The sequence below is a fragment of the Saccostrea echinata genome, unplaced genomic scaffold (genome assembly GCF_033153115.1).
Source record: "Saccostrea echinata isolate AGI-Se365-2 ecotype Australia unplaced genomic scaffold, CSIRO_AGI_Sech_v1 ptg000033l, whole genome shotgun sequence".
NCBI classification, from domain to species: domain Eukaryota; kingdom Metazoa; phylum Mollusca; class Bivalvia; order Ostreida; family Ostreidae; genus Saccostrea; species Saccostrea echinata.
The window spans coordinates 33,403,194-33,475,282 of NW_026889782.1; the positions used below are offsets into that span (position 1 = coordinate 33,403,194).

Here is a 72,089-nt window from a genome sequence, read left to right on the forward strand (position 1 = left end):
TTGCAGCTGTTTACATTGAGAAGTTTCCCCAGCAAGCTCCCCACCTCCTCAAATATGGCCATATGATCAGGGAAATACAGCGTCTGCATGAGGATAATGCTTTCAGATCGTATGGTGAACAATTTAGAAAGCATAAAGAAACTGCAAATGTCCCTTGGCAGAATCCTACTCAAGAACTGAGGTTAAAAGCTGCCACTCTCCCCAAAACCTACAATAAACAGTCTCAGAACCAGCCCTTTCGAGGGAGATTTACTTTCACTACAACAAAGGAGAACGCTGTCTCCGAAACCCCTGTCCCTTCAAACACATTTGCATACAATGCAAGGGAAACCACCCCAAAGCAAAATGCACTGAACCCTCAAAACCTCAAGGTACATACTCCAAATTTACCAACACCAATCAAAATAGAAAAACTGATTAAATTCTTAGGGGGTTATGATTCTAGGAAACTTCAAATCATTAAAGAAGGGTTCTCTTACGGCTTTCATTTAGGTTGCCAGGGTGTTCCGAATTCAATCATTTCAAGAAATCACAAAAGTGCATTTGAACATCAATCGGTAATTGACGAGTTCATTACCAAAGGAATAGAAAATAACAGAATTGCAGGTCCCTTCATTTCCCCTCCTTTGAACCTTTCATATCGTCTCCCCTAGGGGTCGTACCAAAATCTGATCCAGGCAGATTCAGAATCATACATGATCTCTCTTTTCCTAAAAATAATTCAGTAAATTCACTAATACCCCCAGAAAACTCCACTGTTCAATATGACTCCATAGCTGTCGTCACAGACCTGGTAAAACGATTTGTTGAGGGTTCCCTAATGGCAAAAGCTGATATACAACATGCCTTCCGTATCATACCAATACACCCAGAAGATTACAAACTATTGGGTTTCTCCTGACAGGGCCGTTACTACTATGAAAAATGTCTTCCTATGGGAGCAAGCAGCTCTTGCCAAATTTTTGAGTTCCTCAGCTGTAGTTTACAGTTGTCTATGTGTGAAAAGTCTGGGACTTTAGGTATGTCGCACATGCTAGATGATTTCTTTTTCATTGATCCAAAAACTCCAATAGGTGCCATAGTGATTTAAAAAATTTTTCTTGAACTTTGTGAAAAAACAGGAATTCCAATCAAAACGAAAAAAACCCACCCCCTACCACTTGTTTGATAATTTATGAGATAGAGGTTGATTCAGTATCAGTGGAATGTAGATTACCTGAGCCCAAACTTGTCCAGATTCGAGATCAGTTGCAAAAAACAAAGAAAAAAGTTACTCTGAAGGAGCTGCAATTCCTAATAGGTCTTTTCAATTTCGCTTGCTTAGTTGTGGTCCCAGGTCGTGCCTTTTTACGTAGGCTTATTGATTTAACATGCGGAGTAAGAGACCCTTCCTTTTTCGTTCGCTTAAATTGTGAGGCTAGGGCTGATCTTCACATGTGGTCCTACTTTGTGGACAATAACAATGGTAAATCGGTAATCTTGCCAGACCTGTGGTCTTCTTCAGATAAAGAGCTGCTGTTCACAGATGCTTCTGGCTCAATAGGCTTTGCAGCGGTCTTGGGCACTGAATGGTTTGCTTTGGGTTGGGGGGGTAGCAAACGAGTTAGCTCAACATCAGATAGCAATAAAAGAGCTGTTTCCAATTGTATTGGCACTTGAAATTCGGGGCTCTATTTTGTCAACCAAAAAGATCTTATTTATGACTGACAATTTGGCAGTGGTTCATGCAATAAACAAACAGTTTTGTAAGGAGAAAACACTAATGAAACTCATCTGCAGACTTGTCTTAACATCTCTTACTCATAACATTTTCTTTAAGACAAAAACACATTGCTGGTAAGAAAAACACATTAGCAGATCATCTTTCACGTTTCAAATTGCAGGAAGCCTTCAAAATAGCTCCACATTTGAACCCTCAACAGACACCAGTTCCAAAAGACCTGTTGAGCATCTAAGTCCAACCTGTAGGAATTTATTTGCTGCTGTCCTTTCCACGTCATCAGTTGCCGCATATCGTCGTAGCTGGGACCTGTTGCTATCCTGGAAAATTCACATAACTTTTCCTGTTTCAGTTATTGATACATGTAATTTCATTGGCTATTTGCTCACCAGCAATTACTCCTCCAGTAGTATAGCATCTCACATGTCAGCAATAAGTTACGTTCATAAAGTAATGAATGTGGTTGACTCTACTCAGGCATTTGTAACCAGGAAAATTCTCATGGGTTGCCAATCATTGGGTCCAACCAAGGATACTCGTCTTCCCATTACTGCCAATATTTTACAGCAATTGTTAAATGCTCTCGAACACACTGTAAACCAGTATTCCATTAGAATTTTGCTGCGTGCCCTTTTCCTACTAGCATTTCATGCATTCTTGAGACTAGCGGAAATAACATCAAAGTCTGTGAAATCAGGTCGTCATCTTTTACAGGGCCCTGACATCAGTTTTGAATACAAAGGCACTTCTTTATCAGGGGTTCAAATTATTACGAGTGATTGACTAACAAACACCATAACCCCTTAGTTATTTCCCTTCAGTCCATTCCTGATTCTGCCTATTGTCCTGTACAGGCCTTATTTACTTACCTGCAGTTTTTCAACCACAAAACAGGGCCCTTATTTCAACCTATAGATGGCTCACCAGTCTCATATTCAAAAGTTACGTCATACTTAAAAACTGCTATCCAGTTTATTGGCCTGGACCCAACCAATTTTAAGAGTCACAGCTTTATAATTGGTGCCGCCACACATGCAGCCTCTTTCGGTTATTCTGAAAACATGATTCAAAAACTAGGCAAGTGGAATTCTGATGCATTTCGTCGGTATATTCGCATAGACTCCTCCCAGATTTAATTCATTTGGCGTGATAACAAATCAATACATGTCAGAAGTTGTCTGCTGTATCAAAAATTCTCCCCCTTTACAACTTAGCTCCTATACATGTGCATGACAATTCAATACAGGTCAGAAGTTGTCTGCTGTATGAAGTGCCACCCCCCCCCCCTTTTCACAACAACATTTAGACACAGGTCAGAAGTTGTCTGTTGTATTAATAGAGGATTTTACTTGTAATACATTTTTTCTGCTCAGTTTTACATTTCAATACAGGTCAGAAGTTGTCTGCTGTATGAAATATCCACCGCAACAGTATCCATTTAATCAAAGTACTCTTGTTTTACAAAATAAGCAATGCTGATCACAAGACAGTTCAGAAGTTGTATGCTGCCTTTGTGTTTTTTTAAACAAAAATTTACCATGTAGATATTCATTGTAGTGGTCTGAAGATTTTCTTATCAAGTTCTGATAACAAGGGGTTTGCCTTGCTGGTGGTCACACGGTGTAGACTGAGAGGTACTAAGACATTTAGAAGCATGATTTTTGTCTCATATTTATGATGTATATAATACATAATAATGTGTAATAAGTACATAATGTATATATTAATTTCAGTATTGTGAAAAGTATTGAATACTAGTTAATAGAGCCAATTATATGTACTTCTGGATTGTTCTCAAACACTTCGGTTTCTTTTCATTTTTGATAGTTTCATATTTTATCTCGTAAGAAAATAGATAATTATTGCTCTTGCCGAGTCACCTTTGAGTGGGTGGATCCAATATCGTATTGGATTTCTAGCCTTTATTTTTTATATATTATTATATTATTTTAGATAACCCACCTTTTTCGTGGACAGGATGAGACCATATAAACCGAGGTACCGTGTCGCAGTACGTGCTGGCACGAAAAAGATCCCTCACTGCTCAATGGCCATGAGTGCCGAGTATAGGTCAAAATTTGCAGCTCTCCACCGGCAAGTGGTGGCGTCTTCATATGAGTGAAAAATTCTCGAGAGGGACGTTAAGCAATAAACAATAAGTATGTGGAGGCTGAGAATTGATAGTGCAAAGGTTCTCTTTAAATCTTGCCCACAAGCTGTAACGGACATACACGCATACACAAATACGCACAGTAGCGATGCTATATCCCTTACGCAACTAGTTGCCCGAAGGAATAATAAAGAATCTTTGCTTTTATCAATCCAGTAATTCTTCTCAGGGTCCCCAAATCCTTCCCTGTACTCCGCCCATGTTTGTCAAAATTTACAGATCCGTCCACCCGTTTTTGTATTGCCTAAGAAAGATATAAAACTCAGACATTGATACCCGTATGCTTATTGTCTGCTATCCATTTCTAGACTCTATTTTTGAATATTAATATAAGTAAAATATATTCAGAGATGATATATCTCCATATATAGCGATTCCACAGTGTCATCATGATTCATGATCCCCATTAAAAAAAATCACCACTATCATTATTTTTATGTGAAAACTTTTACAGCTATTGAAATCAGAATTATTTACAAAAAGGATTTTTTTTTAACTTGGCTATAATAAATTGTACATTGAAAAATGAAATAACTACACAGTAATATTTGTTAGTTAAAGTTCATTGAACTTTTCCTGTAAGTGACCTTGAACTTGCCCAAATGACTTTCGGTTAAGGTCATGATGCACCCGCAGATCATTAGCAATCTTTTTTTTTCTGTAAAATGGGAACTCATATTTTTTTCCCTGTAAAATGGGAACTCACCAAGTTTATCAGTAAGAAAGATATGGACCGGACACTGTTATGATTTTTTTCTTCAGTGACCTTGAAATTGCCCAAATGACCTTGGGTCAAGGTCATGACACACCCTTGGATGATATAAATCTTTGTGTAAAATGGCAACTCACTAGGTTTATCCATAAGGAAATATGGACCGAACACGAATTATGAACTTTTTCAGTCAGTGACCTTGAACTTGCACAAATGACTTTGAGTGAAGATTATGACACACCCTCAGGTCATGAGCAATCTTTGTATAAAATTGGAACACAACAACTTTATCAATAAGAAAGATATGGACCAGACACGAATTATGAACTTTTTCTTTCAGTGACCTTGAACTTTCCCAAATGTCCTTGACACCCTCAGGTCATGAACAATCTTTATGTGAAGTAGTAGATTCTAATGCTCCTCCGTTAGAAAGATATGGACGGAACACGTTTGCACAGCTAGATGGACGGACGGACAAGGCGATTCCTATATACCCCCCCCCCCCCAAGTGCATTTGCGTGGGGAATAATAATTCTCATGTAATTTTATGTTATGTTTGTTGAGGGTCAGATTGCATAATACTTATTGAAGATACTCTTTATTTGTCAATGTTTTCTAGTCTTTTCTGACCCCCAGTATTTGTACAAGTTTTATATTCCGTCATGTTTGATTAAATGACATTTTTTAAATTCAACACTGTGTTACAGTACTGGTTCTGCCTGTCTGGTCAAAAAACAAGCTTAGTTAACTCGGCATGGTATTTAGGCAATCAATGGAACATAAATAAGTTATTATTTATAAAAGACAAAATAATAACCTTTATGCGACATGTATTATTCATATCCAATGTTTGTCAATTTTATTTAGGAGTTTATGCTCCTAGTTTTACACATACCTAGTTTTATGTATCTAGCTTTACCCAAACCACAGTTTGGCCTTTTTAGCCAATCAGCGTGGCTGCTCACCATCATGTGATCATTGTTTATTATTTTACCGAAAGGAGAAGCCACGCAAAATTTTCAACGCAAATTATCATTACCCTCCATCCAACCCCATAACTACCTCCTTAATTTTCAATTGTTTTCACCTGCCTGGCCTTTATTTTTTTAGATAACCCACCTTTTTGTGGACAGGCAGGTTGTGTTTTGTAGGTAATTGAGAAGTTGATTCTCATGTAATTTTATGTTGTATTTGTTGGGGGTCAGATTGCATAATACTTATTGAAGATACTCTTTGTTCGTCAATGTTTTCTAGTCTTTTCTGACCCCCATTATTTGTACAAGTTTTAAATTCGTCATTTTTGATTAAATGACATTTTTTCAATTCAACAATGTGGTTACTGGTTCTGTCTGTCTGGTCAAAAAACAAGCTTCGTCAACTCGGCAAGGTATTTAGGCAATCAATGGAACATAAACTCATTTATGTCTTAAAAAGTAAATGTTAATTTTTTTTTTTTAGAAAAAATGTATTTGTTGAAAGATTTTTATTAGTCATAAAATTATATTAAAAAGACAAACAATCCACAAAAAGTACCGAGAAAATCGTGTACTTCACATGGGAAGCATTTTCATAAACAATCGAGTTTTAATAGCCCCAGAATAATATTCTAAATTATTTTTAAGAATATAATTTCTGTTATCAAAAACATTGCAGACGGTACATATAATTATTATACATTAATGCTGAACGTATTACCTGTATATCGGGTTCGCAATTCAATTTCACCGACAAACGATAGATTTACAGTAAGTCAAAAGTTAATTAAAGAAATATTTTTGTTTATAATTAGTCAAATAAATAAATAAATATACACTTAAGATCAAAATAAAATCATTAAAACATGTAAATACTTGTACTTTATATATAATCTTAGAATACATAAATAATATAATACGTCCAGACATCTCTCAACGATAATCGTCGAAGTTATGTTAAAAATACTACATTTCGTCGTCTAGAAAAATACCAAGCTTTTGAAAACTCGCCTATAAGTTGGACATAGAGTTTTGGACCAAAAGTTAACTCCCAAAAAACCGACTTATAGGCGAGTATATACGGTAACCTATTTACCCTGTAATGAATAGCTATAAACACTATGCCAGTTTAAGAAAAATCAAAAACACTTTTTTCTGAAATAACTTGCATGTTGCCTTATATTATGGCATGGTTGAGAGAGAAAGCATTACTCTAATAATGTGTCCAGTTTCTAACAGACTCTAAATCTTATTATTAGGCCACATAGAACAAGAGTCAACAATTTACAGTGAAGGATGGTCTGCCTATTGCAACCTGAACGTAGGATATGACCATCACTGTCATAAACAAAGTGTTCGTTTGAAGAAAAAGTACACCAGCAAGAAATAGCTGAGGTTCACATAATTTTAATTGAGTGTGCCTGGAAACACGTAAAGAACAATTTCAGGAAACTGGATAAAGAGCTTGAAAATATAGAGGAAGACCCATTTGTTGACCCTTAATGATGGAAAAGAACGCGGCGTGAAACCCATATACTACTGACATTTCATGCCTGTAAAAATCGGCATGTTGTTGATACTTTTGTACTTGGTCACACACGGTGTCTCTGGAAGTCAATTAGGCGATCTTTTGAGACTTGCATGTACGGGAGTCCATTACCTTGAACTTAATCCAGGAGTGAAAAGCCTTTTTATTTCAAAAAAAAAAATTTCCAAATATAAAATCTCCTTTGGTAAAACACTATTACTGCACACACTGCTTGACATTCTTAGATACAACCATGGAAACATATGCCCAAATCAACATTGCAAGAAGAGTTTAAAGCACTGCGTGAAAAAACACCTTTACAAAACTTTACGTCAAAAGTAAATTTAATTAAAGATATAGAGAATATCAAGGTTACCTTTGTATCAACTTTAATTCAAGTAAAGATGCAAAGATGATCTTTACAATACTAAAATGTAATTAAATTATATCTTTCATATTTACGGATCAGTAAATTTAACATTTTCAATCTTTTAAATTTGATAAAAGATGTTCATCTTTGACTAAGGATGCAAAGACTATTTTTACAATAATTAAATGTATTCAAATATCATCTTTCGTATTTACGGAAAAGTAAATTTAATATTTTCAATCTTTTAAACTTGAGAAAAAGATGATCATCTTTGACTAAAGTTGCAAAGATGATCTTTACAATACTTAAATGTAATTAAATTACATCTTTCATATTTACGGAACAGTATAAATTTAACATTTTCAATCTTTTAAATTTGAGAAAAAGATATATCGGTAGACTTTGTTTATGATCAGAATGCTTAAGTATTCTGTGTGTGTAACGCATTAAATACTTGTCAAATTTTGCAACCTCTTTTTGAAAACAGTAGAAATAAGACAGAAACGCACATTTTTAAATAATTCTATTTATTTCAGGATCATTGTCAAAATAAAAAAATAATAATAATAATAAATGGACCAGGAATACCATTATATAAAAATATTGTTTAAAATTACAATATACATTGAGATAAAAATACTGACAATTATGATTTATGATTTGAGCTACATACAGTTGTTACATTTTTGAAGCCAAACTTGCTTTAAAACCAGTATATTATAAACATATCAATTTAAAAAAAAAAAACAACCAAAATTACTCTTACCTTATATATATCAATAGATAACTTTTCCTTATATAAAATATTAGACTTGCATTTTTTTTAGTATAATAGTGGGCATATACAGTACCAAATGTTCTATGTGCCCAGCAAATGTGCACAAGTAGTACCATGTGCAAATATGTAAAAAGAAATAAATGTGTAAAAATAAATGTGCACAAGTAGTACCATGTGCTTCATGTGTCCAGCTTCACACATCGAAACGTGTGTGCTTGACTTCACAAAGCAGTACCACTCGTGTGAATACCCTATAAATATGTAAAAAGAAATGTGAATGTGTAAAAATAAATGTGCACAAGTAGTACCATGTGCTTCATGTGTCCAGCTTCACACATCGAAACGTGTGTGCTTGACTTCACAAAGCAGTACCACTCGTGTGAATACCCTATAAATATGTAAAAAGAAATGTGAATGTGTAAAAATAAATGTGCACAAGTAGTACCATGTGCTTCATGTGTCCAGCTTCACACATCGAAACGTGTGTGCTTGACTTCACAAAGCAGTACCACTCGTGTGAATACCCTACTAAAATGTAAAAAGAAAAGTGAATGTGTAAAAATAAATGTGCGCAAGTAGTACCGTGTGCTTCATGTGTCCAGCTTCACACATCGAAACGTGTGTGCTTGACTTCACAAAGCAGTACCACTCGTGTGAATACCCTATAAATATGTAAAAAGAAAAGTGAATGTGTAAAAATAAATGTGCATAAGTAGTACCATGTGCTTCATGTGTCCAGCTTCACACATCGAAACGTGTGTGCTTGACTTCACAAAGCAGTACCACTCGTGTGAATACCCTACTAAAATGTAAAAAGAAAAGTGAATGTGTAAAAATAAATGTGCGCAAGTAGTACCGTGTGCTTCATGTGTCCAGCTTCACACATCGAAACGTGTGTGCTTGACTTCACAAAGCAGTACTACTCATGTGAATACCCTACTTAAATGTAAAAAGAAAAGTGAATGTGTAAAAATAAATGTGCGCAAGTAGTACCGTGTGCTTCATGTGTCCAGCTTCACACATCGAAATGTGTGTGCTTGACTTCACAAAGCAGTACCACTCGTGTGAATACCCTATAAATATGTAAAAAGAAAAGTGAATGTGTAAAAATAAATGTGCATAAGTAGTACCATGTGCTTCATGTGTCCAGCTTCACACATCGAAACGTGTGTGCTTGACTTCACAAAGCAGTACCACTCGTGTGAATACCCTACTAAAATGTAAAAAGAAAAGTGAATGTGTAAAAATAAATGTGCGCAAGTAGTACCGTGTGCTTCATGTGTCCAGCTTCACACATCGAAACGTGTGTGCTTGACTTCACAAAGCAGTACCACTCATGTGAATACCCTACTAAAATGTAAAAAGAAAAGTGAATGTGTAAAAATAAATGTGCGCAAGTAGTACCGTGTGCTTCATGTGTCCAGCTTCACACATCGAAACGTGTGTGCTTGACTTCACAAAGCAGTACCACTCGTGTGAATACCCTATAAATATGTAAAAAGAAAAGTGAATGTGTAAAAATAAATGTGCGCAAGTAGTACCGTGTGCTTCATGTGTCCAGCTTCACACATCGAAACGTGTGTGCTTGACTTCACAAAGTAGTACCACTCGTGTGAATACCCTACTAAAATGTAAAAAGAAAAGTGAATGTGTAAAAATAAATGTGCGCAAGTAGTACCGTGTGCTCCATTCGTCTGGCTTCACACAAATGAAATATCCATGTATTCGGTCACTGTCAAAATTACAAAACAAAACTCAAAAAATATGTGCTTGATTTCATATACAAATCCACCTAAATTACAAATACAAGATTTCAAGTAGTGGAAAATTAAAAAAAAACATTCAACAAAGAAACCTTTCTCGTGGCATTACAACAATAACATTTTTGCCTCTTATTTTATCAAATGCATACACAAATTTTGCTTTGATTCGTTGAACTGGTATATATGTAGATGGTCCTTCTGCATCATATACATTGCTGTGCCATGCTTCCACAGGCTTTCCATACTGCTTGAATGTTTGTTCATCAGGTTTTGAAAACCACTGGACTCTGGCTAACAAATGAACATAAGACTTTTCACCAATAATAACATTATGTACAATCAGTTTTTGTATTTGTCCAGGCCTTGGAGTAAGTTCCATATCATCATATGAACATATCCCTCCATCTTCCTTGTGCCAGTATGCGATGATCATAGACGATCTGCTGCTCCTTCCCATTTTGACACCAAGGACAGAACCAAAAATATCAACATACTTAGCAGATCTACAAGTGTTACAAACATTCATGTTTCTCATTTCTTCAGATGAATACAAAATATTGTACATGTTTTTCAAAAATTCAACATCTCTCTCACTTAATGTGCAGTTTTTCAAAGTTGAAATCTTAATGCCATCAAATGATTCTATGGCCCAAAAAACTGAATCAATACGTACATCTTTAGAACACATTTTCACAAAGTCATAATTTACACCTTTATTCATTTCATTTAATGTACCTCTGTTTCTATCATCATACATGACATGTAGTTTTTGAAAATCAGGTCCAAAATTTTCCTCGGTATATTCAAATTCATTGCATAGCATATCTTCACAATAATTATATTTTAAAAATTTTCTCATTAGCTGTATTTCTATATCTCTCTTGTTTGTTGGAATAGAGCCCAAAACACCATTTTCACGCTCGAAACTAAACAGCCAAAATGAGTAAACAGGCCCAAAATCATATATCCACTTGTTTAAATGTGCATGCATGTGCATATTTGGTGTAACACTCTGACAACCGAATACTTGTTCTACTTTTCTACAAAATGAAACCAATAACAAGTGTGCCACTTTGACATTGTTTCTGGACAAATATCTTGTACAAAGCAATTTGCAAGCAATAACAAACTTTCTCCAATATTCTAAATGATCAACAGGTAAAATTCCATTCAGTGCAAAAATAGAAAAAAGAATTGTCCAATTTTTGTATTGGTCAGCATTAAAAGAACCAAAACTGCTGGCAAATTTTTGTGGCAATTTCCCTACATCAGATGGACATTGGACTTCTTCCATTTGTTTTTGAATTTCATTGAAATGTTCAGGCATTAAAACTTTACTATCTTTCCAAAGTATTAACATGCGTTTTGCAGTTCCCAAAAACAAGTTGTGCATTGGATCTATGATTGTCATCCTTACAGGATCAAAGTAATCCAACTCGAGTAAAACTGAATAACGTACTCCGTACTCCTTCTCTAATCTTTCCCTATTTGTTTTTGTTTTACACTTTACTATCCTTTTAACAGCTTCTTTATGAGATTCTAAATTTCTTAATTCCCATGAAGAAACATCAAAGCCCCCATAATTCTTCTCTCCAACTCCTCCCTCAAAAGTTTTGGTACACTTGTTACACCCTTTTGTGGCGGAATGGCCTAAAAACCCACATAATTTTCTGCTGGCAGGAATATCACAACCTACACATATCAAAGCTAGTTTAAATGTAACTGGATTTTGTGGACACTTAAAGCTGTTCAGAACAAAACCATTCCATGCAGTTCTTAATTCTTCTACAAGTGGTTCAATAAAGGAATTGGTTGGTGGTTCAGACTTCATATCAGGGATAAGTCCAACAAGAATAATGTTTTTTTTCTTAAATCTTTCATGCCGTGGCAAGTTTAAAATAGTAAGGTAAATTGCACCAACAGAGTAATTTGTATATTTAAATGGTTGAAACCAGTCAACATTTAACATGACTCCATAATTCCGTTCCTCAGTAAAAAAATTATAAACTCTACCATTAAAATCTCTCCAAACATCACCATCATATATATCAATCATTATATCCTCTGGTACAATTCTGTTTCGCCATGCTTCACATTGATCTTCAAAACCCTTCCTATTAACTAGAACTTTAAAACTTTCTTCCAAACTTTTGTAGCAAAAAGTTTTTTTTTGCAACTAATTTTTTGTTACCATTTATATTTACAAATTTCAAAAGTAGTTCACCACATGGTCTACGAAAATGAGCAAGAGAGTGATTTGGAAAAACATTTCTACATTGTTTTGATGTTTGTACACCTTCAACTACTTCTATACAATCTTCAAATTCATAAGTAGCATAACATTTTGGACAAACAACTAACTTTCTGAAATTGTCATTCTCAAAACAGATAAACTTGTTAAGTTGGTACAGAGTTGATGGGAATTTCTTGAACAACTCTGAAGCAAATTCAGAGGTAGAGGAGACAAAATACAATAATGATCTAAAAAACAATAACAAATATTCAAAAGCTCGATCAGACACAAAAAATAGAGCTTGCCATCTGAGCAACATTTTAAAAAAATACACTAAATACTGATCATGAGCAACATATGTCATTTGATCATCTGATGAATAATCATCTTCTAACAATCTATCCACAAATAACAATTCTTCCTCATTGTCGGAGGAGTCTGAAAAATTTTCATAAAAGCACACATTATTATCCTCAGAATCTGAATATTGTGGCAAATTTACATCTCCACAAGTGCCTTGATCTTTTGCGTCAGGGCTTGCTAAAGATGATGTTTGTTGCACGGGCTCTGTAACTGTTTCTTGATTTGGGATACACGTATGTCTACTCAGATGTCTGGCAGTGTACTCCTCATTGCATTGGGAGCAAGTTTTTCGTTTCCTTTTTTTGATTGTTGGCTCCATTAAAACTTGTATTCTTCATCAAGAAAGACTATCCTCACTGAAATGTAATAAATATGTTATTTTAGCTTTCTAAGATACAGGGAAGTGTTTCATGGAAAACACTTTACTCAGAAATCTTAAAAAATACCATTCTGCCCAACGTATTTATGCATACTGTTGGGTTATCAATAGTTCAGTAAATTTTTAAATTCTCAATGTTGGATTTTAAAACGCAATTGTCGAAAAACAAAACTGTTAAAAAATCAAATGGGTGTCATTTGAAATGTCGAGACACTTGAGGTGGCAGTTATATAATTCTTTTAAAAGCCCTATTCATTAATGTGCAAATAAACTACATCATCCCATGAAATTTTCATAATCTCTTATTTTAGGAAACAACAACATTGTTGTTTTCTTTTGACATATATCTGACTGTAAAGCATTTTAATTGAATCATCCATATAATCAAGGCCTTTTCAACAGCGCTCACGAACATTTCTGTTGGAGGTACATGTATAAGAAATTTTGGCGAGTGCTCTCGAACGCTCGCTCTGTTGAACAGGCCTCAGATGTAATGCTCGAATGATGGATTTGTTTTGATACTAATTATATGCACAATTAGTCTAGGTATCACAGTTTGCACAGACTTATGCCCCCACATAAATATTCCATGTAGTGTTGGGAAATCGGAAAAAGATCAGAATTGATTATCGGTAATAATCGGCTGAGCATAATAGATTAATAAATCAATTATTATAGAAATTTTTAACTTAAATGAAAAAAATAGAAAAGTTAAACTTATTCAGATTTAAGTTCAGACTTTAACAAAAAAATCATTTCTATGTGCAGCAGTCTTTGAAATTATTTTTCTTTAAAATTATACAATTTCCAATTTCAAGATGTTATGTATGGCTTTTTAATAAATTTTAATTCCCTTTACCAATTAAGGAACACTTTGTACTGAGTTAACAGACAAGTTTTGATTAGAAAAACTCTTCATAGTTTGTGAGCATACAACAAAAATTACCATGTCCGTCCACTGTTTTGACCACACTAGGCCCACAACAATCTTTCACCTTTTCTTTGGCTTTGTCCAGGAGAATCTTTGATGCCACATATTTCTTAAAATCTTTAAAGAATGGATCTTTAGTCATATCGCTATGGTCTCTTTCTGGAAAAAAAAAGAAACATCCTTCAAGATTTTTTTTTTAATTTATAGCATTTCCCTAGTTTTAGCCTGGATTAATATCCTTTGATATTAAATCCAGTTGAAAAATTTTATTAAAAAAAGGGGGTAGTTGAAAACATTGGAATTATTCAGTCTTTCTACATGTAATTCTGCAAACCTTTTCCTTTGCTTTGTTTTTTGTCTAATATCATTAAAATGTCTTTGAAATTTTCTTAATTTTAAAAAGATCTTAAATTTGAAGAAAAAAAGCTGATAAATATCTGGATGAACTAGAACTGTCCAAAAGGGACAAATACCCCCCGCTGGATTTTTCAGAGAAGTTACCAAATCACTAATGTTTTCGAGATGTGAGAGGTGCAATTTGCCTAAACATTTAGAGTGAAAATTTAATTACATTTTTTTAATGAATGAAACTAAGGTGCAGCCTAATAAAACATCAATACTAATAATTACAGTGTTTTTTATTACATTGAAAAAATAGTTTGCAACTATCTGTCATCTTTGTGAGACACATGACACTCTGCAAATTGATTGTTGAAAAAAAAAATATCATAATTAATTATACAAAATCAAATTGATCTTAATACCTTTATATTAAACTCATTTTAAAAATGAAAGGCTGGTTCCAGTAACTTGACAGACATAAATTACAATTAAGAGACTTAGACAACAGAGATCTTTATTTCTTTCTGCCCAATTTCCAGGAGATATAGATAAGACCTGCTTGATCAGAGATGCCCTAACAGCTACCCACACTGAACTCATTAATTAATCTTTAACTGGATGCATGTCCACTCATTACTCCCAAGGGACAAATGGATTTACACTATCTGCTGTGTAATGTAAAAACTGTTTTTAATACTTTGTGATCATTTTTTAATTCTAATGAGTAGTTTTAAGCTGTAGTTCACATTTTTGTACAGATGTTCTAGATTCTATGTCTCAAACCTTAGACATCAACCCAAAATGACTAAGTCAATTAAAAAAAAAAAAAAAAAAAAAAACACCTATAAAATGCAGAAAAATTATCAAATAATGTTGAAAATACCAGGTGCACATCTTCATATATGGTAAATAATATGTGTACAAATTTTCATATAAATCTATGCAATAGTCTCTGGGAACAGATCTGGACAAAACTACATAATAAAAATGAAAAAAAAAAACACCTGTAAAATGCAAAAAAATTATCTAATCATGATGAAAATACAAGGTGCACACCTTCATATGGTGAATAATAAGTGTACAAATTTTCAGACGAATCCTTGCAACAGTTTTCAAGAAATGGTCTGGACAAAATCTCCTCTACAGACAGACGGACAGACAGGTGGGCATGCTGATTCCAATATACCCCCCCTAAACTTCATTTGCGGGGGGTATAAAAATTTCTTTATAGCTGTCGATGCATAGTGATACAGAAACATGACATCTAAGTAGTAATTGTTTAAGGTGTGTGATATCCAAAGGAGTCTGAACATATTTACATTTTATTAATTAATAATTTTCACTACAGTGTTCTTTAAAAAAAAAACCTTGAAGTCAGATTAAATAACATTTTATGATGAAATAAAACCTAGCTAAAGAAAAATATCCAATTGCAGCATGACATAAATAATTTTGTTCTTGTTATTTGTGGTTTAAGTTTAAAGAATTTAAAATTTTACTAAGAACTTTCACATTCATGGCCAATTTTAAAATCCTAGATTTGATAGACATATTATTATTTATTTTTTTTTTACCTAAAATGAGAATGCAAAGTATCACTTATTTGATATCAAATGGGATTTTAATTACTGCATCCCTGCAACCAGTACAAAACATTGGTGGCATTAACTATCACGTGTTGCATTACTTTATCTGTCTTGAAGATACAAACTTGTGTCAAATAATCCTTGCCTAGATTTTCAGAACTAAAGCTATGAAAATGGCTCAATACAGAAAAAAAAATATTACAAATTTATTTATTGAATAAAATGGACTGCACTATTTATGAAATTAAACAAGAAACTTCAATATATCAAAGTTTAGAATTTTAGAATTTTTCACCAATAAACTAAGAAAAACTGAGCCATTAAATGTTACAATAGGCACTGCTGAATACTGGCCACCTGAGAAGTTACTGATAAAACCCTGACACTACATAGTAATTTATTTAGCATTTTGTAATAGAAAGGTTTTTAAGAATTATTTTACATGCATATATATTATTAAGGCATTTTTTTTCCCATCTTACTCAAGTTCTCTCCAATAAACATGAAAGAAATATTTCTACAAATTGAATATATATTTTTTCTTGATACTAAACGATTAAAAAAAATTAAATCCTCAGCCTTTGTAATCTGTAATTATTGACATTGCACCTGATTAAAGACTATGATTGTTCAAAGTCATACCGTCAACATCATCTGCTGATAATGAACTGGAATCAATTGTTTCAATTTCATTTGATGTAATTCTTTGACTCTCATTGTTGTGTCGATTCTTTTTTAAAGTTCGCCTCTTTCTACTTCTTGCTTTGATATTTTCTTTGCTTTTACATTTTTTGCCCATTGATGGATTTTCAAATCTTAAAAATAAAAGGAATGCATGATTAATTTTACGTTATTTATATGTTAATATGTAAATTAAGAAATTATTTTTAACAGAAAAAAAAAATTGATCTTGTGTCTAAATATCCAGGTACTGCCAAGTGCAGATGTCAGTGAGGTATCATATTTGACCACATTGGTCTTTGCATTTGGTAGCAGCAGGGTATTTTTACACACAAGATAATAGCTTTACAACAAAGACCTAAAGACCAGCAGGGAGCAACTTTGTTGTCCTTGTAATCTGTCTAATGCATACATAATGAGTCTCTCAGCATGTCAGTATACTATCACTTCAGTGTTTTTAATTAACAATTAACTCTGAAAACTTTTGCAACTGTTCTCTTTTCACTCTACCCCCTAATGCCTTTATCCAACAGAGCTCTCAATTATTGCAGAGACAGGGAAACAAAGTACATCAAAGCATTTATCGCATCCTGCTGCCAAGACGGCACTGCAGGGGTTGAGGTGGGTAGAATTTATGATGTTCTGTGTCATTAGATTTGTAAGTAAAATTTATATACAATGAAAAAACAATAAAAAGTTGGGGTTTTTTTTCATAAACTGAAGTTCATAATAATTATTATCCAAAATTCCACTAAAATAAGACACATTGATATGATAATACATTTCAAATTCACACTTTAAAAACCTGATTATCAACAGTTTATAAATGCAAAAGATGAACCCCCTGCTAATGAATTCATACCATGCATACAGGGTTGAATAAAGTATGAATATATTATAAATAAAGTAAGTGATACACATTATATATGTTATAGATATTCAATTTTTTTAGGTGAGAGGGTTATTGGAGAGAAAAAATCCTGAGATAACAGATTTGGACCCCTGTCTGTGCCCCCCCCCCCCCAAAAAAAAACACCTGAATCCATTACCGAAACACAATTTTAACAAGTTATCAGATTCATTTAAGTTTCGTAACTATACATATGAGTTGACATTTAAAATACACTATATATGTAGACTAGGCTGTGTCAATATATCGATTAATCAATAGGTATCAATATTCAGGAATGTATTGTAACCAAAAAAATAACTTTCAATACGTATCGGGCAGGCATGCAGTTTTTCTTTTAATTGTGTGAAAAAGGTAGGAATTTCAGTCAACAAAGATTATTTTTAACTGTTTTTAATTAAAACTGGTCAATAATGAAACATTAAGGAGATAGCACACCTTAAATAACTATTACAAAATACATAGACAACTATATTTTAACATGTTAGTTTTACAGTCATTAAAAGTTTGAATTCGAAGTGTACTTTGTAAAGACAGTGAGACATGAACTTCCAATCTGATGATAAAACACAAGAGTTTTTATCAAATTTATGTGTTAGTTAAATGTTTGATAGACTTCTTAAAAAATCCAATATATCGCATTTCGCTTTATCGAATATTGTATCGTATTGTATCGAAATATTGCTCAATACACAGCCCTAATGTAGATCTAGACCTAATACCTCCCCTCCCCACTCCCCCAAAATAAGGTCAGAATATTCCATTTGAAAATATGTACACTGTATACATATCTATATGATATATGTGTAAATAATTATACAAAACATTTTTGAATTACTTACGGTTGACGTAGATAAGATGTATTTATATATGGCTGAACTTCTTTCAGGAACTTTGTTATGTTCTTTGTTCTTGAATCTAATCAGTGTTGAGCGCGCAAAATTTTGTGAACCTAAGTGGAATTAGTAAATTAATCGTTGTTGAATTCGCTGATTTCTCGATGACTGTTTTTATTATTTTAATTTATGGACAAAAAACCATCTGACTTTCAAAAGAGAAACATATAAAACTCCATTTTATTTCAAATATTTAACGAAAGTTTGTTTAAAAAAAAAATGGACAAGAACAAGAATAAAATCGAAACGCGAACCAATAAACGAACACCTGTTTGGTACTGCCAAATATGGAAAGAGATGCTGACAGCCAATCATAAGTCGGGGAAGAAAAGGCGCTCCGGCATAAATGCGGCCTATCACAATTTCAAAATTGAGATGCGAAAATGTCGAGCGTGGACATGGACTTTAGTGGCCCTGAACAAGAAAACGAGAGTCAGGAGAGTTTACATTTAGAGTTAGAAGAAACGGAGATCGACTCCCTAGAATGTAGTGATATTGATAGCACGACAATTACCCCACTGAAAAAGAAAAAGAGCCGGGGCGCAGTCAGACGTGTACGTGTCCTAAGGCCACTGTCTCCAAGTGATGTTGGGTCGGAATCTGACTCAATTCTGGTAAGAAATTTCTTTTAATAAAAACTCTAGATACACACTATGCGATGCAAATGTACATTTCTTTTAAACAACTGAAAAATTGGTAGATCTATTTTTGTTCAACCCACACTGTGACGCACCCTTTTCTTTGTTATACTTTACCCCCCCCCCCTTCCTTTTTTTTTTTGGTTATCTTTGCCAACTCGATACGTACAGCTTTGTTGCATTAGCTTTGCTTCAAATTTTTCTTTTAATTTAATGTCCATTTCATTTTGCATGGATCTCAAATTTACTTGCCATTTATGTTTAATTTGTGTTGAGACAACAAAAATTATACAGCCTCTGCTTTAAAATACAGTATTTGTTTTTAAAATATGTCAACGAAAGTCACTGAACACACCCAGATGTTTGCAATTGCAACAGTTTAAATAAACCATGATAAAGAACCTGAAAATTTTATAAATTTTTGATTGACCCTTCACAGGGGTCCATGTAAATCAATATTCATTCTTACCCAGGCCAAAGTAAAGATTGGGATGGTCTTGAGGGCCCTCAAACTCTATGTATATTGTTGGTTTGTATTTTTGGTAGCAGTTAAAATTGAATTGTTGAAAATAAAGTGGAGACAGCATTCAACATCCTAAATATTGCTTTTGAAGAGTAGAAACCATTGCAATTGCCAAAAACTAAAGGGGAGGTTGGGTTTTAAATATAGCTAAAAGGGATCTCAACTTTCTTGTAGTGGTGGGAAGGGGAAACACATTACCGGTACTTACAAAGGGAGGGAGGGCAGACCCATTTAGCCTCCATGCACTTTGCATTTCCTTTTTACAAATATATGGAGGGTTATATTTAGGTTTCTGTATTTGTCCATCTATGAGACAGCTTTTATGCAAGTTTATAGCATATCATACACCTATTTTTTTTCTTTTATTACAAGAATACCAAAGAAAAGCTTGTACAGAGTTCAAGGAATAAAGAATATGAGCCTGAACAGACTCCATCAACTTTTGGCAAGGTAATGAACTAAAGATGAATGTGTTAAAAAAAAAAAATATATATATATATATATATATATATATATATATATATATATATATATATATATATATATATATATATATATATATATATATATATATATATATATATATATTGAGTGAATATTTTGTTTATGGAAAAGTTAAAATCCTCTTTTCAAAAATTGAATATAAAATAGCATATCAATTAAGGACCCTCTCTACATTAGTGCAAAATGTTTTTGGACATTGATAAAATTTATATACAATGAAAAAACAATAAAAAGTTGGGGTTTTTTTTCATAAACTGAAGTTCATAATAATTATTATCCAAAATTCCACTAAAATAAGACACATTGATATGATAATACATTTCAAATTCACACTTTAAAAACCTGATTATCAACAGTTTATAAATGCAAAAGATGAACCCCCTGCTAATGAATTCATACCATGCATACAGGGTTGAATAAAGTATGAATATATTATAAATAAAGTAAGTGATACACATTATATATGTTATAGATATTCAATTTTTTTAGGTGAGAGGGTTATTGGAGAGAAAAAATCCTGAGATAACAGATTTGGACCCCTGTCTGTGCCCCCCCCCCAAAAAAAAACACCTGAATCCATTACCGAAACACAATTTTAACAAGTTATCAGATTCATTTAAGTTTCGTAACTATACATATGAGTTGACATTTAAAATACACTATATATGTAGACTAGGCTGTGTCAATATATCGATTAATCAATAGGTATCAATATTCAGGAATGTATTGTAACCAAAAAAATAACTTTCAATACGTATCGGGCAGGCATGCAGTTTTTCTTTTAATTGTGTGAAAAAGGTAGGAATTTCAGTCAACAAAGATTATTTTTAACTGTTTTTAATTAAAACTGGTCAATAATGAAACATTAAGGAGATAGCACACCTTAAATAACTATTACAAAATACATAGACAACTATATTTTAACATGTTAGTTTTACAGTCATTAAAAGTTTGAATTCGAAGTGTACTTTGTAAAGACAGTGAGACATGAACTTCCAATCTGATGATAAAACACAAGAGTTTTTATCAAATTTATGTGTTAGTTAAATGTTTGATAGACTTCTTAAAAAATCCAATATATCGCATTTCGCTTTATCGAATATTGTATCGTATTGTATCGAAATATTGCTCAATACACAGCCCTAATGTAGATCTAGACCTAATACCTCCCCTCCCCACTCCCCCAAAATAAGGTCAGAATATTCCATTTGAAAATATGTACACTGTATACATATCTATATGATATATGTGTAAATAATTATACAAAACATTTTTGAATTACTTACGGTTGACGTAGATAAGATGTATTTATATATGGCTGAACTTCTTTCAGGAACTTTGTTATGTTCTTTGTTCTTGAATCTAATCAGTGTTGAGCGCGCAAAATTTTGTGAACCTAAGTGGAATTAGTAAATTAATCGTTGTTGAATTCGCTGATTTCTCGATGACTGTTTTTATTATTTTAATTTATGGACAAAAAACCATCTGACTTTCAAAAGAGAAACATATAAAACTCCATTTTATTTCAAATATTTAACGAAAGTTTGTTTAAAAAAAAAAATGGACAAGAACAAGAATAAAATCGAAACGCGAACCAATAAACGAACACCTGTTTGGTACTGCCAAATATGGAAAGAGATGCTGACAGCCAATCATAAGTCGGGGAAGAAAAGGCGCTCCGGCATAAATGCGGCCTATCACAATTTCAAAATTGAGATGCGAAAATGTCGAGCGTGGACATGGACTTTAGTGGCCCTGAACAAGAAAACGAGAGTCAGGAGAGTTTACATTTAGAGTTAGAAGAAACGGAGATCGACTCCCTAGAATGTAGTGATATTGATAGCACGACAATTACCCCACTGAAAAAGAAAAAGAGCCGGGGCGCAGTCAGACGTGTACGTGTCCTAAGGCCACTGTCTCCAAGTGATGTTGGGTCGGAATCTGACTCAATTCTGGTAAGAAATTTCTTTTAATAAAAACTCTAGATACACACTATGCGATGCAAATGTACATTTCTTTTAAACAACTGAAAAATTGGTAGATCTATTTTTGTTCAACCCACACTGTGACGCACCCTTTTCTTTGTTATACTTTACCCCCCCCCCCCCTTCCTTTTTTTTTTTGGTTATCTTTGCCAACTCGATACGTACAGCTTTGTTGCATTAGCTTTGCTTCAAATTTTTCTTTTAATTTAATGTCCATTTCATTTTGCATGGATCTCAAATTTACTTGCCATTTATGTTTAATTTGTGTTGAGACAACAAAAATTATACAGCCTCTGCTTTAAAATACAGTATTTGTTTTTAAAATATGTCAACGAAAGTCACTGAACACACCCAGATGTTTGCAATTGCAACAGTTTAAATAAACCATGATAAAGAACCTGAAAATTTTATAAATTTTTGATTGACCCTTCACAGGGGTCCATGTAAATCAATATTCATTCTTACCCAGGCCAAAGTAAAGATTGGGATGGTCTTGAGGGCCCTCAAACTCTATGTATATTGTTGGTTTGTATTTTTGGTAGCAGTTAAAATTGAATTGTTGAAAATAAAGTGGAGACAGCATTCAACATCCTAAATATTGCTTTTGAAGAGTAGAAACCATTGCAATTGCCAAAAACTAAAGGGGAGGTTGGGTTTTAAATATAGCTAAAAGGGATCTCAACTTTCTTGTAGTGGTGGGAAGGGGAAACACATTACCGGTACTTACAAAGGGAGGGAGGGCAGACCCATTTAGCCTCCATGCACTTTGCATTTCCTTTTTACAAATATATGGAGGGTTATATTTAGGTTTCTGTATTTGTCCATCTATGAGACAGCTTTTATGCAAGTTTATAGCATATCATACACCTATTTTTTTTCTTTTATTACAAGAATACCAAAGAAAAGCTTGTACAGAGTTCAAGGAATAAAGAATATGAGCCTGAACAGACTCCATCAACTTTTGGCAAGGTAATGAACTAAAGATGAATGTGTTAAAAAAAAAATATATATATATATATATATATATATATATATATATATATATATATATATATATATATATATATATATATATATATATATATATATATATATATATATATATATATTGAGTGAATATTTTGTTTATGGAAAAGTTAAAATCCTCTTTTCAAAAATTGAATATAAAATAGCATATCAATTAAGGACCCTCTCTACATTAGTGCAAAATGTTTTTGGACATTGAGAAAATTATAGTAAATAAAGTTGTAAATATTGAGCCTATCTATTTTTTTTTTGGTATACGGTACATGGCATTTACCCCCAGAAAAAATGTTCAAACACAACACAGTATCAGTGAACAGAAGTCACTGTTGTTTACTTCCATGGAGAAAATACATGTAAATAACCTGTTCAATTTATCTTGGCCTTTTAAAATGTTAAAAATACTTGAATTGATTACAAATTGAGTAATATACTGTAATTATCAATTTAGGCCATAATAAATAAATTCCTTAATCCTAGATTCTCATCCCCGCCCACCCCAATTTTTTACCCCTGCCTTGATTTTTATTTCTGTTTTTCTTTGTCTTGATTCTGATCGAGATCGGTATTCAACTACCATTCAACTTTCGTCTTAAATCCAACGAATGTCGGCATGATTTTGACAGCTGACAAGATCATGAAGATGGTAATTGCTGTATGTATTAAACAAGGATCACTGGTTGTGAAAGATTGGTTATGTGTATTGGGAAATATGCATATTTAAATTGACCTCTACTACGACTTTCATTCGGGCATTATAGATAAATCTGCACTGATTGATCAGGTTGACAAAAAATCTGCACAATGGAAAAAATATAATAAAATCCGCCCACCCGCCTCGATTTTTCAAAAAATTTGGACGAGAATGTAGGAATTTTTATATTATGGCCTTATTAGAATTTAGATCTAAGGGCAGATCACTCTAACTGCAGAAAAATACCAAAGATTTAGAACTCTTTAGTGTGCAGTGTAGAGAGGGTTCTTGCAGTGTAGAGAGGGTTCTTAACTTTAGAAATGATTGAAATTTGCAACAGACTGGGGTCAATTTAAAAAAAAAACATGTTTTATGTTTAGAAATCAAGAATGGCTACTCTAAGGAGATCTCCAAGAAAAAGACCAAGTGATACAAGAGCAATCCTGCAAGAGTCAGACAAGGAAACTGATGCTGACACTCCATCCTCCCTGTGGGCAGTATGTACTCATTTCTATTCTGGTGTCATTAATTTTAGCCTTAATTACATTCATCATTGCATTTTCTTTGATAAATGAAGTATTGTAATTCATTTAAAAAAAGCAAGTGTCTGACTGTCATAAGTTGGAAAAGTACATTTCTAAAACCAAAGTCCTAATTAAAAATTAAAAAAAAGAACATTTTATTTTGAAAAGAAAATGTTTATGGAAGATTTGAAGAACTTTGTGGTAAATCTTTAAGTCAGTAAATATTGATGTCCCACTTTAAATCCTGTCTTTTTTTATATAATATGGCTGTATGTGTCTTAGATGTCTAGTGCCAGTGCTTTGAGAAGATCACCAAGAAAGAAAGCAAGCCAGCCAGCCAGAGAAGCATCTCAAAGAAATATGGACAGCATAAATGTAAGTTGAATCTTATATAAAGCTTTTTTTAAAAAATCAAATCAAATATAAAAGGGCTATTCAATTAAAATTAGTTGACTCCAGGGTGGCTAAATATTATCTATTCATGGTAATTGCTTCAGAAAATTCTTATCCTGTCTCTCTGGGTTAACAACTATTATTTTAATTTTTTCCTGTTTAAATCATGGCTTGGAAAAAGTTTAGAGGAAATTTGAACTGCTATTAAAGAGAATGTATGCATAGTGTCAAGTCTGATTTATTTCTTTCACCTAAGTCCCCTCATGTCAGGGCTTGAAATAGTTGATGGCTCGCTGGTCCGAGGCCAGTGAATTTTTAATCTGGGTAGTACATCATAACGAGCACTTCCCCTTTGGATCAGTGTTTTTTTATGCATAACAACTTTCATTCATGGTCGGGCTTGTTAACTTGACAGGGTTGTGTGTCCAAGTTCTGTCATTTCTTGTTTTGTTAAGTTGTATTATTAAGTATCACAATATAAACAAAATATTACTATTATTATTATTTTGGTTTTGGGCCACTCCTTTAAAAATCTACTGGCCCAGTGGGATAGTGAAAGTACTGAGTTGACCAGTAAAAATTTATTAAGGTGATAGCCCAAGTGACCAGTGAAAAAAAATTATTATCATGTTTCAAGATCTTTATTGTTAAAGCCTTGATACAAATTTAAGGTAACAAGCTGGAATAATATATGAGCACCTGCTACTGACAAGCTCTTAACATTTAATAACATCTTATTATTCTGTAAAATTTTATGACAAGTTAATCAATTTAATTTCTTAAGATTATTTTTAAAAACACTAACAAAAATTTCATAATAAAAACTTGCTTCTAATTCTATCCCAGGTCCCTGATTGAGAAAATAAATAATATGCATGGTCTTTTTTTTTTCCCAAGTAAAATAATTCAATGAAATTTTTTGGAGATTTTTTTTTTTTCTGAAACAGCTCTAAGCAGATTTATTAAAAAGATTTAGATAACTAATATATTTATTATCACCTTATTTCATTGAACATTTCTTGGTATAATTGTAAATACAGTGCATTTTCTTTGCACAGAAAACTCCTAGAATACCTACCCAGCCTGAAAACTCCCCAGAAACAGTTAATCCAAATCGTGCTTTCAGTAAAGGTAAGAATGTATCTTGATAAATATATATCTGTATCTAAATTAACCATAACCAAATTACAAAATAATTAATGTGGATAAATATAGGATTTTTTAAAGTTTAATATATATATGTATCTGCTCTCTTTCATGACACCCTATTTGTTTTTGTACATTCTGATTCAAATGTCAGTGTTTTCTTTACAATTATCTATTTTCTGTTTAATCTTTCATGATGGTAAAATAGGCATCCAAGGACAATTAAAAGAAATGCAAGCAACTCAAAAAGAAATCCTCTCAACAATAAAGATGGTAAGAAATGAAGTTCAGGATCTGAAGAGGGAATTTGAAAAAAGAAAGGAGGAAACAAAAGAGATCATCAGCGTGCCAAACAGAATAAGGGTATTGTTTACTTTCAATTTGTAATTTAAGTTCAGAGCATTTAAATTAGCATGAAACGCACTGAAGTTCAAGAACAAGGTGCTTGTAATTTAGTATTCAATATTCCTTTAATTAATAAATGACATCATATAAAATTAAATGATTCTAATTATGCTTGCATTTTTACACAGAATAATGTAAAAGAATTCTATGCTTGTGGAGAGGACAGAGAATTAAAATGGGATTTCAAGAAAAGGTAAAAAAATGACTTTTATTCTGTTGTGATCCAATCAGTGTTTGTAGCGAGTTTTCTGATCACCCGTCTGTCTGACTGTTTGTAAACTTTCACATTTTGGCCTTGGTTTAAGAAACACTGGGCCATATTTAACTAAAATTAATACATTAAAGCATCTAAGGGTTAAGTATTCAAAATTAATCAAATAAAGGTCCTTGTCCCCTAACAAGGGGAGGTAATCAAGATAAGGCAAAATTAGGATAAGGTCATTATAAAACCCACTTCTCAAGAACCACTGAGCTAGAAAAGGTGAAACATGTTTAAACTTCTGGAGGAAGTGTAGATTTTATATTGTTCAAATCATGTCCTCTTGGAATCAAGTTAGGTCAAAAAAGTTAATCAAAATTTAACATTGATTAAAAAGGAATTTTAAAAAAAATCTTCTCAAGAACCACAGGACCAGAAAAGATGATGTACATTTTGAAGCTTCTTGAATTAGTGTAGATTCTAAATAATTCAAATCATGGTCCTGAAGGATAGGGTTGTCACAAAGAGTATCAACATTTTAGGCATATGGTAAAAAAAAACTTTGAGGGTGAATATTTATTCAGAGTCATCTGCTGGTAGTAGGGCGGAGGCACAAAAAGATTTAGGTTTACTAAGTGGGGGGTGGGGTGGGGACTACTAATGAAGTATAGCATGCACGGCCAAAGTGACCAAGGTGGGCCCATGGGTCTCTTGTATGTAAATTGCATTAGTAATTTTAAAAACCTATACATGTATATCTATTTTTGTATTTCATCTTATATTGGTTGGTTTCTTATCAATTAATTTCTATTTCAAGTTTTGGCTAAAAATAAGTGTACTTCTTAGAAGATATTTACATTTTCATCACTGTTTGGTATCTGTGAATTCTTTACAATTACTTTTGAAGGATGTCTTTATTTTTTTTTACTAAGATACAATGATGAAGTAAACAATGAAATGACTGACTTCATAAAGAAAAGTGTCAAAGGAGTTGCACCAGACGTGTCTAATGAAGTTTTTGATGGTAAGTGTTGTTATTAATCTATTTTGGGTACACATGACCTTAAATTTGCATTTAAACATGGCATTCATATAAACATTAAAGTTTTCTTTGTTAATACACGGCATAAACAGTTGCATAATAATAATAAAATACAAGAACCACATAAGTAGGTCAATATGTAAAGTTTTCTACAATGGTTGCAACAGATAATCCCTGTATTAACCTATAAAAATTTTTAATGTTATTTTAATTAATATTTGTAAAATTATTTGTAGGAATTTAATTATGAAAAAGTACTGAAAAATTTGCATTATTGATCAATAAATTATGTTGATGGAAGAACTCACTTGATAAATCTCCACAGATGGTTTAAATTAAATTTTTCATGAAAAATAAAGGAGAAAAAAATTTAGTGGAAGTGTATTTTAAGTATACATATACTAAAGGACTTTTTAATATTTAAGTAATAAAAGAAAATATTTTCTTGCTTTTATCATTATTAAGCGATGAATAATCTTTTTTACAGCTGCTGTGAAGCGATATTTCACTTCTAAAAAGGAAGGGGCCACGAGAAAAGCAAAGAATAAAGATCTACTTCATAGGCAGCGTCGGGCATCTTATGAAAGAAAAAATGAGGTATTAAATTATGAAAGTCCATTTTACTTTAACAAAACCACTTAGAGAGGCTTTAAAAATATTTTTGATAAAAATTTTTCTTTATAAACATAGAATACATATAAAACAAATAACACACATCTTGTTATGGGTTCATATATACTCCAGGTTGGATGGTTTATAGCCTTTTTGTCTATTTTTGTACATTTTTAGCTCACCTGAGCCAAAGGCTCAAGTGAGCTTTTCTGATCACATTTTGTCTGTCGTCCATCTGTCCATCTGTAAACTTTTCACATTTTCGACATCTTCTCAAGAACCACTGGGCCAATTTCAACCAAACTTGCCACAAAGCATCCTTAGGTAAAGGAGATTTACATTTGTTCAGATGAAGGGGCACGCCCTTTTCCAAGGGGAGATAATTAAAAATTCGTGAAAAATTAATCTAATTTTTTAAAAATCTTCTCAAGAACCACAGGGCCAGGAAAGACGAAACACATGTGGAAACATCCTTAGGTAGTGAAGATTCAAGTTTGTTCAACTCATGACCCCCAGGGGTAGGGCGGGGCCACAATGGTGGATCAAAGTTTTACATAGAAATATATAGGAAATCTTCTTCTCAGGAACAGCAAGACTTGATTGGTTATATTTATATGGAAGCATCTTCAGGTAGTGAAGATTCAAGATTCAAGTTTATTCAAATCGTGACCCCCAGGGGTAGAATGGGGCCACAATGGACGATAGAGTTTTACATAGAAATATATAGGAAAAATCTTTTAAATTCTTCACAAGAACAGCATCTCCATGATTGGTCATATTTATGTGGAAGCATCCTCAGGAAGTGTAGATTCAAGTTTATTCAAATCATGACCCCCGGGGTTAGGGTGGGGCAACAATGGATGATTAAAGTTTTACATAGAATTATATAGGAAAAATCTTTAAAAATCTTCTTTTCTAGAATAGTATATCCATGATTGGTCAAATTTACGTGGAAGCATCCTTAGGTAGAGTAGATTCTAATTTGTTCAAATCATGACCCCCGGGGGTAGGGTGGGACCACAAAGGGGGATCAAAGTCTTACATAGGAATATATAGGAAAATATCTTCTTCTCAAGAACTGCAAAGCCATGATTAGTCATTTTGATATGGAAGCATCCTCAGGTGGTGCAGATTCAATTTTGTTAAAATGATATCCCCCGGCGTAGGGTGGGGCCACAATGGGGGATCGAAAGTTTTACATAGGAACATAAAGGGAAAAAAATTATTCTCAAGAATAGAAAAACTATGTTTAGTCATATTGATATGGAAGCATCCTCAGGTAATGTAGATTCAAGTTTGTTTAAATGATGACCCCTTGGATTGGGAGGAGCCACAATGAGGGATCAAATTTTTACAAAGGAATATTTAGGAAATTTAAAAAAAAATCTTCTCAAGTACAACAAAGCTATTTGTTATATTGACATGGAAGCATCATCAGGTAGTTTAAAATTCAAGCCCCCCCCCCCTGTAATCTTTTCAATACTGATTTGTGCTTTTGCCTAGCCAATATGCCCAGGTGAGTGATGTGACCCATGGGCCTCTTGTTCACAAATGCATGGATTTAAAAGTGATAGGCCTGAGAGTTGCAAGCTACATGATAGTACATTATATGTATGACCATATGTTCACCTGATACAAGCTGTATCAAGATACAGTAAACACCAATTCTGCTATTTTACACTTTTTATAATTGCTCATTTTCAAATTTTAATACTGTGTACCAAAGTACTAGTATTATTTATAATGGACATAATGTCAGCAATTTTTTTTTTATTTAATTGTTCAACTTGTCCCACTATTCTGAAATGCTAAAATTTATTGAATCGTATGTAGATTTTTTTCCTCAAGTAAGACTTTAACATTAAACTTTTACATACCCCTATTCATCCAATACATATCCAATGGTAGGCTTTATGTATTGTACATTTGTAAGCCCTTTCAATTGGCTCAATCTCTGAATATCTATATCGTTACCCCTCTAAAATTTAACCACATGTATTTTTGTAATGTATACACCTGTGTCATTTTGATAGTCATGTATTGTCAAAATTACAATACTTCAAAACATCATTAATTACTAGCAGTAACATGATTTTATTTGTTCAGTGTTGAATTTAAAACTAGTTTGTTCTAATCCTCAGAAATTAAGAAGAAGATTGGTTACAACTGACAAGAAGAGGAACTGGGCAGAAGAGAAAAGAGCATCGGTGAAAAAATTTTTAAACCATAAACAGTCGTATAAGTATATGTCGAGTGATGAAGAGGCAGCAGATGGGTTTATTTCACACCCCTATTCCTGGGAAAGCGAGACGTGGAAGCATGTCAAGGACAGTCTTGACAAAAAATATTTGGAGACATGTCCACCGAGAAGTAAGCGATTGGTGCAGAAGAGGACAAAAGGTTCAACAAAAGAACAGGAGACACCAGAACATGAAGAGGAATTCGCTTGGGTTTTTAAATAAACTATTAATATTTTTGTTTGGTTGTTAGATCATTCTTTGATTATCTTGATGCTGTTTACAACTTTTTTCACATGTGTAAATGAACTTTTTTTCATGTATTATTTTACAGTACTTATTTGTAATAAAAAAAGATAACTTGATACACTGTTTATTGTTGTGTTTTGCCTGGTGGATGAATAAAGGACTGCTCATGAAGAAGGCAATAGGAGATGCAATACTAGTTTAATTTGTAGCAAAATGAAATAATTTCTACAGAGGAAAGATTAAATTTAATATGTAAATAAATGACATTTTGTGTAATTAAAGGTGATTGAAATATACAGTATGTTTACAATATGTAAACTTTTAGTTTCATGCAAACAAAATAATATATTTAATACCATTAAATATCAAATTTACTGCCACTAAAATATGTAAACATTTATTTTAATGCAAACAAAATAATATATTTAATGCCATTAAATATCAAATTTACTGCTTTGTAAAGCCAAGAAAAAGTGGGACATTACATTATATTTAAGTGAAGTAAAGTTATAGTAAAGGTCACCTTTTAGAACTTTGACTTTTTTCAGTAAAGTCATTTAAAGGTAATGTAAATTTAAAATTTACATTATCTTTACTGGGTTTGTAAAGCTATTTTTTCACGCAGTGAAGGATATGAAAGCCAGGTCCTACTTTCTAGAGATACCTATAGAAAAACAGTTGAGAACTATTTTTAATCGTCTTGGCCTTACTGATCATTTGAAAAGTTGCTTAAGCATAAACAGAGTGAAAACTCTGAAGATATCTATGATGGGAAAATTTATTAAAGGATGTCAGTAGATGGTGAAACCTTATCTGAATCTCATTCATACAATATCTCATTTACTCTAAATACAGATGGGGTTCCAATCTTCAAAATTTCTAAATTTTCGATATGGCGGATGAAAGGAACATACTATTAATATTATTATGAAATTTTCGAAAATTGTGGTTTCAGTAATGGCATCTTCAGAAAGTATCATTCATTTCTTTTCTTGAGCGACTTTTTGGTTGATATTTTTTTAAGTTGGCAGTTAAGCATAACTAGTGGAAAATGGGTTTATTGGAGCCATAAAAAATGATTTCTGAATATGAATGAGTCAAGTCTCCATTCTACATTAATTTTTAAATGACGGAAAAGTTAATATAAAATCTATTTTATGTTTTACAAAAATGGAGTATAAACCCATTCTATATGAAAATCGAGCATTTCTGGCAAAAAATTCACTCTACAACAAACTCGTTTATTTAAATAATACTGACATACATCTATGACAAGAAGACTTCGTGGCTTGGTGGTTAACGCGTTCAGTCTTACGCCTAACCGTGAGCTTTGGAGAGAGTTCGAATCCGAATCGTGTGAAGCTTTTTTTCACATACCTTACAAACATTCAGAAAATAAGTTTTCAATAAAATAAAGGAAGCAAATGTGAAAAAAATATATTGACATGCAATCTTTGAAAAATGTAACTTTTTTATTCTCCCAGATATAAAAACAAGACTTGATGAGGTCTCGGGTACCGCGGCCACACAAGTAAGATCAGAAGATCTGGACAGTGATGAATCATTTAGCCAATTCTGTCAGATTACAGTGGAGAATGCTGCTGTCTATTCAGAGAATTCTGGTAAAATGTTAAATAAGAGGGATCTCGTCTGCCTTTTGCACAACGCGATTGTGTATACAAATGAAGTGTATAAACCAGGGGATTCACTAAATGAGCCAATAGTACGCAATTTGTATACTTAGTGGTCGATTGATGATTCTTTGTGTTATTTATGGATAACGCACAGTATTCAAGCTCCAAGTCCATTTAAACAATTTGGGAGCAGAGCAAACACAGACCTCAAGAAAATTCAAAAGTGGTATCAGGTGACATGGAGGAATGAGCATCCCCTGCAATATGAATTCCAGATAATTAGAAAGCTTGTCCTCCTTTATTTTTATTATTTTAGAAACTATATGATTTTTGTAATTAAAAAGAAGACTAATAAACAATGAATCCCGAAGATTCTACTCAAGGCTACAGATAGTTCAGAGAGTCTAAAATGGAAAGCACAGGGGCTTGACCTCCAGAGGGCGCCAAATAAAGCTATGGTTTTGTTATGTTTGAGGAGCTTCAAATGAAGCTAAGAAAATATATCGCAGAGTTCATTAACTGTCAATACAAGCCCTAAAGCACCAGATATCTGTAAATTTAGCCTCACAAGTTTAAATGAAGCGGGAGAGTTTTCTTCAGACGAGTCAATTATATTAATTTTTTAATTTTATTCAATACTTCTATTGATCTTTTAATATGGTGTCATGAATAATAACTAATACAATCAGTGTGTAAAGCGATGAACATTCACCCTTATGTAGGAACTTGTTCACAAACTCTAGGAAACCACTACTGTCTAGGCTTTTAATTTTTCTGTATAGAATTGATAGGCCTGTACTTAAAAGATATTTTCACCCTTTATTGGAAATATATCTTTGTAGAAATTCTGGTGGGAAAATAGCTGACAGGAGGGATATGGCTTTGCATAATATTTCAGAATTACGACCAGGTAACATTTATTTGCAGATTGGAGGAAAACGATGTATCGGTTGATAAAAATCCATGTTTAATTTTGTTCGATTCAATAGAAACTATACCTTTTTTTAAATAGTATTGGTCCATTTACTATGTTTGTTGGAGTTTTGTTTCCTAGAAGTAATCGAAGAAACATGGTCCAGTTGCAATATTGTCACATAAAACCTTTAATGAATAAATGATTATATATATATATATATATATATATATATATATATATATATATATATATATATATATATATATATATATATATATATGTATGTATGTAGGATCTCCCATGATTTGTAGTTGGATATGATTTTTGTCCAACGAGTTTTGTGGGGGTTTTTTATTCCCGAGCCTTGGCGAGGGGATAAAAACACACAACGAGTTGGAAAAAAGTCATATCCAACTACAAATCATGGGAAAATCTTTTTATCCCATGTTTAATACTTCACAATCGAGGTTTTACACTGTTTTATATAGGACTCCACCTTATTTTACTTATCACGCAAACGCAAAAACCATTGTGACGTCACAACTGCACTTTACTGTGGGATATGAAAAAAAATATCCAATGAGTCATATCCACAGGATAAAGGGGTAAACATGGGATAAATATATATATATATAGGGAGAGAGAGATGTAGATTTAATGCCCCCACAAATAAAGTTGATGGGGCATACTGTAATTGATCATGCCTGTCTATCATTCTGTGCATCTGTTTGAAGACAATTTTGTAAGCTCAGGAAATGATCTCCAAAACTACTATATATATTTTTTTTTAATTTTGTAAATACGTTATAACATATTTGAACATGTACCCCTTGAATTTTTAAACAAAACTATCATAAAATAATGTACCAATTAAAAGAAAATCATTGTAACTATTCAACTATTCTTCCTTCAACAGACAGTTTTTTTTCCGATGCATTGACACTTTCCAACAAGACGCATTGCTCCTATTTACCAAAGAAATATAAAAGGTCTCCGATATTCACATAAAATTAGGACAGCGCCAAATCTTAAAAGATGGTCCAGACAGATCTTTTGTGAAGGGCGGACTCTATCGCTATCAACAAAGTGACACTATAATTAATTTTTATGTCCAACTACATGATCCCTATCATGCATCTTTCGTACAACAGATGTGTTCACTGAGTATCAATAGCTTTAATTTATCTTGGCTCCGAGACCCACAAATATTTAACTGTTCCTGCACCAATTTTTTTGCCTTAGGTGTGATTTTATAATGAAACTATAAACTAACAAACACATTCTTACTATCTTAAAAGCGCAATCAAAACACTTTTAGGGTGTTTGCATGACTTCGTCTTGACTGGATTACGCTACTAATGAGCGTTTAGTTTACAGTCAATGATTTTCAGGGTGTACTTAATTTAAGTCTGATTTTAAAATGACGAACCATGTTGTTATATTTGATAAATAAATGTAATAAGTTTTTTATCAAGGTTTGAAACGTATATGGAAACGTATATAAACTAGAGCGAGCTCGTTGCAAAGCAACGAATAGGTCTTCCGTTGGAGCTGCGGAAGGAAGAAGTGACCTTGTGTCAAGGTCATGCCACATTCTAAAGTTATACATGTAAGCAATCTTGTAAGGGGAAGCAACTTACAATATTTCGCTAGGAAAAACTGTAAAGGAATGTACGTGACCTTGAACATTCCAAATGCCTTGCATCAAACCATGACACACTCTCGTCATAAAACCCAATCTGTATGTTACCAACTTGAAAAGTTCACAGTGACACGTCATGTTCTTTTAGTCCATACATACAGTCAAAACATCTTATCCTTAGTGACCTTGAACTTGAGTCAAGGCCATGTCACACTCTGCATGATACCAGCAATGTTTCACTAGTACAAATACGGTAGCGAAATTACAGTTTCTCTGTCAGTGACCTTGACTCGACCAAATGACCTTGCATCAAGGCCATAACACACACTGGTTAAAAGCAATACCAGTCTGTGAGTTTCTGAACGGATAAGTTCAGCCATGTTTTTTTCAGATCATACAGCGAGTCGGAATAATTTGTTAGGTTCAGCATAATGATTAAAAAATTCATTGAGAATGTTTTATGCCCAGTTTGGATAAGTAGTAAAACGTGGAGATCGATCCTTTGGATGAGACCGGTGCTTGTGGACAGGACCCCCCCCCCCCCCAATATACACCCCGGGGTCCAAGAATATTTTTATTCGTCTTTTTCCATAAATTAATCTTCTAGTACACATTTACAATGTATTCCATATGAAAAATCCATAAAAATAACGTAGAATTAACGTTTTATTAAAAAATCATACCCGCGGTATTATGAAATAGAGAAGGTAAGTCACTTCCATTTGTTAACACTGGACCCTTCTTGGATATCGGGCCTAAAATATCATATACATGTACCTACCACATGTCACCAAAATATGTTATTATATCTTGTTTCATCGTCGCAAGCCACGGGTTTTGTGTCCATTCTATTTCCACAAACCCGTGGTTGCCTCCTTCAAATTTCTCTCGTTCTCATGAATATTAATAACATAATTCAACCAATTGAATAACATCTGACGCTTCAAGTCAGAACCAATGAAAATGATGTCTATCTTGTATTTGGATGTAACCATAACCACGAGCTGTACATCAACTTCGGTTCGAATTTCCTTTCTTAACGAGTAACGCTATTCAGCGTTCTCACACAACCTCTACATTTGAAACCCTGTATTTTAATGTAAAACCTTGTAAGTATTTTAGAATATACGTTACTCACATCTGTTCTTCAGGATCTATCGTATTTTTTTCAATAAATCTGCCACGCATAGCAAACATGATTTCATTATGGGCGCCGCCATTTAAGCGTACCAAAAATTGCTACAGAGTGATTTCATTGGTCAGGGTAAATCTTCAATGATTCAGTCGCGAGAACGAGAGAATTTGGTAGGAGGCAGCCACGGGTTTGTGGAAATAGAATGGACACAAAACCCGTGGCTTGCGACGATGATCTTGTTTCGGTAGATATTTTTGTCTTTAATCGTGCTATTTAAACGGAAGACCTTAAATAGTGTCTTTGGCTGTCACTATTTCGGTGTTTTTCAGAAACTTGATCGTAGAATTAGTCAAAGTCCACAACTGTACAATAAACTGATAAATCGGCTACGGTATATTATCTGTTCACAGAAACGACATATTGAAACTGGAAAAAAAATAATCCAGAAGCAATTCATTTCATTGAAATTCTATCATGAATATTTTGTTTTAATCGATGGACTCGATAAATCAATAAACTGACCGAAGGAAAAACGTTGCACGTGCCGTAACATTCTGTACGTTTTTTTTTTTAATTTTACATTCTACTTGCATAATACATGCACATGTACATGTACATATATATTAAACAGAAACATAAATACCAAGCCCGTCGGCATTTAAAAAAAAGTAATAAAACATAATTTGATTTGATCTATTTTATTTCATTTAAACTCTATTAATTTATTTTAAAAGTATGATTGATCTTTTTCCTTTTAATATACACTCAGGGTAAAAAAAAAAGTATATATTGACTAGCGTAACTTTCATGGTTGTAGTTACATTTGAAAATGAAGAAATAATGAAATAATGAAACGTTGAAGGGACTGGTGTGTTGTATGGCTAGACAAGGCCTTGCACATGCAGAGAAATTTACCACAGGTACTCTAGGACAGGTGTGAAACCCCTAGGGCATGCCGTTTCCTGCTCTTGCTCTGCTAATCCCTATACACAGGAAATGATCGCGACTAATTCTTAATACACAAAGAAACAGAATATATTCAAGTAAACTTGGCATTGATTTTTTTCTTGAGTATTATTGAGAATAATAAGTTTTAGTGATATACCCCCCCCCCCCCCCCGTTTTAATTGTTTTGTGAAGTTCATCACCATGCACATTCCATCTTCTGTAATTGGAGAAATGTTTAAATTAAAAACAAACCACTGTTTACAAAAGAAGTAAATATCGAGGGAAAAAAAATTGTTATATTTTATTGATATCTTTTATAACGTTCACGCGCCCACTCACTGCAAACGCTCACCATCGAATATTACAGCTTTCCGGTCATTCGACAATTTCAGGGAAATGCTTGCACATTAATACAGTAAAGTGAAATTATTCAAATGAATTATATTGTTCTAAATTTGGTAAAAAAAAAAAAAAAAACAAAAAAACAAAAAAAAACATGAACAGTATATAGATATATTTTTTTCCTCATAGGAATGCTGAAAACTGTTAATCGGAACTCGCATTGACTATTGTTTAGCACGTGTATGTAACATTGCAGTTCGCATATAATTTGAAAAGAGAAGTTATTAGAACTTATATTTCCGACATAAAAACGATTAAATATATTCTGCTTTACAATTTTTTTTTTGTTCATTCATTATTTTCGCCTTTTGCGAAATAAAAGAAAATACTTTCATAAATATACATACACTGCGGGATTTTAATTTGTTTTTTTTAAAGAGGGAATTTCGCAAAATTCCTGTTCGGGGAGATAACTCCCGTTTGTTTACGATACTAGGTGATCGATGATTTAACCGTGGCGGGGACAGGTAGGTGATGAATTTCCCGCGGAGGGAACGCGGTTTACCTGTCTCACCTGGCCAAATCCCGCGTTGTGTTTATACCGCGACGGGGCGCGGGAAATACGGGATCCGCGTTGCCTGTACTGTACATGTATAGTCAATCAGATTAGAAATACAGCGACTATCAGAATTTCGGGCCGTAAAAAAAAATCTGATTTTGATTAGATTTCAGGTGTAGGCGAATGTGTGTGTACTGAGGGGTTAGTTAATTCATTCAAGATTTATTATATTGTTCGTTTGGACGAAGGCTTCATAAAAATATACACACTGCTTGTACAGGTACACATCAATGAATGTTCAGATTAATTCAAAAATCGGCGGACATTAATTTAATTTAGTTATCTAAAGGCAATGTTATTTCCAGAGACATTTATATTTTTTTTTTGTCTCGGATTTTTCTTTTTTGTGATTTACCGGTTTACAAAGGCCTGTGTTTTAACAGCTGTTCATAAACGCTGTCAATTAATATATGATCAGAGAAAACGAGACATCTCCCGGTAATTCATTTCTTATGGAAAATATATGGATTGACATCTTAGTATTTACCTGTGTAATTACGATGTTACAAACCGTGACGATGACTGGCCAGGAGGACTACCCATTATGAAAACAACTCGTGATCAACTCAGCGGACCTATAATTGACTTTAATATATGCTGTAAATCAATAAAATCATTTCAGTTTAACCGATACAGTGAAAACTGTCTAATCTGACACCTGTGCAATCCGTCACACTGTAAATTCCAACGTTAAATTTCATTCCCATTTTACTTTTTTCTATGTTTTTTTACACTGAGCAATCCGACACCCTATCTATTCCGACAAAAAATTTGTCTCCCAGTGCATGTCGGATTACACAGGTTTCACTGTATTTTATTGCAAAGATAATGGGAAAAAAAGACTTGGGATTTAGAATTTTTCTGAATTTCAAACGCTTGATATGCTTGTATTTGGGGCGCTCTTGCATATGCACTTATAAAACGTGCATGTTCTGTACTTGCATGCGTGTACATTGTATGTATCCGTAAAACCTTAAGAGAGCTGATAAATGTGTTCTGATTTTCAAGAAAAAATAATGGGAACCTATAAATAATTACATGTTTATCATTTTGTTCGCATACAATAATAAGTTTAGTAGAAAAAAATAATTTGTTCAAGGTTAGGTGTCTAATAAATTTGTAATATTCAAATACAGTTACGCATGTATGTCTCATTCTACATATTTTGGAGGCGCGTGTGAATGTGGGATTTTGTATTTCCATACACTCGATATGCATATATTTGGGGCGCTTTGTATATATACAGTTGTACATTTTAAGGGCGTTGACAAAAGAACGTATATTAGATTACATACATGTACATTTAAGTTTCAAAAGTTCCATTACTAGTAGGAATTAATTAAGGTTACATATTTTGAATTTTATTATGAATAAAACAGACAATTAACTCGATATCGAGAAATAAATTGTTTATAAAAATAACTATGCAACTTTCCTGTAATTCAGCGAATAAAATATTAAATAAAATACACTAGCGATTTAATCAAAGATATTCTGAAATAATCTGAAAAAATCAACATATTTATCCACTCATGACTTAGTTTACAAAATGAATTTGGAATGGCCATTCTATGATTTGCTTTGTGTATGACTAGGTCGCTGGATCACACACGCCGATTGATCCCCGGTAACCTCCTTTGCCACACGCTATCGAGGGAGATGTTACATAATTGTAAACACACAAGGTGAATGTAAAAGGCGCACACTTAATGGCTGTAAATAGTCTATGCTTCAAAGTTATGTTTTATTTTCTCAGTATATTGTTTGTTTTTATATGATAAGAAGAAAAGGTTATCTTTTTTCCCCTTTTTTTAGTAGACTGGTTTATTCGACTTTGAAAAAAATGAAATAAAACGAAAAGTTGTCAAAAAATAACTTGAAAATAAAGCACAAAACACTTCAAGAACCTTATTCTAAAGAATATTAGCATCTAATGTAGCCAGATTTATTATTTATAGTAAGTTTATTTTAGTTACACGCATGAAGAGCTCTCGTTTACTTGCTGAATGAAAACAGTTACCTGTATATGGGTCAAGCTTCTGGCGCATTTAAAACACAAGACTCGAACATAATAACGTTTTCATGAAATCAATAAGATGTTAAAGAACAACTTTTTTAACGACAGCCATTTCGAAATATTTACCGTTTTTGAGTTATAAAGCAAAAACTTTAAAGGGCTCCAGATCCCTAATTTGAGAGGCCAGCCCCTTTTTAGTGGTGTCAAATGAAAGGCCTTGCAATTGTGCACAACTTTTATTCTACATGTCTTATCAAAATATGTTTAGTTTTAAAGATACAAAGGAAAATATGTCTAAATTTTCGCTCTTTTAGGCGTTCTAAATTTTGACCCCCTAATTAGCGCCATTTTGAATACAGAAATAGAAAAACAAAAACCGATGTGCACAACTTCAATCCTTCTATTATCTAAATTCGGTAGAATTTCTGCTCCAGCTTTTGTAGTCTCGGAGCCTTTGTCTGGAAATGAAGCCTAATAAATTTTCATTTAAAGGGTAATAACTCAAAAGCGGAAGTGACTTTTTGAACTGTTTGACAGCATTCTGATAGAGTTTTGTAACGTCTATAAACTCTGCAAATTTGAGCAAAATCCGTTGAGAAATGAGCGAGATATGAGGTCTCAAAGTTGGCGTCTAGAAAGGAGAAGAAAAAAAAAAGAATAACTAGACCTTTTTTGTCGTTCAACAAAAACGGAGGGCTTTTCGAGGCTTTAAATCTTAAAGACCTTAAAGAGTGATAACTCTAACATAATGAAAAACATCAACAACAAAAAAATAATAATAATCAAACCGGATCAAGTCCTCAGCAGCTTATAAAAAAGGAACTTTAAAGAGCATGTAATTCTCACTAGAGCTCTGCAAAGGGGGGTAACTCTTACAATGTTATTTTGAAAATTACTAAAAGTTACTATATTTCAGGTCTCTAAAACACCTATAAGGGGTCAAAAAGTGACCCCACGGACCATAATTTTTAAACTGTACCCTTTATGCTTAACTCGGAATCGAAATCTGTTCAAAAATTCATTTAGAAATAAAAAAGTTACACGGGAAAATCAGTTTTGAATATTAGCCCCTTGAAATGCCTTACTTTTCAGAATTTCATTTTCAGGCCCTTATCGGGTTGAAACATTATCAATGTCATTATATCACTCAATCTTCACAAGAATATCTTATTTTGTTTAGGAGATATCGTGACATGTGCATTTTTGCATTTAACACGGGAACTCCCATAGACAAATTCAGACATTCATCAAATCGGAAGTACTTGTCATATGCATACCAAACTTTTAACCTAAAGAGTATGTAAGCCCGCAAACAGATGTGCAAAGGGAGATAACTCTTACTTCATCATATTTGAAATAAATAAAAATTTCATTATTTCAGTCCTCTGTAACTCCTACAAGGGGTCAAAATGTGACCCCACGGACCATAATTTTTAGATTGTACTCTTTAAGCTAAACCCAGAATAGAAAACTGTTCAGAAATTCATTAAGAATTCCCTTATTTTCCAGAATATCATTTTCAAACCCTAATGGGGTTGAAACAATATCACAGTCATTATATCACTCAATTTTCACAAGAATATCTTGATTACTTTAAGAGATATTGTGAAATGGACAATTTTCCATTTAACATGAGAACTCCCATAGACAAATTCAGAGATTCATAAAACCGGAAGTACTTGTCATATGCATACCAGACTTCAAACCTAAAGAGTATGTAAGCCTGTTAACTGATGTTCAAAGGGAGATAACTCTTACTCCATTATTTTTGAAATAAATAAAAATTACATTATTTCAGTCTTCTGTAACTCCTATAAGGGGTCAAAAAATGACCCCACGGACCATAATTTTTAGATTGCTCTCTTTGATTTGAACCCAGGATAGAAAACTGTTTAAAAATTCATTGAGAAATAAAAAAGTTACAGGAAAAAGTATGTTTTCAATGTTGGCCCCTAGAAATCCCTTATTTTCCCGAATTACCTTTTCATGACCTAATGAGGTCGGTACCGTATCTAGGTCATTCTACACTTAAAATCTCACAAGAATATCTTGATTGTTTTAAGAGAAAACGTGGTACGACTGATTTCAATTTAACATAGAAACTCCCATAGACAATTTTCTAAGACCCGTAAAACCGGAAGTTCTTCTTGGATCGATATGAAACTTACACTATATGTTCTACTTATTAGTCTTAACATATTTCTATGCTCAAAATAATTTTGAAACCTTAATTGTGACTTTTAAAAATTTCATCCCCCCTTTTTGAATGTTTGAAGTCTTATATCTCAGAAAGTATCAGTGGCCGAAAATCACCGTCGCTAATTTTTTTGTAGGTATTGGTGTCTAGAATTTATATCTTGAATTTGAGAGTCTAGTCTTTGAAAATGAGAAAGACTTAAGCTTCTTTAGAAATTTCAGTTTTTCCTTAGTAGAAACCGGAAGTGAGTAAACCGGAAGTTCAAAACATTACATACGCGAGACATTTAGGTTTGCTTTCCAGAGGTTAGAAAACAAAATACCTATTTTCAAAGGTACTCCTTAAACGCTGAACGAAAAAAGTGTTAAGAAAAAGAATAATAATAATAATAATAATAATAAAAAAGACGAAAACAATAGGGCTTTTCGCCTGAAAGCGAAAAGCCCTAATAATAAATAATCAAACAGGATCAAGTCTTCAGCAGCTTATAAAAATGGAAACTTAAAGAGCATGTAATTCTCACTAGAGCTCTGCAAAGGGGGATAACTCTTACAATTTTATTTTGAAAATTACTAAAAGTTACTATATTTCAGGTCTCTAAAACACCTATAAGGGGACAAAAAGTGACCCCACGGACCATAATTTTTAAACTGTACCCTTTATGCTTAACTCGGAATCGAAAACTGTTCAAAAATTCATTTAGAAATAAAAAAGTTACATGGGAAAATCAGTTTTGAATATTAGCCCCTTGAAATGCCTTATTTTTCAGAATTTCATTTTCAGGCCCTTATCGGGTTGAAACATTATCAATGTCATTATATCACTCAATCTTCACAAAAATATCTTACTTTGTTTAGGAGATATCGTGACATGTGCATTTTTGCATTTAACACGGGAACTCCCATAGACAAATTCAGACATTCATCAAAGCGGAAGTACTTGTTATATACATACCAAACTTTTAACCTAAAGAGTATGTAAACCCGCAAACAGATGTGCAAAGGGAGATAACTCTTACTTCATCAAATTTGAAATAAATAAAAATTACATTATTTCAGTCCTCTGTAACTCCTACAAGGGGTCAAAATGTGACCCCACGGACCATAATTTTTAGATTGTACTCTTTAAGCTAAACCCAGAATAGAAAACTGTTCAAAAATTCATTAAGAATTAAAAAAGTTATGGGCAAAGGTCAGTTTTCAACTTTGGCCCCTAGAAATCCCTTATTTTCCAGAAATTCATTTTCAAACCCTAATGGGTTTGAAACAATATCACAGTCATTATATCACTCAATTTTCACAAGAATATCTTGATTCCTTTAAGAGATATCGTGAAATGTGCAATTTTCCATTTAACATGAGAACTCCCATAGACAAATTTAGAGATTCATCAAACCGGAAGTACTTGTCAAATGCATACCAGACTTGAAACCTAAAGAGTATGTAAGCCTGTTAACTGATGTTCAAAGGGAGATAACTCTTACTCCATTATTTTTGAAATAAATAAAAATTACATTATTTCAGTCTTCTGTAACTCCTATAAGGGGTCAAAAAGTGACCCAACGGACCATAAGTTTTAGACTGCTCCCTTTGATTTGAACCCAGAATAGAAAACTGTTTAAAAATTCATTGAGAAATAAAAAAGTTACAGGAAAAAGTATGTTTTCAATGTTGGCCCCTAGAAATCCCTTATCTTCCCGAATTACCTTTTCCTGACCTAATGAGGTCGGTACCGTATTTGGGTCATTTTACACTTAAAATCTCACAAGAATATCTTGATTATTTTAAAAGAAAACGTGGTACGACTGATTTCAATTTAACATAGAAACTCCCATAGACAATTTTCTAAGACCCCTAAGACCGGAAGTTCTTCTTGGATCGATATGAAACTTACACTATATGTTCTACTTATTAGTCTTAACATATTTGTATGCTCAAAAAAATTTTCAAACCTTAATTGTGACTTTTAAAAATTTCATCCCCCCTTTTTGAATGTTTGAAGTCTTATATCTCAGAAAGTATCAGTAGCCGAAAATCACCGTCGCTAATTTTTTTGTAGGTATTGGTGTCTAGAATTTATATCTTGAATTTGAGAGTCTAGTCTTTGAAAATGAGCAAGACTTTAGCTTCTTTAGAAATTTCAGTTTTTCTTTAGTAGAAACCGGAAGTGAGTAAACCGGAAGTTCAAAACATTACATACGCGAGACATTTAGGTTTGCTTTCCAGTGGTTATAAAACAAAATACCTATTTTCAAAGGTACTCCTTAAACGCTGAACGAAAAAAGTGTTAAGAAAAAGAATAATAATAATAATAATAACTAGACCTTTTTTGTCGTTCAACAAAAACGGAGGGCTTTTCGACCCCTAATAAAATTGGGAGTTTAAAGAGAAATTACTCTTACATTATAAAAAAAATTATGGGGTTCATAAACCCAAAGCTACTTTCAGATCCCTACTGAACTGGAAACATAACAAGTATAAATGTCCATCAAGGGCTATTAAAAGAGATAACTCTGTCATGACTATTTAAAAATTAACAAAAAGTACAATACATCAATCCATTTAAACTCCTATAAGGGGTCAAAAAGTGACCCCACGGACCATACATTTTACATAGTACCCTTAATACTAAACTCAAAACCGAAAACGGTTTAAAAATTAGTTAGGAAATAAAAAATTAACAGGGAAAAGTCTGTTTTCAGGTTTTGCCCCTTGAAATCCCTTATTTTCCCGAATTTCAATTTCAAAACTTAATCAGGTCGGAACAATGTCACAGTTATTCTATATTCTGAATTTCACAAGAATATCTTGTTTACTTTTGGAGAAAACGTGAAATGCGTGATTTCAAATTTAACATAGAAACTCCCATAGACAATTTTCAAAGACTAATAAAACCGGAAGTACTTTTTGTATGTGCACCAAAATTGAAACCTGTACAGTACATAAGCGTACTAACAACCATGCAAAGAGAGATAACTCTTACTTCATATTTATTTTAACAAATACAAATTACGTTTCTTCAGTCCTCAGAAACTCCTATAAGGGGTCAAAAAGTGACCCCACGGACCATAATTTTTACGTTGTACTCTTAATGCTGAAACCAAAACCGAAAACGGTTTAAAAATTGGTTAATAAATAAAAAAAGTCACAGGGAAAAGTCTGTTTTCAGGTTTGGCCCCTTGAAATCCCTTATGTTCCCGAATTTCAATTTCAAAACTTAATCAGGTCGGAACAATGTCACAGTCATTCTATATTCTGAATTTCACAAGAATATCTTGTTTACTTTTGGAGAAAACGTGAAATGCGTGATTTCGAATTTAACACAGAAACTCCCTTAGACAATTTCAAAGACTCATAAAACCGGAAGTACTGATCTGATTGACATGAAACTTACAGTGTAACTTGTATTTATCATACTTAACAATCTGCTATGCTCAGTATATCTTTTCGACCATTATTTATCACCTTTGAAATTTTCATCCCCCCTTCTTCAATGTTTGGAGTCTTATAGCTCGAAAAGTATCTGTAGTCAAAAATCACTGTCGCTAACTTTTTTGTAGGAAATAGTATCGAGAATCTATCTCTTAAATTTTAAAGATATTATCTGTAAATTAACAAAGATATTGGCTCCTATTGAAAAGAAAGGTTTTGACTTCCAAAGACCGGAAGTGACGTAACCGGAAGTTCAAAACCTTACATTCCAGAGACATTCAGATGGTCTATTAGGACGTCATAAAATAATAAATATATCTCTTTCAGATTTCTTTAAATCCTTGACATAAAAAGTGTCAGAATAATAATAATAATAATAATAAAACAAGACGAAAACAATAGGGCTTTTCGCCTGAAAGCGAAAAGCCCTAATAATCTTAACCATCAGAATCAGTAGAAGGTCTTCCGTTGGAACGAAAGACCTTAATAAATTTTTTTGCAGATGGACTTCAGTAAGCGGGATGGTGTCAAGTTCGTGAAGAAACTGCTTACTCTGCCATTTTTGCCACCGTCATCAGCGATAGACTACAACAGCTCACGAACTACATCGAGAGGGCCTGGATCAGTGAAGGCACTTAAACCTGAAGGAAAGAGCTGTAAAGAGAAAAATAATCTATCAATGGAGGACTGGTACATTGATTGATTGATTGTGTGTTGTATGTCCTGTTCGAGATTTTTTCACTCACATAGAGACGTCACCATATATCGGTGAAGGGCTTCAAATTTGTACCTTTAATCGGCACTCAGGGCCATTGAGCAGTGAAGTTTCTTTATCGAGCCACCGCCTACCGTGACATGGGGCTTCGGTATTTAAGGTATTATTTGAAAGACCCGCAGCTTTCACTTCAAAGTGCCGAGCGCTTGCCAAAGGAACAGTTGCTACCTATTTTTTTATCGACTTGGGTCAGTCGCGACCGTGATTCGAACTCACGGCCTCCCGATCACGGAGCTAGAGGACTGGTACAGAAGTCAGATTAAAACAAGAGGCCCACGGGCCTTATAGGTCACCTGAGTATCGCGTAACAACTTTCCAACAATTGAATTTGGTTTGTATTTTGCACCAGAGGCCATGTAACTCACAATTCTGAAAGAGGCACTATTGCTCATCATAACTATACAGTTAGCATGCTTACTTTGATTACTTAATACCCAGAGGCACAGCAGAGGAACAAAAACAAGAGAAGTAGGAAGATCAGGATCAACAAAATAATTAGTCTAGTATTCACTATCAACTCAGAAATTGAGTTCTAATCTGTCCCCCACTTAACACTATCACCATGCAGACTATTAACAAACTATTAGTGCTTCTGTACTATTTTTAAACCCATATTAAGATCTCTAGCATTGACCTCTCTTATGGTCTTTGAAGAACTTTTAATAAGATAAGTTATTTTTGTCTCATTTTTATTTATCTATTACTTACAGGTCTACCTGATTATTAAAACTAAGAAAGTACTTTTTTAATTATACGATAAACATTCTTGCATAATTAAGGTCTTCCGCTCCAGGCGGAAGACCTTCTACTGATTCTGATGGTTAAGATTATTCTTATTATTCTTTTTTTTTTCCTAGACGCCAACTTTGAGACTTCATATCTTGCTCATTTCTCAACGGATTTTGCTCAAATTTGCAGGGTTTAAAGACGTTACAAAATTCTATCAGAATGCTGTCAAACATTTCAAAAACCCACTTCCGCTTTTGGGTTATCTCCCTTTAAATGAAAATTTAGGAGGCTTCATTTCCAGACAAAGGCTCAGAGACTACTGAAGCTGGAGTAGAAATTCTACCGAATTTAAATAATAGAAGCACTGAAGTTGTGCACATCGGTTTTTGTTTTTCAATTTCTGTATTCAAAATGGCGCTAGAGAGGGGTCAAAAATTAGAACGCCAAAAAGAGCGAAAATTTACACATATTTTCCTTTTTATCTTCTAAACTAAAAATATTTTGATAAAACATGTAGAATAAAAGTTGTTCACAATTTTAAGGCCTTTCATTTGAGACCACTAAAAAGGGTCTGGCCCCTAAAATTAGGGATCTGGGGCCCTTTAAGGTTTTTGCTTTATAACTCAAAAACGAAATATTTCGAAATAGCTGCCGTAATTAAAGTTGTTATTTAACATCTTATTGATCTCAAGAAAATGTTATTTTGTTTGAGTCTTGTGTTCTAAATGAGCTAGAAGCATAACACATATACAGGTAAGTGTTTTCATTCAGCAAGTAAACAAGACCTCTTCATGCGTGTAATTGAAATAAACTTACTATAAATAATAAACCTTGCTATATTAGATGCTAATATTCTTTAGAATCAGGTTTTTGAAGTATTTTGTGCTTTATTTCCAAATTATTTACTGACTACTTTCCCTTTTATTTCGTTTGTTTTCAAATTTGGATAAATTAGTCTACTAAACAGGGAAAAAAAGATAACCTTTTCTTCTTATCATATAAAAACAAACAATAAAGTTAGAAAATAAAACAAAACTTTAAACATAGACTATTCACAGCCATTAAGTACACGCCTTTTACATTCATCTGGTGTGTTTACAATTATGTAATCCCTCCCTCGATAGCGCGTGGCAAAGGAGGTCACCGAGGATCAATCGGCGTGTGAACCAGCGACCTAAGGTCATACACAAATCAAACCATAGAATGGCCATTCCAAATACATTTTAACTAAGTGATGAGTGGATATGTTGAATCTTTCAGATTATTTCATATCTTTGATTAAGTCGCTAGTACATTTCGATTTATATTTTATTCGCTCAATTACAAGAAAGTTGCATATTTATTCTTATAAACATTGCATTGTTGAGATAATTGCGCTTTGTGGAAAATTACTTTAAAATCATTTCGAATCTTTCATATGATTCCGTCTTACTGTTTAATTATCACTCGCTCGTTTTAATCAGCTAGTCTTAAGTGCCTTTCACTTATTCACTTCAAATTCAATGAATCTTGAATGCCGAAAAGACCACTTTCTTTGCGTATTAAAGAAACAGTTTATTTATCTCTCTTATGTTATTATTTAACGAGTTGCTATTTCTTTCATGAACATTAAACAGGATGTATATAATTAAAAACGATAATTGTATGTAGAGGTCACATTTTTAATTGTCAGGAAAATCGAAAATAAAATTAAGTACTTTTGAGTTTGTATTATTTTCTTCCTAACTTACAATATTATTGCATACAAAATACTAGGTCGGACGCATGTAACTTAACCGCCTCAATATTTCACTTGTATTTGAAAATTCTATCGAGCGTCGAATGAATTTTACCCGTTAAAAAGTGTACCAAAAAAGAACCCTTCCTATGCAGTTTTCTTTGGGAATCAATTGGCTTAAATAGTCTACTCCGACATGTGTTGACAAAACTCACGCAATGAGAAGCCATACATTTCAAACTTGTGACCTCTTGGTCAGTGCATGTGAAGATTACGCATGGCAATTAGTATCTGGAAAACGAAGTATGTTTTATAAGTTATTTGACAGGTTATGATTTGTTCTCATTCCAAATTAAATACAAACACAAACCCTTTATTTTCTTTGTTATTTTATACCGTCAGTTAATCAGATAGATTGTTTTAAAAACGTGTTGTTTAGGAAGATTAATCTTATGCATTTGTTTTATTTCATCTAATAAATTGAATTTACCCATGACACAAATTATTGGTACATGCATGCAAGTACGCGTAAATGCGATTTAATTTGTTTATGCGGAAGAGCGCCCAAAATAAATACACTTCGAACTCTGGAATTTCCCTATTTTACTGTTTAAATCATAGGTCCACTCAGCTGACGAGTTGTTTTAATAACGGTAATAAATTATATTAAAGTCCTGGCCAGCGATCGTTACGGTTGGTGACATTGCAATTAAACAGGTCGATACTAAGGTACTAAGATACTAATGCGTGTATATATTTTCACCTAATATGTTTTCATTGAGTGTTTTCATAAGCAGTAAATTGCTGGAGGATATCATGTTCTCCCCGTCACATCGATAGCGTGTAGGAACAGCGGTATATGAACACACGCTTTTGTGTACAAAGCAAACGTGTAAACCAAAAGGATGGGGAAAAAACGACGAAATAAAAACATTTCTCTATTAACTGAAATTATTGTCTTTAGACAGATAAAAATAAATGATTATCCGCCTGAGAACATGTGAAAATTATACCCAAATACAATGTAACGAAGGATTTTGGGTTTAATCCCGAGTACACAATTATAGCAATGATGTGTACATGTACATGCAGAATACCTCTTTTTTTATACTTCGTCCATGTGTACCTCCTTAACGGAAAAAATTATCAGTAAATTATATTATACCGAACGAGGTTGAAAAATGCCGAACTTTATTTCTTAAAATTAACAGCAATTATCCGACTTTTCTCATATCACTGTAAAAATGCCGTAAAAACTAAAACCGTCTGGTTTGACTTTGTCAACGCGTTTCAGATCGGGTTTGAGATTTTTATTAAATGTCTGGAGTATTTCGCTTATTCTGCAAGTCCGTATAATGAAAGAAAACACTGACAGATTTAGAGGAGGCCTGCCCCCACTGGCGGATTTAAGTGGGGCTTGCGGGCGCACCCCCCCCCCCTAAAATTTTCAAAATATGACATGACTAATATTAATAATGCCATACTTTGGTTTTATAATTAATGGTCAATTAAAAAATGGTAATTTTATTTTATGACCAAGTATCAGTTTTCTTAAAAATCAAGTCTGAAAACCTTGCATTCCCTAGGCTATGAATATTATCTCATTTCGTTTGAAGGGTAGACAGCACTTGTCAATTTCCTATGATGATGCAAAGAAAAATACTGCAATATTTAAAGGCTGGTCGAAGGTAAATAACATTCGGCAAACCTCGGCTGATTCCGTCACCTTCATCCAGATGAGGTACGAATCGGCCGAGTGAGGTAAATAAATGAATTTAAAATCAGAAGGTCTACGTTACAAACCTATCCACTGATTGATGTATTTATTTATCAAATGGTGTAACTATGCAGTAATTTACTTACATAGATACAAGACTTTTTTTAACGTCAGGATATAGGTTAGGATGGTCACAGACGAGTGTAACTTCGACCACCTGGTTAATTTCGACTGTTCATAAATACCTTAAAATAATTTGTTTATAACCCATTATAGTGTACACACATCTATTCTATGCAGAAAGAAAATGCATTTTTCATATACAAATCAATGTTGATAATAATAGGCAAAATTTATTACTTTACTGGAAAATTACATCCAAGAAGAAACTTTATCGCCCGAAAAATTACGGACGAGTATTTCTAAACCATTGCGGGGAATTATCAATTTATCACCTCTAAAAATATCTTGTATATACAGAAAGACACAGTGGATATTCCTTTCGTGAAATTTATCAACTATGTTTAAATTTGTAACTTAAATTCATACCTTTTAAATTTAGGGTATTTAGTTTTTACAAATAAAGTGCAAATCAGCTGAACAGAAATCGGCCGAAGTTACCCTTTGCATGAATACGGCGTCAGCAGGTAACTCAGTTCGACCAATGAAAATGACGCAATGCTATTTGTTACCAGAAAAAAATCATGACCACCATCCGTATAAAAAAAAGTATTAGGATAATATTATGTACAAGAATACTCCGTAGAAACTACTTCCATAACCGTGAAAAAATCATCTATTTTGTTTACATGCGGTTTAGATGCCTGCGCATATATATATTTGTAGCATGCCTTGATAAATCGGTAAATTAGTCTCTAGGCACCTGGTGCACTTAATGTCTTCAAATTAGGTACATTTTGAAAATTGCTTTTTTTTTCTCTTTGTCAGCAATTAATTCACAATCTTTTATGTTTTACAACAGAGTAATTTAAATTAATATATATGTATTTTTTTTTAAATTAGAGATGACGCGAATAATTTCATTTATATTTGCAAATCGATCGAAAATACCCCGTGTGCAGTTGAAGTTACCCAACACACATATCTTGTAAATCGAACACATTTATTTTATATCATGACGAATAATACATATAACACAATGTAATCTGAACAATAAAAGGTATTCCGAAGGAAAAATAATCCAGTAAATGTTGAGCGTAATACATGTTATAGGCAGTGACATACTTGAACAAATCTAAATATAAAAAAAAATCGGTCGAAATTACACCACCCTACCCTACAGTGTATCTGTCATATATGTATAATACTTATAAAAACAAACGTTGCAATATTTAATTTTTCAATATTCAGATATTCTTTGTGTATCATTGTGCTTCGTTTATTTCATACTGCTATAAAGGGAACTGCACGTTACAGCGTGTTTGTTTATATTGTTTCGTTGGCTGCGGTGGAGATACATGTGTAGGTCAGTGAATGGAATTTAAAAGGAAACAACATCACTTTTTGGAATAACATTAGAGTTACATACAAATATCAGGTTGGCTAGCATCCTTGCTGAAATAATAATGATTCAGAACGACTTCTGACATACACGAAGTTCGGAGATTCACGAAGTTCGGAGATACACAAAGTTTCTGCTTTCTCAAGAGTAAATTTGAAATAAAAATTATCAAATGATTAATAAATTTGTACATTATTCTTAAGCAGACGTGAAATTCCTACAAAGACTTTAGAGTATTGTAAGTTATAAACTTAATTCATATCTTATAGGCTTTTGTGTAAAGGAAGTAATCAATACAACTATTTTTGTGCCTGGTTTTACCGACTCTTAAAATTCACGAAAACCCAGGAGCTTCCGGGGGCTTCGCGCCCTGGGCCACCACCAGGGCTTCGCCCTGGACCCACTGGGGGCCTTAAGGCGGCCCCCAGTCCCCCTGCCTGAACGAAGTTATCCACGCCCCCCCCCATATCACAAATCCTATATCCGCCCATGGCCCCCTTTTGTATCCGAAAGATACACAAGATTTAATAAATCAATTTATAATGTGGCTTTGAGCCCCTTCCCCGACACAAAACTGGTCGGGCCCCCTTTTCAAGATTCCTGTTTCCGCCACTGAAAAAGAATGTGTTGTTCTCTTGGATGTCGATATCTCAATTATGTTTTATTTAAACACATAGTCTAATATATCATGGGCGCCAATAATAGGACGATTATTTGTTTTTTAAAATAAAGTGCATGGTTCTTACAGATGTTAAAAAAACCTTATAAACGGCTAAATAATTATTTAATTCATCTACAACAAATGTTAGTTTAGTTCTTTGCTTTCATAATCTAACTTTTTATAAATTAACACGAAAGTCGTGCGATCGTATACAAATACTCAGAAGCAATCTTTCATATTTAATGAACGTATAGGTGAATAAATTTCCTCTCATCACTATACGTAAACCCCCATCCTCGAAATAAATAGAATGTTTTCCTTCGCAGTCGGTTGGTTTTACTAGGTACATGTCAGTACAAGTGAGGATGGAGCTTTATAGAAGCAGGTGATGAATTCCGAGAGAAAGGCACTGCCAATTTTATATACATGTACATTCTTAGGGACCTGGTTTTCTGAACCGATCTCACTGTTATTCAAAGACCTAGCTAGAAATTCTCTCTCTCTCTCTCTCTGAAATGCAGGCCCGTCGATTGTAAAAAAAAAAAAAAAGACAAAATAATTTCAATTTTTAATAAGTATTTCATCTCCCAAGCAAAAGACCCAAGTAAGCTTTTGCTGTTCATAATTCTTCATCTTTGTTTGCTATATTGGTGTATATAAGCATTATCGTCGTTGTTGTTCTAAAGCTACTCGTAAATTTTTTTCATTTTTATCTTATCAAGAACCACTGGACCATAACAACGAAAACTAGTGCTAATTGTAACGGGAACCGTTACAGATGTTCCCCAAACGGCTCCCCAATTCCTTATGATGCCCCATTCCCTACAAGCTTCAATAAATTAGACTATACTTTTGTAGTATAGATGGACACTTTATTTATAAGGGTATTTCATTGGAAAACTATTCCGATATAGCCATATGGGTATTAGCCAATCAAATTTCAGCGCATGTGCTTGCTTCTACATTTTTCACATTAATTTTCTTATAGTGTCTCACAATACATACATTTGTGTTAAATATTAAAGAATTTCATTGAAAAACAAGAGAGATGTAACCCTTTAAGTATTAGCCAATCAGAATTCAGCATACGCGCATGCATGGCCTTGCATTCAATTTTGATAGCATCATAATGTAGGAGCCCTATGAGCATATCCATGTCGTAAATTCCATCATGTTTTGTTGAAAACCAAATGAGTTATAGACATTTAAAGTCTCAGCCAATCAGATTGCAGCACACCTGCCTGCGCGTGGTTTCAAGAGATTTCCTATGTAACATGTTGTAGCACCTTATAATATATACTTATATTTTAAATTTCAAAGTATTTCGTCAAAAAACAAGGAAATTATTGAGATTTTTGTATCAGCCAATCAGAGGAGAGCGCACGTGCATGCGCGTGAGTTCATGCTAATTTGACCATGTCAACTTGTCTAGACTACTAATATATCTTTATATTTTGAGTTTCAAAGCAATTCATCAAGAAATATAAAAGTTACGGCTTTATCAAGTATATCAGTCATTTCACTCAATGCACGCGCGCGCACGTGCATGCATGTGCGCGCAAAATGACCTTCGTTCCGCACACCTACATAACATGCCTATTAACCCTAAAAAGGTTTCATGTCAATCGGATGAGAGGTTCTATGAGAACACTCCCGGACAAAAAAGTACCGGAGAAGAAAGTAGAAAAAAAGAATAATAATAATAATAACTAGAAACTCATTGCGAGCAATGAGAGGTCTTCCGTCCGATTCTGAAAAAAGGAAAACTCAAGCTGAAAAAGTGATAATAGAAATTCAGACACTCTGGAGATTTAACCCTGGTCGTCAGCCTGAAAATCCAACGTGCTAACCATTAACCATTCCCCTTTTTGCATCACTTCCTGTCACGACCGGAAGTAACGGCGATACAAGATTTTGTCACGATTCAAATAAACTGATGACTGACTATCAGTCCTGAAAGTTTGAGACTTCAGTCGTTTACTGTTGCCGAGAAATAGACCGGAAGTTGACGTTTTATTTCCGGTGGAATCTAACATATTTCAAAACAGCGAAAGAGATGCAATAAAGTGATGCAAGTTTTAGTTTAAAAAAGAAAGAAAAGAAATAATATGAGCGCATCCTCTGATCTAAAAAATAAAACAGGTTTTGTAATCCTCAGAAATAGTTCTATCATTTAATAGTTGCATATTTAAGATCAGAGGTTACGTCCTATATTAAATATCGAAAAATAGCTTTAAAAATTGGCTGTTTTGTAGAAATTTTCAGGATACTAGGAAAATAACTCATTTCATGACGTCTTAATGCATAGGCTAGCCAGAAAATTACGTCATTTTTGATAGATACGCAGTCATCAAAGGTCTAAATGATATTTAATGCATTGTCAATAAAAACCAAGCAGTTTCAGTTTTTCTGAAATTCACAGGGCCAAAAAAGGCCCTAAGTGAACCTTGTTCTTTAATATTGAAACTACTACACTAGCGCAATGTACCAGCAATCATCGATGTTTACCTTGCACTCATTCCCTGAAGTAACAAGTGTCAGGCAGGTTAATTTTTTTTCTTATAGTGCGGAATTATAGGATGAAAACTAGCCAGCTAAATTTTGTGCAAGTGCTATTAGATTTACATCGGATTTGTTACTTGAGTTTTAACAATAACTGATAGCAGAGAAAATAATCTGTAACAGATAAAAACTAAAAAAAAACTATTGTGTTTACTTCCTTTATTCTTAATGCATTCAACTTTCTATTCTATGCAATTCCAAATACAGACATGTCCGTGTAATCTTTTTCTGTACTTCTACACTACTGCATCAGACCATTTGTGAAAGGCGGGTCAAGATACATTATTTCGCGCCAAACGTCACGAGTAAATCTTCGCACCATTTCTTTGAAATGTGTCTTCAATTGAATAAGTGTACGTGATAGCTTCAATGAAATTAAAAAAAAAAATATGTTGCTATAGCCTGATTTTCGAGCCTAAGAATGTTTATTTATCACACTGTACATATAACAAATCGTATACGGGCAAGTAATATAAAGGCAGCGCTGTTTTCTTACACATTTTATATTCCTCTTTACCCCAGAAGTGGACTATTCCAATTAGTAACACATTAATGAAAAGACTGGAATGTTTCGCAACAATACACGTCTCGCCATATGACGCTCAAGGAATCTGATACCTATTATGTTGAGTAACTTGCATCTATAAAGGAATATTACCCTAGTAAAATCAAAGAAAAGTATTGAAAAACGTAAAAGTTAAAAAAAAATGACTTTTTTAATTCGCTTCCGGTTGCGACCGGAAGTAATCACGACGCACGAAAAGGCAAACCCGCATATCTAAAAGTCATGTTCTATGCTGTCCAACAATTCTCCAGTTCATATCTTTAACCGTTCTTTAGATCTCGCGAGGATAAAATTTCATTTCAAAATCAGAAAAAATGTCCATAACTTGGAACCGGAAGCGAATTTCTCCAAAATTCTTACAAATGTAACAGTGACATTTTATAGCGCATTATCCCTGAAAGTTTGATGAAAAACCACTGAATAGTTCTCGAGATATTGCGTGCACAAGATTTGTCTAAAAAATCTATTTTTAAGATGTCTTCTGATCTATAATTTTAAAAACAAATTATATATTAAACATAAGGATAAGAGTCTCTATTACCCCTCTTAAAATCAAAGAAAAATATTGAAAAACGAAAAAGTTGAAAAAATTATCTTTTTTAATTCGCTTCCGGTAGCGACCGGAAGTACTCACGACGCACGAAAAGGCAAACCCGCATATCTAGAAGTCATGTTCTATGCTCTCCAACAAGTCTCCAGTTCATATCTTTAGCTGTTCTTTAGATCTCGCGCGGATAAAATTTCATTTCAAAATCAGAAAATTGTCCATAACTTGGAACCGGAAGCGAATTTCCCCAAAACTCTTTCAAATGTAACAATGGCATTTTATATCGCATTATCCCTGAAAGTTTGATGAAAAACTACTGAATAGTTCTCGAGATATTGCGTGCACAAAATTTGTCTAAAAAATAAGAATAATAATAATAATAATAATAACTAGATGAGATCTCGTTGCGAGCAACGAGTGGGTCTTCCGTCCGATTTTTGATAAGATGAGATAAGAATTTGACTGGGATTTTTGTTCAAATATAATAATATAAATAAATTGTTAAGACGAACAATTTTGCTTTAATAATGTTTACCAAAATATTGATCATTAAATTGTTATAGATTAAAGACTTTCAGCCGTTCTTGGCCCCTAATGTGAGAGGTCAGCCCCTTTTTCTTGATATCATCTTAAAGCTCTCATGATTTTGAACACTTTTTGTTCAACAACTATTCAGAAATTCTTTTTTGTTTTCGGGATATATGAAAAAGAAATATTAAGGGCCGGCCCTTCAAGTCCTAAATGGGGACGTCTAGCAAAAATTCAAAGAGTGCATATTGTTCAGAATATTATTTGAACGTCTTCTGTTCAATACTGTTTATCAGAATATCCTTCCTTTTCAAGACATATTGCGCCAAGGATTATGCAATTTGGCCCCCTAAAGACCCCTTTTTTCGTAACATATGATATCAACATCATGTTATTTAGATGAAGTGTGTGAAGAAGAACTATTTCGCTTCAGTAATATATTACAAAATATTGATCATTAAAGAGTTATTGATTGTATACTTTCGGCGCCTCTCGGCCCCTTATTTAAGGGGTCAGACCCTTTTCCTTGATATTACCTTAAAGCTCTTATGATTTTTTACACTTTTTGTTCAACAACTAGTCAGAAATTCTTTTTCATTTCTGAGATATTCGCAAAAGAAGTATTTAGGGGCCGGCCCTTCAACTCCTTAATGGGGACGTTTAGCAAAAAATGAAAGGTTGCATCTTGCTTAGAACATTATTTTGGACATCTTTTGTTCAATATTGCTTATCAAAATATTTCCCACTTTTGAGATATGAAGCGTCAAAGATTTAGCATTCTGGCCCCTTATGGCCCCTAATTATGTAACATTTGATGTAAATATCATAATATATAGTCGTACATTGTTGAGATACACATTTTTGCTTCAGTAATGCATTACAAAATATTGATCGTTAAAGAGTTATTGTTCAAAGACTTTCGGCCCCTCTCAGCCCCTATTGTGAGGGTCCAACCCCTTTTTCTTCATATCACTTTAAAGCTCTCATGATTTTGAACACTTTTTGTTCAACAACTAGTCAGAAATTCTTTTTCGTTTCTGAGATATTTGCAAAAGAAGTATTTAGGGGTCGGCCCTTCAACTCCTTAATGGGGACGTTTAGCAAAAAATGAAAGGTTGCATCTTGTTAAGAACATTATTTTGGACATCTTTTGTTCAATATTGCTTATCAAAATATTTCCCACTTTTGAGATATGAAGCGTCAAAGATTTAGCATTCTGGCCCCTTATGGCCCCTAATTATGTAACATATGATGTGAATATCACAATATATAGTCGTACATTGTTGAGATAAACATTTTTGCTTCAGTAATGCATTACAAAATATTGATCGTTAAAGAGTTATAGATTAAAGACTTTCGGCCCTTTTCCGCCCCTAATGTGATGAGTCAGCCCTTTTTCTTTGATATCATATAAAAGATCTTGTAATTCTACACAATTTCTGTTCAATATGGTTTAACAAAATACTCATAGTTAAAAAGTTATCGTAAGAAATGTCTCTAAAATTCACTCATGATTCGTGTCCTAAATTTTGACCCCTACCGAGCTTCCATACTAGGCACTTCCGGAAGATTTGAAAACCCAGGTGATCAATGGCAACATGTCCTCTATCATCGCTGAAAATTTCAGCCCTCTAGCTTTAATCGTTTTTAAGTTCCATTGCAGACAAGGAGGTCCTCTGAATTTTGATTAAAGGGCGATAACTTCCGACCGGAAGTGAATTTCAAAAAAATGAAAAAAACGTATAAGGTTCAGACAAAGATACATCTTCCCTGAAATTTTCAAGTAAATCGATCGAGCCAACTCCGAGAAATCTTCTGCACCAAAATTGTAAAGAAAAAAAAAGAATAATAATAATAATAAAAGTGAAAAAGAAACAATAGAATAATAAAAGGGTCTTCCGTTGGAGACGGAAGACCCTAATAAGAAACAGTAGAATCACTATAAGGTCTTCCGTGATGACGGAAGACCTTAATAAAAAGAAAAAGAAGAAACAGTAGAATCACTATAAGGTCTTCCGTCTGAAACGGAAGACCTTAATAACAGAATGCGGTGTAAGGTTCACGTCAAAACATGGCTGACGCAAAACAATTCCTGAATTTTCCCCTTCAATTCGAGCATTTCTGCATTGGACAGGGCTGATGGTTGTTCATGAGATGAAAAACTATGTGTAAACTTTCTTAGTTTAGCGGAATCATGAACATTTTCGGCGTGCTGAATAATTTGTTTACAGTAGTGATAAGGCTTTCGCGCACCTGCAGGAGCGGATCCAAGGATTTACAAATGAATAACATTTAATAGAAATGAAGTTTTAATACTTTTAAATATTATTTAATGAAATTATTAATATGCAAGTAATAGATATACAAGAAAACGCGAAATGCTAATGAATGCAGCTGACAATCACTACTTTCTAAAGATAAATTAATTCTAAATAAAATAATTATAAATTCTATAGACAAAACAGAAGAAGAATGAATGGTAGCAAAATATCAAATCACATCAGGGGAACCGAATTTTATTAATAAAACTCTTAAGAAGTTCCTTATAAGTTGTGAATTTTATATCTGTGTATTCTACCTGGTTGCTTCGAGGAAGGGGGGGGGATCTTGAACATAAACATGTAAAGTAGCATTATTTTGTAGAAAGAATTAAGGCTTATAATTTTGAAAACGTCAAGAAGAGTTGCTTGTGATATGAAAGTCAAGGTCATTTCATAAAGAATGCAAAACATAAAAGCGAAAAAGAGAAAAGGGGGGGGGGGGTAAAGATGGCAATGTCTTCTACAGTTGACAAAAAATAGGGGCGAATAAAATGCACACACATATCATATACAACCGTTTTTATTTAATATAAACTCGTTTCCATGGCAACGGGAAGGTTTTTCTGGCCTATCCCAATCACCTGGTAGGTGTTAACTCTACACCACTTCCTACGTGAATGAGCACTGAGCAGTCCCCGCAAACTATATATACGGGGGAAAAATCAATATTTTGTAGTGTTTAAGAAACGTTGGTCCTACGTTTTCGGAAAATCTAAGATATTTAAAGATATTTAATTCCTTCTTAATCCTATCAAGAAACTTGTAATACGTAAAATCTTCAAAGAGGGGCCTTTACATACCCTATGAATATTACAGAAAAAAGAAGTTAGAAAGACGAAGAAATAGAAAAAATCGACATTTTAATCCAATTTCTGTGACGACCGGAAGTATTAACGACGGATAGAATATTCATGGTGACATCTACAAGTCATTATCTATGATATCTGATAAAGTTAACTTTCATATCTTAAGCTGTTCTGGAGAAATGGAGCGGACATAGTCCTTTACCAAATTTCGTCTATACAATAATATTAAGAATATAACAGAATGCGGTGTAAGGTTCACGTCAAAACATGGCTGACGCAAAACAATTCCTGAATTTTCCCCTTCAATTCGAGCATTTCTGCATTGGACAGGGCTGATGGTCGTTCATGAGATGAAAAACTATGTGTAAACTTTCTTAGTTTAGCGGAATCATGAACATTTTCGGCGTGCTGAATAATTTGTTTACAGTAGTGATGAGGCTTTCGCGCACCTGCAGGAGCGGATCCAAGGATTTACAAATGAATAACATTTAATAGAAATGAAGTTTTAATACTTTTAAATATTATTTAATGAAATTATTAATATGCAAGTAATAGATATACAAGAAAACGCGAAATGCTAATGAATGCAGCTGACAATCACTACTTTCTAAAGATAAATTAATTCTAAATAAAATAATTATAAATTCTATAGACAAAACAGAAGAAGAATGAATGGTAGCAAAATATCAAATCACATCAGGGGAACCGAATTTTATTAATAAAACTCTTAAGAAGTTCCTTATAAGTTGTGAATTTTATATCTGTGTATTCTACCTGGTTGCTTCGAGGAAGGGGGGGGGGGATCTTGAACATAAACATGTAAAGTAGCATTATTTTGTAGAAAGAATTAAGGCTTATAATTTTGAAAACGTCAAGAAGAGTTGCTTGTGATATGAAAGTCAAGGTCATTTCATAAAGAATGCAAAACATAAAAGCGAAAAAGAGAAAAGGGGGGGTAAAGATGGCAATGTCTTCTACAGTTGACAAAAAATAGGGGCGAATAAAATGCACACACATATCATATACAACCGTTTTTATTTAATATAAACTCGTTTCCATGGCAACGGGAAGGTTTTTCTGGCCTATCCCAATCACCTGGTAGGTGTTAACTCTACACCACTTCCTACGTGAATGAGCACTGAGCAGTCCCCGCAAACTATATATACGGGGGAAAAATCAATATTTTGTAGTGTTTAAGAAACGTTGGTCCTACGTTTTCGGAAAATCTAAGATATTTAAAGATATTTAATTCCTTCTTAATCCTATCAAGAAACTTGTAATACGTAAAATCTTCAAAGAGGGGCCTTTACATACCCTATGAATATTACAGAAAAAAGAAGTTAGAAAGACGAAGAAATAGAAAAAATCGACATTTTAATCCAATTTCTGTGACGACCGGAAGTATTAACGACGGATAGAATATTCATGGTGACATCTACAAGTCATTATCTATGATATCTGATAAAGTTAACTTTCATATCTTAAGCTGTTCTGGAGAAATGGAGCGGACATAGTCCTTTACCAAATTTCGTCTATACAATAATATTAAGAATACTAGAAACTCATTGCGAGCAATGAGAGGTCTTCCGTCCAATTCTGAAAATAAAAACGAAAATTCAAGCTTAAAAAGTGATAAAAGAAATTCAGACATCCTGGAGATATAACCCTGGTCGTCAGCGTGTAAATCCAACGTGCTAACCATTAACCATTCACCTTTTTGCATCACTTCCTGTCACGATCGGAAGTAACGGCGATACAAGATTTTCTCACGATTCAAATAAACTGATGACTGACTATCAGTCCTGAAAGTTTTAGACTTCAGTCCTTTATTGTGGCCGAGCAATATTGTTAGAACAAATTCTAATTTTGAGGACAGGTAAACACGCGACCGAAAGTGAATTTTATAAAATCTCTGACTTTTCTCTAGACATTTGCAGTATCTTCAACATACATAAAATTATTTCAAGTACTTTATCGATAAGCAATATTTATGAGAATGTTAAATATCAAAATAACGTAGTTTATCTCCTAAAACCAGAAGTTGACGTTTTTATTTCCGGTGGGACCAACATCTTTCGAATCTGAGAAAAAGATGCAATAAAGTGATGCAATTTTTAATTAAAAAAGAAAAGTTGAAATTTTCGATTTCTTTGATCACTTCCTGTTACGACCGGAAGTGACGGCTGACGCTCTGAACCCAAATGGTTTTGCCTACATCTTAAGGTCTGTTGCCCATATAACTTTGGTGTCTTAATCTCTCACCGTTTCCGAGATCTTGCTCAGACAACTTCTCATTTTGAGGACAGGAAAACACGCGACCGGAAGTGAATTTTACAAAGATATTTGACGTTACTCTAGATATATGCAGTCTAAATAACATATTTAAAATTCATTTCAAATACTTTATCTACAAAGGATATTAATGGGAAAGAAAAATACTCAAATTATGTAGTTTTTCTCTTATAACCGGAAGCTGACGTTTTTGTTTCCGGTGGGACCAACATATTTCGAAACTACAAAAGAGATGCAATAATGTGATGTAAGTATTGATTTAAAAAAAGAAAGTTGAAATTTTACGATTTCTTTGATCACTTCCGTAATCGACCGGAAGTGCCGACGACGAACGAAAATGCGATTCTGCAAATTTAGAAGTCACGTTCTATGCTCTCCAATAAGTCTCCAGTTCATATCATTAGCCATTCTTGAGAAAAAGGGGCGACAAAATTTCATTTTAAAATCAGGAAATTGCCCGTAACTTGGAACCAAAATGGAATTTTCCAAATTTTTCTTGTGATGAACAAAGTTCATACAATGACTGATTTTTCCTGAAAGTTTCATTGAAAACGACTGAATACTTTTCGAGAAATCGCGTGCACAAAATTTTGTCAAAAAAAAGAATAATAATAATAATAATAATAATAAGAAACAGTAGAATCACTATAAGGTCTTCCGTGAAGACGGAAGACCTTAATAATAATAATAATAAGAAACAGAGTAAAAACAATATGTTCCCAAACTTCGTTTGGGGAACATAATTAACACAGAATATTTTTGGTAAAGTTTTGTTCAAATGAAGGGTCACATCCTCTTTTAACGGATACATGTAGAAAAAATTAGATGGGGTCCAGGCGCAGATCAAGGAATTTTTTTTCCACGGAGGGGGGGAGGGGAGGGAATCCCAATAAAAAAAAATATTTCAACCCAGAAATTTCTTGACGAGCCAAAAAAAAAAAGAAACTCTTTCCCAAACGTGAAAAACCTATTTCGTGTGTGTGTTTGTGTGTGTGTATGGGGGAAGGGGGGGGTCGTTGACTTTTAAAGCTTCATACCTAAGACTTTTCATACCATTTTAACACAGATCCGCGTTTTCGAGGAAGGGTCCGTGTTTACTAAGGGGGGGGGGGGGGGCATGGTCAGTTTTACTTGTTAGCTCACCTGAGCTGAAAGCTCAAGTGAGCTTTTCTGATCACCCGTTGTCCGTCCGTCTGTAAACTTTTCACATTTTCAACTTCTTCTCAAGAACCACTGGGCCAATTTTAACCAAACTTGGTACAAAGTATCCTTGGAGGAAGGGGAGTTTAAATTTTCAAAATAAAGGACCAAGTCCCCTTACAAGGGGAGATAATCAAGAAAAGACAAAAATAGGGTCGGGTCATTAAAAAATCTTCTTCTCAAGAACCACTGGGCCAGAAAAGCTGACACTTACGTGGAAGCATCCTGGGATAGTGAAAATTCTAAATTTTTAAAGTCATAACCCCCGGGGGTAGGGCGGGGCCACAATAGGGAATCCAAGTTTTACATTGAAATATATAGGAAAAATCTTTAAAAATCTTCTTCTCAACAACCACTGGGCCAGAAAAGCTGAAACTTTTGTGGAAGCATCCTGGGGTAGTGTAGATTCTAAATTGTTCAAATTATGACCCCCGGGGGTAGGGCTGGGCCACAATAGGAAATACAAGTTTTACATTGAAATATATAGGAAAAATCTTTAAAAATCTTCTTCTCAAGAACCACTGAGCCAGAAAAGCTGAAACTTATGTGGAAGCATCCTGGCGTAGTGTAGATTCTAAATTCTTCAAATCATGACCCTCGGGGGTAGGGTGTGGCCACAATAGGAAATACAAGTTTTACATTGAAATATATAGGAAAAATCTTTAAAAATCTTCTTCTCAAGAACCACTGAGCCAGAAAAGCTGAAACTTATGTGGAAGCATCCTGGGGTAGTGTAGATTCTAAATTCTTCAAATCATGACCCCCAGGGACAGGGCTGGGCCACAATAGGAAATACAAGTTTTACATTGAAATATATAGGAAAAATCTTTAAAAATCTTCTTGTCAAGAACCACTGAGCCAGAAAAGCTGAAACTTTTTTTGGAAGCATCCTGGGGTAGTGTAGATTCTAAATTGTTCAAATCATGACCCCCGGGGGTAGGGCGTGGCCACAATAAGAAATACAAGTTTTACATTGAAATATATAGGAAAAATCTTTAAAAATCTTCTCAAAAACCACTGGACCAGAAAAACTGAAACTTATGTGGAAGCATCCTGGGGTAGTGTAGATTCTAAATTGTTCAAATCATGGCCCCTGGGGGTAGGGTGGGGCCACAATAGGTATTACAAGGGGGGAAGTCTGGTAATGAAGAGCATGGCCGAAGTTACTCAGGTGAGCGATGTGGCCCATGGGCCTCTTGTTTAGTATATACATTTAACTGCCCCCAACCCCCTCTAGATCCGCGCATGGAGTCATTTGAAAATAGTATTCTCAAGAATCCCTGGACTAGAATGAGAAAATTTCCAACATAGCATACATTCATTTTTTTTTTTCAAATATTGATTCCAGGGAGAAGGTTTGGGCCGGAAAGAGTGTTCATAATTTAACAAAGGAATTTATATATCCCCCCAAACGAAGTGTGTGGGTTTGGGGTGGGGGTGTTTTGAGTCTTTTGGAATCACACTGTTCGTCTGCCTAGCTGTCCGTCTGTACGTGATAGTTCGCCAAGGATATTATAACTTTGTTATGAAGAAACTGAAAGGACATACTTGGTACAAAGATTACTAATGATCCGAAGGTGTGTCATGGTTTTGATCCAACATCATTCCAGCAAGTTCAAGGTCATTGGAAAAAAATAGCAAGTATCATACTTGATACAGAAATTCCTTATGACAAAATTAAAGGGTTTGACACGACTTTCATCCAAGGTCATTCCTGTAAGTTCAAGGTCACTGACAGAAAACTGTAAGATTACTGTATGTGTTATAACTTTTGAAGCTCATACTTGGAACAAAGATTGCTTATGATCCACCGGTTTGAGATAACATGGTACTAGACTGGCAGAAGAAGTGGCAAAATTCGTGCCTGGATTATAAATTTATAAGGGGTGGGAGGAACACAGGAAACTTTCTGATTGCTTGAGATGGGTTTTCCTGACCTTGAACAAAGGTTTTTTCGGCAAGTTCAAGGTCACTGGCAGATAATTTTTTTTTCCACATGCTATAACTTTGTTATATAAAATCACTGGAAGCTTTTACTTGATACAGAGATTGCTTATGATCCAAGAATGTGTTTTGACCTTGATCCAAGGTCTTTCTGGCAAGTTCCAGGTCACTGACAGAAAAGTGCAATATTTTTTTTCAGGTATATCTTTGTCATTGGGTATCACTGGAAGCTCATAATTTGTTCAAAGGTTGTTTTTGACCTTAACATAGGTCATTTAGGCAAGTTCAAGGTCACTGATATAATAAGTGTAAAATTCAAAAAGGTCTAGTCGCCCAAGTGGCGCAGTGGTAAGAGTGTCTGCTCTAGAGTCGTGGATTATGAAGTTGATCCTTACGTTGCAGGTTCGAATCCGACTGTGGGACGCAGAGACTGGTCCTTCGGATGAGACCGTACAAACTGAGGTCCCGTCTGGCAGTAGGTGCTGGCACGAGAAAGATCCCTCACTGCTAAATGGCCATGTGTGCCGAGTATTGGTCAAAATTTGCAGATCTCCATCGGCAAATGGTGGCGTCTCCATATGATTGAAAAATTCTCGAAAGGGACGTTAAACAACATACAAACAAATAAACAAAAAGGTCTATACTTTCGTAACAGAAAAAATTGCATGCATTTGCATTTCACTGAAAAGATGATAAATATATCATCCAGAGTGTGTAATGGCCTTGATTTAAATTCGAGGTCACTTAGAATATGATGTTTTGGATGAATAGTCTGAAAGAATACGTGACTGTGATTTTTTTTTTATGTCGGTGACATAAAGATGGTGTTTGCTCTTAACCAGCTGCAGAATGTGTCATGGCTTGACGCAAAGTTATTTAGACAAGTTCAAGTTCACTGACAGGGGAATTTTACATTCCTTTACTGTCTTTCTACTGTTGAAACATTGAAAGTTGATGCCCCTTACAGGATTGTTTATAACCTTAAAATGTTGCATGACCTTGACTCAAGGTCGCTCTGTCCTGTCCGGAGCTCCGACGGAAGACCTATTCGTTGCAACGAGCTCGGCTCTAGTTATCTTATTCTATTAACCTTTCAAATACATTATTTACAGTGATTAATTATCAAAGGTGAATGGAAAAGGGGAATAACTTCTCTCAGTAGAATACAAATTAATAGAGCCCTGCCCAGGACCAGAATGCTTATACGAATGGTCCAGATGTTTAAAAATCTGGTAGAAATACGCTTACTCATATCATTTAAACTTTTACTCAGTTTGCTTCCGATATGCCCAGAAGCAGAGAAGAATTTCACAGGTACAATGCATTTTCACTACAGATTCAACAAAGCCTTACCCTAACACCAGAACCCAAGACCAAGGGTCAAGAAATTTACAAATTTGGAAGAGTTACCCTCATCATCATTACTATGGACTTCAAAGAATTAACACTTTTCCACTATATTATGAAAAGCCCCCCCCCCCCCCTCGTTATGCCAGAACCCCTGACCCTAGGACCACAAGATTTAAAAATTCTGTTCGAAGCTCCCATTTTCATCATAGCTAAGCAATTTATTTATTAGCTCAACACTAAGGAGCCGACAGGATTAATTAATGATTAATTAATAGAATTAATGCTTTTTCACTATATAATCAATAGAGCCCCCCCCCCCCCTCCTCTAGAACCCCAAAAACTGAGGCGATATATTTAAAAATTTTGGAAGACGCATCCTTGTCTATCATAATCATGCACTTAGTTTGTTTAAATAATCTCCAGTAGCAGAGAAGAAGATTTTCAAAGAATCAATGCATTTTCACTATATAATCAATAGAGCCCCGCCCTAACACCAGAACCCCTGACCCTGGGGCCATGAAATTCACAATTTTTGAAAAGGCATCCTTATGCATCATAACCATGCACTTAGTTTGTTTAAATAGTCTCCAGTAGCAGAGAAGAAGATTTTCAAAGAATCAATGCATTTTCACTATATAATCAATAAAGCCCTGCCCTAACACCAGAACCCCTGACCCTGGGGCCATGAAATTCACAATTTTTGAAAAGGCATCCTTATGCATCATAACCATGCACTTAGTTTGTTTAAATAATACCCAGGAGCAGAGAAGAAGATTTTCAAAGAATTAAAGCATTTTCACTATATAATCAATAAAGCCCTGCCATAACACCAGAACCCCTGACCCAGGGGACATGGCTTTCACAATTCTGGAAGAGGCCCACCTCCTCATCATAAATATGTACTTAGTTTATCACCTTAATGCCCAGGAGCAGAGGAGAAGATTTTCAAAGAATTAATGCATTTTCACTATATAGTCGATAGAGCCCCGCCCTAACACCAGAACCCCTGCCCCTGGGGCCAAGAAATTCACAATTTTGGAAGAGGCACTCTTGCTCATCATAACTATGTACTTAGTTACTGAATTTAATACCCAGGAGCAGAGAAGAAGATTTTCAAAGAATTAATGCATTTTCACTATATAATCAATAGAGCCCCGCCCTAACACCAGAACCCCTGATCCAGGGGCCATAAAATTCACAATTTTGGAAGAGGCACAGTTGTTCATCCTAACTATGTACTTAGTTACTGAATTTAATACCCAGTAGCAGAGAAGAAGATTTTCAATGAATTAATGCATTTTCACTATATAATCAATAGAGCCCCGCCCTTACACCGAACCCCTGCCCCTGGGGCCATGAATTTCACAATTTTAGAAGAGGCACTCTTACTCATCATAACTATATACTTACTTAGTTTATTTAATACCCAGGAGCAGAGAAGAAGATTTTCAAAGAATTAATGCATTTTCACTATATAATCAATAGAGCCCCACCCTAACACCAGAATCCCAGACCCTGGGGCCATGAATTTCACAATTGTAGAAGAGGCACTCTTACTCATCATAACTATATACTTACTTAGTTTATTTAATACCCAGGAGCAGAGAAGATTTTCAAAGAAATAATGCACTTTCACTATATGATCTATATAGCCCCGCCCTAGCACCAGAACCCCTGACCCTGGGGCCATAAATTTCACAATTTTGGTAGAGGACTCAATGCTCATTACAATGATGCCAACAGTTTGACTGCTTGATGTCCAGGAGTAAAGAAGAAGATTTTTAAAGATTGCATTAATTTTGGTGGTTTTAGCCCCACCCCTCAGGCCCCAGGGGGGCAGGGACCATGAAATTCACAATTTTTGTTCCCCTTCACCCATAGACACTATATGCCAAATTTGATTGAAATTGGTTGAGCGGTTCCAGAGAAGAAGCTAAAAATGTTCAAAAGTTTACGACCGACGACGGGCGAAAACGGATAGCAATAGGTCACCTGAGTTTACTCAGGTGACCTAAAAAATGGAGACCAATACATTCACAATGAATTTGACGATCAGAAAGCATCGATCCCATCACTTCCACCTTTGTCCAAAATGTAACGTGTAAACCTACTGGGTTCTACAAGGGACAATGGTTCTTTATATTTTTTTTCACTTATTCTGTCTGAGTTGTGATTGATTTGAACTATATACAATAATCAATATGGAAGGCTATAGTTCCTGAGCAAGGTAACCTGCTCTGTGTTCCTGGAACAGCCAGAGTTCCTATTTTTGTGAAGTAACCGGTTCTTTCACCCTTATTCAGAAGTTCTTCGCCCCGGTACCTCGCCACAATTCCTTTAGACTGCTCCCTTTCCACTAATGCGCAACTTCTAACCTTTGCTCCTTATGTAATATTTTCCTTTTTATGGAGTGGCTTTATTATATTACTTCTCGTCTTCTTTCTTCTATGCGTCATCGCTTCGCCTGATTCAGTCAGAAAAAAGGTCTGTAAGCTGCAAGCGTCTCCTGTTTATGCATTCGGCTTATTCTACCTACCCAAAGAGATGACCAGCTCAATGTAATTAAGTGTCTATTTTTCAAATATCCCCTACATTTCAGAAATGTAATGGCTTAATACGCTATCCATAACAATGTAAAAAGGGGTCATCAAAAGATGGCTCCCTCTGACGGTTACAAACGCTAACATGATTTATTACCAGACTCTATGCTCGTAGGAGTTTACGGAGACAGACGAGCGTCAGGTTGAATGAGACTAGTATCTGTCACTTGCTGGCATGAGAATTGATGATATTTTAAATACCGATCCCGATGTACATTAGGGCAAAACGTTCATACTACAGGGATTTGGACTAAAGTGGAGACATTTCAGTTTATGAAGGGAACGATTTACATCCTAAAGAACGACACAACACTGAGAATTCTACTACAAAAAACAGCCAACATTTACATAGATTCTTCTCCCGCAATAAAGCAGTCAAGCTGCTCAGGAGAATTTTCATCTTCCAACCTAAGAGATTCGTTCGAGAAACGCCTCGTAGCTAAACTGCTCTCGGCGTGTAACACAATAATGAAGTCAATTATATATTTAATTTAATACAATACACTTATTGATATTTTAATATTGTGTCATGAATAATAACTGGTACAGTCAAAGTGTAAAGCGACAGATATGAACTTGTTTACAAACTCTGGGAGACCTCATGTCATGCTGTTAATTTAAGAGCATAGTTTTGTGTGTAGAATTGATAGGCATGTACTTAAAAGATATTTTCACCTTTTTTGGAAATATATCTTTTTAGAAAAACTGGTGGGAAAATAGCTGACAGGAGGGATATGGCGTTGCATAGTATTTCAGGATTACGACCAGGTGAGATTTTATTTGCAGATTGGAGGAGACGATGTATCTGTTGATAAAAACCCATGTTTACTTTTCTTTGATTCAATAGAATTTATTGATTTTATTATTAATATTGGTCCATTACTATGTTTGTTGGAGATTTGTTTCCTTGAAGTAATCCAAGAAATATGGACCAGATGCATTATTGTCACAATCTTTTATTAATAAATTTTACTTTTGAAAATATCAGTTCATATGTTCACTTTTGTTCCACTAGGAAGTTAAGAACGAGCTAGTTATGTAACATTGGAATGTGTGCGCTAGTGTTATGTAGTTTTAATGCCCCCAACAAATGTTTCAGGGGCATTCTAGAATGGACCATGCCTGTCTGTCATCTGTCCATCTTTTTGTAGACAATTTTGTCCCCTCAGGAATTGATCTTCAAAACTATTTTTTTTAAACTTTATTAATTAGTTTACAACATATTTGAACTTGTACCCTTTAGATTTTGAGTCCGCCATTTTGAAATTGCACAATGTCAAACAGTGAGAGTTCGCGAACGGAATTGTGGGATATACAATCATGTGCTTTCACTAGGTACCGTTCGAACTATGAAGATCGTAAAAGAAAATACGAAAGGTAGCTCCTTCAACGCATGCCCAAAACTGGGGAAGTTTGGGGAAAACCACGTGTCAAAGTGGGACTGAAAAAAAATGTATCAATTTAGAAATTTATGTATCTTACAACTAATTTTCATTTAACGGACGCTTTTACGATGTGTATTTCACAAACATTGACACTTGTGGAAAGACACATTGTTCCTATTTACCAACAAGGTCTCCGATATTCATATAAACTTAGGATATCTTCGTCCGATAAAAAGATGGGAGACAGAACTTTTGTGAAGGGCGGACTATATCGTTGTCCATAAAGTGACCCTTCAATTAATTGTTATGTCCAAATACGTGATCCCCATCATGCAGCTTTTGTGCAAAAGATGCGTTCACTGAGTATCAATATCTTGGCTCCGAAACCCACAGACATTGAACTTTTCATGCACCATTGTTTTTACCTTTGGTGTGATTTTATAATAAAACTATCTTACAAACACAGTGTTATTATCCTAAAAGCGCAATCAAAGAAGTTTCAGGATTTGCAAGACTTTGTCTTGGCTGGATTACGCGGATTTTGTCTTCGCCTTATTACGCGGACATTACGCTACTAATGAGAGTGACAACGAATCACCAGAGAAGAATCAGACATTGTAAAAATGCTCTGCTTCGACCAAAAAAAAAAAAACATTGACACAGAAAACTACTGACAATTAAATTTTGGAAAAGTTATCCAAGCTATTTGATAGAAAGGACAAGTTTGGCTTATCCATAAAAATGGACATGCTAAAATTTGAAAGTTATGTTCTCTAGAGACAGATGCAAGGTAGACGAAGATAAAAAGCGTGAGAAATTTATGATAAATTGAAACTTGGGTTGATCCTCAAGTCGCAGGTTTGAACACCACACACCGGGTTTGAACACCACATCGGGACGCGGAAACAGGTCCTTCGGATGAGAACGTATAACCCTAGGTCCTGTGTCCCAATAGGTGCTTGCATGAAAAAGATCCCTCGGTGCTTAAATGTCCCGAGTGCCAGGAATAGGTTGAAATCTGCTGTCCTCCAACGGCAAGTGGTGGCGTCTCCATATGAGTAAAACTGCTCGAACCGGCCGTTACTTGCCGGAGAGCGCTGTATTTTTTTATCTGTACTTCGCACTTGTATGTTCGAACAGGGAGGGATTTTTTTCGTACTAGCCCAGGTGAGTGAGGGAATCCCCCCCCCCCCCCCAATAAATGAAAGCATCCGAGAAGGTGTTATAAAGTGAGGATATAAAATTTGAAAGAGTAAACTAATAAAAAAGAATAATTAATACCTAATTTACTATTGAGCAATAAAAATAAAATTAGGACTGATAGACAAAATCATCATTAAAAAAATGGATTCTTCTACATAAACTATATGGTTCTTAATACTCGCATGGTCCTACGTAAAAATTAATCACATGTACTTTATTCAAGTATTTAAGTAGTTGACTGCGCGCAATTTTCAATTTGTCTTGCTGTTGTGCA

General features: G+C 34.0%; 1 protein-coding gene and 1 pseudogene across 1 annotated transcript; one reads left to right on the forward strand and one right to left on the reverse strand.

Annotated features, from left to right (window-relative positions):
- Nucleotides 1-10,094: 10,094 nt before the first annotated feature.
- Nucleotides 10,095-12,930, reverse strand: LOC133199209 (uncharacterized; annotated as a pseudogene).
- Nucleotides 12,931-21,712: 8,782 nt separating this feature from the next.
- LOC133199210 (uncharacterized) lies at nt 21,713-46,094 on the forward strand. Its single transcript, XM_061335052.1, has 11 exons — nt 21,713-21,956; nt 22,878-22,955; nt 24,084-24,200; nt 24,510-24,602; nt 25,679-25,751; nt 25,975-26,129; nt 26,300-26,364; nt 27,303-27,394; nt 27,900-28,009; nt 30,166-30,474; nt 45,894-46,094. Exons 1-11 carry the CDS (start codon nt 21,726-21,728, stop codon nt 46,092-46,094), a joined length of 1,524 nt encoding a protein of 507 aa, XP_061191036.1. The 5' UTR covers nt 21,713-21,725.
- The last annotated feature ends 25,995 nt before the right edge of the window (nt 46,095-72,089 follow it).

Excerpts from the sequence above, each read along its gene's own strand:
- LOC133199210 (XM_061335052.1), top strand. The coding sequence starts at position 21,726 with ATGTCGAGCGTGGACATGGACTTTAGTGGCCCTGAACAAGAAAACGAG. Across the intron at positions 27,395-27,899 it reads GTCTAATGAAGTTTTTGATG|CTGCTGTGAAGCGATATTTC; the intron begins GTAAGTGTTGTT and ends TCTTTTTTACAG. Across the intron at positions 30,475-45,893 it reads ATGAAGAGGAATTCGCTTGG|ATGGACTTCAGTAAGCGGGA; the intron begins GTTTTTAAATAA and ends ATTTTTTTGCAG.